General features: G+C 35.4%; 5 protein-coding genes across 15 annotated transcripts; 1 reads left to right on the forward strand and 4 right to left on the reverse strand.

Moving 5' to 3' along the window:
- Positions 1–13443: 13443 nt before the first annotated feature.
- Positions 13444–14879, reverse strand: LOC140885017 (protein RGF1 INDUCIBLE TRANSCRIPTION FACTOR 1-like). Its single transcript, XM_073291931.1, has 4 exons — positions 14810–14879; positions 14498–14692; positions 14183–14398; positions 13444–13837 (listed from the first exon to the last, which is right to left on the reverse strand). Exons 1-4 carry the CDS (start codon positions 14810–14812, stop codon positions 13607–13609), a joined length of 645 nt encoding a protein of 214 aa, XP_073148032.1. The 5' UTR covers positions 14813–14879; the 3' UTR covers positions 13444–13606.
- An 8144-nt stretch (positions 14880–23023) lies between these two features.
- Positions 23024–26009, forward strand: LOC140884524 (probable glycosyltransferase At5g03795). The gene is made up of 4 exons (XM_073291299.1): positions 23024–23284; positions 24528–24730; positions 24836–25181; positions 25296–26009. The coding sequence occupies exons 1-4, from the start codon at positions 23060–23062 to the stop codon at positions 25977–25979; spliced, it is 1458 nt and encodes a 485-aa protein (XP_073147400.1). The 5' UTR covers positions 23024–23059; the 3' UTR covers positions 25980–26009.
- A 370-nt stretch (positions 26010–26379) lies between these two features.
- LOC140884731 (putative homeobox-leucine zipper protein ATHB-51) lies at positions 26380–28253 on the reverse strand. The gene is made up of 3 exons (XM_073291578.1): positions 27967–28253; positions 27451–27785; positions 26380–26741 (listed from the first exon to the last, which is right to left on the reverse strand). Exons 1-3 carry the CDS (start codon positions 28064–28066, stop codon positions 26517–26519), a joined length of 660 nt encoding a protein of 219 aa, XP_073147679.1. The 5' UTR covers positions 28067–28253; the 3' UTR covers positions 26380–26516.
- Positions 28254–38362: 10109 nt separating this feature from the next.
- LOC140880037 (pyruvate kinase 1, cytosolic) lies at positions 38363–44038 on the reverse strand. Of its 2 annotated transcripts, none has more exons than XM_073284087.1 (16): positions 43832–44038; positions 43658–43754; positions 43428–43525; positions 43037–43192; positions 42657–42734; positions 42119–42250; positions 41610–41690; positions 41423–41494; positions 41212–41301; positions 40691–40835; positions 40357–40445; positions 39953–40048; positions 39747–39814; positions 39551–39650; positions 39055–39114; positions 38363–38805 (listed from the first exon to the last, which is right to left on the reverse strand). In XM_073284087.1, the coding sequence occupies exons 1-16, from the start codon at positions 43898–43900 to the stop codon at positions 38653–38655; spliced, it is 1584 nt and encodes a 527-aa protein (XP_073140188.1). In that variant the 5' UTR covers positions 43901–44038; the 3' UTR covers positions 38363–38652. The 2 variants fall into 2 exon arrangements, with proteins under 2 accessions (XP_073140188.1, XP_073140189.1); XM_073284088.1 differs by having other exon boundaries at positions 43658–43752; positions 43828–43973.
- Positions 44039–45618: 1580 nt separating this feature from the next.
- Positions 45619–56152, reverse strand: LOC140880313 (probable 3-deoxy-D-manno-octulosonic acid transferase, mitochondrial). 10 transcript variants are annotated; one of them, XM_073284644.1, is made up of 14 exons: positions 55602–56152; positions 55406–55499; positions 54214–54256; positions 53824–53946; positions 53440–53559; positions 53270–53348; positions 52883–52999; positions 52125–52222; positions 51792–51882; positions 49523–49642; positions 49367–49437; positions 47168–47727; positions 46713–46847; positions 45619–45928 (listed from the first exon to the last, which is right to left on the reverse strand). In XM_073284644.1, the coding sequence occupies exons 1-12, from the start codon at positions 55798–55800 to the stop codon at positions 47548–47550; spliced, it is 1335 nt and encodes a 444-aa protein (XP_073140745.1). In that variant the 5' UTR covers positions 55801–56152; the 3' UTR covers positions 45619–45928; positions 46713–46847; positions 47168–47547. The 10 variants fall into 10 exon arrangements, with proteins under 10 accessions (XP_073140745.1, XP_073140744.1, XP_073140743.1 ...); XM_073284645.1 differs by lacking the exon at positions 45619–45928 and having other exon boundaries at positions 46573–46847; positions 47144–47201; positions 47484–47727; XM_073284646.1 differs by lacking the exon at positions 45619–45928 and having other exon boundaries at positions 46574–46847; positions 47168–47201; positions 47484–47727.
- Positions 56153–72089: the final 15937 nt, after the last annotated feature.

Genomic DNA, 72089 nt, shown 5'->3' on the forward strand with positions numbered 1-72089 from the left:
CGGTAATTACATCTTACATGGTAATCAAAAATACAAAGCAAACAACTCAGGATATTCTGCTCGCATACGACTCTCAGTTTCTCAAGTTGCTTCTTCAACGCCTCGGCGCTGCCACTGTACCATCACAAGTGGTATAGTCTTGTTCCGAAGAACTTCTTCCTTCCTGTCTAGGATACAGATTGGTCGTTCAACAAAAGACAGATCTGGCTCTAGCTGAATATCAGTAGACTGAATCACATGAGATTCATCAGTTATGTACTGTTGAAGCAACGACACATGAAAAACATTGTGTATACTGGAAAGAGATGGCGGTAAAGCCAAACGATAAGAAACATCTCCGATCTTCTCCAGTATCTGTAAAGGCCCAATGTAACGAGGAGACAACTTGCCTTTCACACCGAATCTCATCACCTTCCTGAAAGGTGATACTCGCAGAAAAACATATTCACCAGGCTCAAACTGAAGTGGCCTGCGGCGAATATTCGCATAACTGGCTTGTCTATCTTGAGCAACTTTGATCCTATGCTTGATCAAATCTACCTTGTCTACAATCCGCTGCACCAATTCAGGACCCTCGACTTGCCGTTCCCCGACTTCATTCCAGAATAACGGAGTACGACACCGTCGACCATACAATGCCTCGAAAGGTGCCATATCAATACTACGATGATAACTATTATTGTAGGCAAATTCAATCAAAGGTAACTGATCCTGCAAAGATAAACCAAAGTCCATGACAGAAGAACGTAGCATATCCTCCAGCGTACGAATAGTGCGCTCTGACTGCCCATCAGTCTCCGGATGATACGCAGTGCTCAAACTCAGAGTGGTACCCAACGCTTGCTGAAAACTACCCCAAAAACGTGAAGTAAATCGCGGATCTCTATCACTGACAATACTCACTGGAATCCCATGTAATCGCACAATCTCCTAGATATATAAGCGTGCCATGCGATCATAAGAATACTCCCGGTTATAAGGAATGAAATGTGCTGATTTCGTCAAACGGTCAACAACGACCCAGATAGCATCACACTGACGTGACGTCATAGGTAAGTGGGTAACAAAGTCCATAGTCACGTGCTCCCATTTCCATTCAGGAATCTCAAGATTCTGCAGTAATCCACCTGGTCGTCGATGTTCAGCCTTGACCTGTTGACAAACCAAACATCTCGAAACAAACTGATAAACACTTCGCTTCATTTCCTTCCACCAGAATCTAGTTCGCAAGTCCTTATACATTTTCATACTTCCAGGATGAACTGATAATCGACTCCTGTGAGCTTGAGATAGAATATCATTCCTGAGCTCCGCAACATTAGGTACAACCACTCTATTGGATAGGCACAATAAACCATCTGCCTGAAAATGGAATCCAGATGTATTAACTTCATTGGCTAGACGTGCCAATCGCTGAGTCTTAACATCAGATATCTGAGCATCTCTGATCCGAGAATACAATGCTGGCTCAGATAGAATAGTATACAAACGAATCTCATTCCTCCCTTTCTTGTGCTTGAGCGTAAAACTCAATGAACAGCACTCTTGAATCATATGAGATATTTCATTAGTCTGAAGTGCAGACAGTCTTACCTGCCGACTCAAGGCATCAGCAGTAAGATTAGCAGAACCTGGATGATATTTGATTTCACAATCATAATCCTTCAGGAGATCCATCCAGCGTCTATGTCGCATATTCAACTCTGCCTGAGTGAATAAATACTTCAAACTCTTGTGATCCGTAAATATCTCAAATTTCTCGCCATAAAGATAATGTCTCCAAATCTTGAGCGCAAATACAATGGCGGCTAACTCGAGATCATGCACTGGATAGTTATTCTCATGCGTCTTCAACTGTCGAGAAGCATAGGCAATAACATGTCCATGCTGTGTCAACACACATCCCAACCCCTGACCAGAGGCATCAGTATAAACAACATAACCTCCTGATCCAGAAGGTAGAGCTAGCACAGGTGCAGTAGTAAGACGTCTACGCAGCTCGTGAAACGACTCCTCACAATCCGAGGACCAAATGAAGGTAACATCTTTCCGAGTAAGCTGAGTCAAAGGCCTGGCCAACTGTGAAAAATTCTCAATGAACCGACGGTAATATCCCGCTAGACCCAAGAAACTACGAATCTCAGCAACCGATGTCGGACGAGACCAGTTCAGCACTGCCTCTATCTTACTAGGATCAACAGATATCCCTTCACTCGAAATCACATGACCGAGAAATACTACCCGATCAAGCCAGAATTCACACTTGCTCAATTTCGCATATAGCTGCTGCTTATCTCGTAACGTCTGTAGAACAATCCTCAAATGTTGTGCATGCTCATCCTTGTCATGAGAATAGACAAGAATATCATCTATGAAGACGATGACAAATCTATCCAGATAATCTTGAAATACCTGATTCATCAGATTCATAAAGACTGCTGGTGCATTCGTCAAACCGAATGGCATCACCAGAAACTCATAATGCCCGTATCTGGTCCTGAAAGCAGTCGTAGATATATCTGAGTCTCGTACCCGCATCTGATGGTATCCAGATCTCAGATCTATCTTCGAATAAACAGAAGTACCCTGTTGTTGATCGAACAGATCATCAATCCGCGGCAAAGGATACTTATTCTTGATGGTGACACGATTCAACTGCCTGTAATCAATACATAATCGCATCGATCCATCCTTTTTCTTGACAAACAAAACATGTGCTCCCCACGGAGAAACACTCGGACGAATATATCCCTTATCAAGCAGATCTTGCAACTGCTGTTTCAATTCCCTCATCTCTGACGGTGCCAGACGATAAGGTGCTCGGGATATAGGCATAGTTCCTGGTACTAGATCAATACCAAATTCAACCTCTCGAACCGGAGGAAAACCAGGAATCTCATCAGGGAATACGTCAGGAAACTCGCTGACAACCGGTAGCTGATCAATACCCGTACTCCACATGGACATATCAACTGTATAGATGAGGTAGCCCTCCCCACCTGACTCCAAGACTTGACATGCCTTCAGAGCCGAAACAAGTGGCATCGGAGGTCGCGCACCCTCACCATAAAAGTACCAGCTATCACCCTCAACGGGATGAAACTGTACCAGAGATAACAATCCACAGTAGCGTGATACAAAGTCAGCATATCTATTCCCAAAATACAATCAAAATCCGTCATCGCTAATATCATCAAATTAGTCGATAACACATTACCCTCAAATTCCAGAAGGCAACCCATCACTAGACGCTTAGTTACTACCTCCTGCTCCAACGGAGTAGATACAACTAAATCCATATCTAATGATACGTAAGGTAATCTATGTCTCTTAACAAAGCGACTAGAAATAAAGGAATGCGATGCTCCAGTATCAATTAATACAAGTGCAGGAATACCACATAACAAGAAGTTACCTGCCAACATGCGATCGCTTCCCTCCGTAGCCTGCTCCTGAGACAGAGCAAACACCTGCCCTTGATTCTGGGGACGATAACCAGAAGAACTCTGTGGTGCTGGCTGCTGACGTGGAAAAGTAGAAGCCTGAGATCCAACCTGGGATCCCGATCCACTAGTAGAACCCATGCGCTGAGGACAATCTCTCCGCAGATGTCCCTGCTGACCACAAATATAACACGCCCCAGTAACTCTCCGACATGAAGCTGCGGGATGCTTTCCACCACAGTGGCTACAAAACTCCTCCTTCTTCTTCTTCTTCCCAAAGCGGAATGTACCTCGTGAACCACGAGAACCAGACGAAGTAGTAGGAGTAGAAGAAGACGTAGGTACAGATGACACAACATATTGAGCTCGAGGCTCAATAAATCCACTAGGCTGTGCTGGCATCATCAACTGTCCACGCCTGTTGCTGGTCTCCACAAGATGGCAACGGTTCACCAAAGTCTCATAAGACACCGGGTCATCACAGACGACAACCTGTGCGTAGATATCTTGGTTCAGGCCTTGCAGAAAGATATCATACTTCGACGCATCACTCGCATTGATATGAGGACTGAAAGGTAGCAGATCAAGAAATCGTTGCTGATACTGATCAATAGTCATTGATCCTTGCCTCAAAGTAAGCAACTCCATAGATCTTTCTTGGCGAACAGCCGGAGAAAAATACAATTTTTGAAACTCCCGACAGAAATCCCCCCAAGTCACCTGTCCTCTCTCAGTACGTGCCTGAGCAACCTTGGCATCCCACCAAAAACGTGCTCTATCCTCTAGAACGAATTCTAGAACTTCCAGTTTCTGCTCCTCAGTACACTCGAAAGCTCGGAACGTGCTCTCAAGTTTAGACATCCAGCTTCTAGCTTGTTCAGGATTCTCACCTCCCACTAAGGGTTTCGGTCCTACCTGCATGAACTTATTAATAGTATAGCGACGTCGATCCTCATGAGGACGATGTTGATCATCCTGATGATGATGGCGACGATGATGATGACCACCTCCCTGGCCAACACTACCGTGACTTTCGTCAGCCATATCCTGAAAAGAATTGCACATTAAAATCCCAAATGCGCAAAAATTACTCAAGACTAAACTAAATCCCAAGTACTAATCTCAAAATCTATGCATGCTCTGATACCAAAAATGTAGTGACCCTGCATGGAATCACCTACTAACTGGCAACTAATAGCATGCATTAAACTTAATACAGCAAAATACTTAACAGAGTAAAAACGTGCGGAAACTTAACCATAATTTACATATCAGCTTAGTAATATAATCCAAGCTTAAATCTGTAGTGATACAACCATATCGAAATTCTTAAAAGTAAACATTATACAGCTAATAAATCATGCTGTATAAAAACTTTCAAAGCTCCTGCTCCCTAGTCCTGCCTTGAACTACCAGTTCCGTCCATCCTGCGATCTGCCCCATGGAATAGGGTGTCCAAGATAACAACTAGGACGTGAGCGCTACGCCCAGTACATAGACATGAGTAAACATATGTATATAATGCATGCAACATGATGACTGGTAAAAGATCATCTGAAAAGTCATGCTCAGAACCGGCGCCATATGAGTGCTGCCACCGCACGGATCAACCTCTGGGTGCAACCACACTCGTCTAGTACACCAGAGTAGACAGACATAAATGCCCCCGCCGTCGTGGTACTCTCAGTGACAGACTATCGAGTATAGAGCTGAGCGGCTCTATAATCAGGTATAACAGGGAATAGGCTCAACGTGTATATGCACATGACATATGAGTATAGAAAACGGTAAATCATACATCATGCCATATAATAATGCCAAATAAATGCAACATATAAACATGTATACTCGCTGGCAATCTCAGTCAATGTGTACGTACCTCTAGGCTAGTTCAAGTATAATAGGATCCTAGATTCCAAGCCTATATTCAAAAGTTCACCGTATCACTACATAAATTCTATAAGCCTTAACTAAGCTAATAAGTACTCCCAAAACTTAAATAGATTCTCGAACCATACCTTCGTCCGTAGTTAGCCCTTTGAAGTCGCTAGTCCCGGATGACTATAACCACACCTTGGTTATTCCAGAACCTCTATTATAACCGATAGGGCCCTCAAGTGTATATCTCACACTATATAACTGAAGAAGGAAACTCGGGAATTCGTAATTGAAAATGAACTCTGAACGGCCCTATTTATAGCCAAATTTCTCGGCCAGGATCGGAACTTCCGATTTTGGGATCGGAGCTTCCGATCCAGCTCATTGCGTGCATGTCTGCCACGCTAGGATCGGAACTTCTGATCTGCTCTATGATCGACACTTGTCAAAACTCGTGACTGAGTCATCGATCATTTCTGGCAGCTGGGGATCGGAACTTCCATTCCAGGATCGGAGCTTCCGTTCCGATCGGAGCTTACTATCTAAGATCGGAGCTTACTATCCGGGATCGAAGCTTACTATCCGGGATCGGAACTTACTATCCGGCCCAAAATTAAAAAGCTCAAATTTTACTTCTGAAGTCCAATAACACTCCGAAATTGGTTAAATACCAACCCTTAATCATGTTTAACATATTATTATCTTAAAATGGTATCTGGATTACTACACCCTAAGCTGTTAGCAGCCCACATTATAAATAAGTTATTGCAGTACAGAAATTAGACAACAGAGGTCACAATTTTCGAAAACCCTAGCTATGGTTTTTTAAAGTGGCCGCCCTTCCTTTCTCCTCTCTCTGCTCTGAAAATTCCAGCCTGTGAATTTTGAATTTGCAGTCTGGTTTAACGGATCAAATTCGTTAATTCTCTTCGTAGAAACTTCTGATAGATTTTCTAGTGCAATCTATCAGAGGGATTAAACTTCTGTTCGTGGACCTGATTGAAGAATTGTTCGTCCATCAGTTCCTGGGATATACATGAAGTTCTGCAGAGTAATCTGTTGGTGTCCATAATCTCGTTTCGAGATTCAAGGTAAAAATTTAATTGTTATTTAATTTTTACACGCACAATTTAATCGTAAAGTTTTGATACCCATGATATGGAATTGTTCCATATAAAATTTTTAAAACTTCCGCTGCACCGGGTATCAATTCTGATTGATCTGATCACCGTTCTCCAACAATAATAAGCTTGAATGAAGTTTGATATGAGTATGTTGATTGTTATATTTCAGATTGAAGAATTCAGAACCGAGATATACGAAGGTATAATGACGACATCGCAAATTAGGGACTTTGAAACTCAAGAACGACTATTCTTGAGTTGGCCCGCAAAAATCACATACTTGATATGTTTTGATTTATGTTTGATGTTGTCGATCCATCTCAGGTAGTGGATCTTTGAGTTTGAGTCGATATGATAGTATATTGAATTGATTCTATGCCAAGGTTGCGGTTAACCTTATTTTCTAGCCGGGATGGCTACGATAGATGGATATTCATGTCAAGATCGGTTACGAATCTTGATGGCAATGACGTTTTATGAATCAATTCTTAATCGATATATGCATTATTTACTCTATTGTTGAGTCGAATATGAATAGAGTTGATATGATTTCGTTAACATTTTATATATATGTCGATTATACTGAGAATGATTTCTCACCGGAGTTTATCCGGCTGTTTTCTTGTTTTGTATGTGTGCATGACAACAGATGGGGCAGAAGCTGGTCATCGACGTCATTAACAGCTGGGAGAGAGAGTCTAGCAAGTGAGGACTCGGGTTGTAGATGAAGTCTTGAGATCTAGAAGTATCAAACCTTAGAACTTGTTGGTTTTGGAATGCATGTATGAAACTTTAGATAGTTTATGTCGTTTATCGTTATTTAGTGATTTTTTTGATGTAACAAATGCATGTATAGATGCTTGAGAAGTTGTTTATGTTTATGTGCTTGATTTGGAACTAATAAATCATGTTTTGAGTTGATCTTGCATGAATTATGGGATTGGAATTCAGCTTTGATAGCAAAACAGTCATGCAGATTTTCTGGGCAGAGAGGCCGCTCGATCGGCAAGATTTGACCGATCGAGCGAGGCCTTAAAATGCAAAACAGAGAAATGTAGTTTTTGAGCCCGCTCGATCGGTAGGATTTGACCGATCGAGCGAGACCAATATATGCTCAGACCCGAGAAGAAAGATTTTCTTCTTGCTCGATCGGTAGGATTTAACCGATCGAGCGAAGTGCAAGTTTTAAATTTTTTTTTTATTTGGTTTGAGTATTTATTTTAATACTTGATTAATTGTGTTATTAATCATTAATTGCCTTAAGATGAAATTAGCAACCCGAGGTCCCTACAAGGGAAGTCACGAGTGTATTATTTATTTTTAAAAAAAGGTTGACCTCGAAGAAGACCTCAATATTCCACATGAGTCAGAGGCTCATTGGCTCATGCATAGGTTAAATCGATGGATGTGCACGAGCGGCAGAGACCTGAAGGAGGGAGCAACATGGTCAACCCCCAGAGCATACCCCACAATATTTCAACAAAGAATATGCTCCACACGTGAATCGAACCCGCAACGCTGGGGAATCTCTTTCCACGTTACCTCAGGCCTTAATTCGTACTAAATTTCAATAAGCAGTCTTTATGATAAAATGTAATTAGCATAAGCTTTGGAACGGACTGCACCCGATTAATAAAATGTAAAGAATGTCTTAATTAGGAATGTTCGAGTTGATTGATCTAGAGGATATGACAGTAAAATACAATAATATTTTTGCAAAATTTACCGAGAATACAAACCTAAAAAATTAAAGGTCGAAGTTGATCTTAAACAAAAACAACTTGAAGTAGAGAGATTAAGTCAAAAGCTGTCTTATCCAAATCTGAAGCTAAGAATGGTCGGTTGAAGTTGAAGGAGTACGAAATCTTGAACAAAGACACCTCGCAAATAACATAGGAGCAGCTTATCGTACATAAATCTCTATGCCAAGAGATTAGAGAGAGATAAAATATATAAAATGTGTACTCAATGTTCAATTTCTAGTATTATTTCATTTTTAGTTAATGTAATTCTCCTTTCAATTATTTTTATTTTCAATTAATTCCATTTATTAACGTAATTTTCAAATAATGTAATATAACCATTTGGAAAGTAGCCGTTAAAAAATGGCATTACAAAGTAAGAGTTGGAAACTTAGCCGTTGAGAAGAACAATATATAATAAATATATTTAAAAATAATAATAATATTTATTTTAAATAATAATCATTTAAATAGTGTAAATAAAATTAAAATTGTATTTATGTAACGCAAAATAAGAATAAAGATGAATAAGTGGACATCGAAACCTACAAATAATTAGTGTTAATATTAAAATAAATGTGAGAGAAGGAAGATGTTAATATAATGTGTATGTGGTAAGTAAACCCCTCGCTTTTTGATTAGGTGATCGGTGTTATAACTTATAACACCCCACCAATGCAGATGGCCTAACTAGCTATTATAGACTATTTATTACGTTAGTTGTATGTAGAATATAACATATATATATATGGGTGTGTGTGTGTGTGTAATCTACGTAGAACTGTCGAAGTGGGTTGGGCCGGCTGGGTTGACCCGTCCCGTCCTACTATATAGACGGGTTGAGTTGACAAATATTCAACTTGTCTAAATGGCCGTGGGCCGTCCCGCACCTCCAAATGGTGGGTTGTGGTGGGATGCGGGTCAACCCGTCAAATATAACTAAAACTTTGCCGATCAGCCCGCCTTACACTGCCAAATAGACGGGTTGGGTTGATGATTTCACAAACCGCCTGGTGGATTTTGGTAGGTTGGGGTTAGCCCGCCTTCCCGAACTATTTTGACAGCTCTAAACCTACAGCTCTAAACCTACGGATAAGGAAACAAAATTTTTGAGGAAAGGAAAGACAATTTGTAATTCAAAAGTCAAAACCTACTATTGAGCTATCGATATATATTTATGGTCTTTTTATTCCATGCAAAAGTCAAAAATTAAATGGACACGTGTATGAAGTTAATCAAAAAGTTTTTTTTAATCTCAATTTATTAGTCACACTTGCCCCCTTGATGGATGAAATTATATTCCATAACTTAATTATTATACACTAATCTAATATGTTGTATACATTAAAAAAATAGATATATTATCTTGAAATAATAATAATAATAATGAGAGGGATGGTTGTTTTGCAATTGTTGCAATTATTCGAAATGGACATGGGAAGATAGTTGCGGCAAAAGCGTGTCCGATTCGCAACCCGAGCTCGGTTTTCAGAGGTGAATTATGGGTTATTATGCTTGGAATGGTGAAAGGGCTGGCATACCGGATCAAAATACCGAATTTTTGGCATACCGTACCGAAATATTTTCGATATACAAATATTTTTTCGGTATAACGAATTTTTTTCGATATTTATACGGTATCAATATGGATTTTTTTCCATACCAAAATTTCAAAATTTCTCTATCGGTATCGGTATGAATTTTTTTCATACCAATATTTTTAGTACGGTATACCGAAAACCCACCCAATGGATCTCAGCAAGTTGTGTGATTTGTCAAATGTTTGGGTTTACTCTGATTCATTGGAGGCAATTCATGCAGATTGCAGTGTTAGATGGTGATGGATGCTTAGGCCCATATGATAATCTTATCAAAGTAATACAAATGCTACTTTTGGATGGTTTCTTTCAAAAAATCCAGCATGTCAAGAGGATCGCAAATGCTGCTGCTCTCTAGATTGCAGATTTTGCTTTGTCATGTTCTCGTTCTTACACGTGGACTTTTTCATGCTTTTCGGAATGGATTTGTAATGTTGTTTTGAAAGATATATGAATTTGATATTTTAGTTCAAAAATAAATAAATAATAATACACTCGGTATTTAGATAATGTTTGATAGAGTTTTTAGGAAGCACTTTTCAGTTTTTCCTCCACAAAATTTCATAAAATTTCAAATTTTTAAAAAAGAAAATCAAAAAATACTTATTAAAAGTTTTTCCAAATAGTACCTTGATATTTTAGTTGCTTGAGCTGGTTTGAGACTCTTTCCATTTCACAATACTTTGTGGCCCAGGAGCTTACTTTTTGGCCCAATCTAATTTAGGCAAGCGTTGATTAACTTTCCCAAAATCCTTGAGCCAATGGAAATAGGACCTACACTCGAGCAATGGATAACTTTGAACAAAAAAATAAAAAGAAAAAGAGAGACCAAATTTAGAGTAGAAAGATTATAGCTTTAGCTAGGGAGAGCCCTATCCTATATCATGTTTTGCAAGTGCATGTATTTTGATTTATGTTCTAAGACACTATTTTGTTCCTCGTTGGTGTTGTGTGATATAGCACCGGATCCATTTCAATTTTCACATTTTGTTTGGTTGATAGACCGATGAATGATTTATTCAATGGAAACTCTTATCATATTTGATCATTTTATAGAACCAAAAATAAAATATAATAATTAGTCAGTGAATTCAACATAGGATAAACACATATAAATATGTCATTACTTAACAACCGGTACTAGAGATTCAAAAAAAATTAAAAGGCGCGCACCAAATAAATGTTTTTAGGCAAAAACTCCTATGAGACGGTCTTAAGGGTCATTTTTATGAGACGGGTCTCTTGTATGGGTTATCCATTAAAAAGTATTATAATTTATGCCAAAAGTATTACTTATTATTATAAATATGGGTATGGTTGACCCGTCTCACGGATGAGACCGTCTCACAGGAGTGTTACTAATGTTTTTAATATATTTAATGTATAAATCCAAAAAACTATCTTTAATATATAAACTGTAGTACTGCACGCAACATTCGTTTTTCTTAACAAAAAGAAAAAGAAGAAAAAAAAGGTAAAATTTAAAATATGTAGGTTTCGTTTGGACGCATATTGATAAAAGTTATTATAAAAAAGTTTTTTAAATTTTTTTTATAAAATGTTTTAAAATTTGTTTTAAGAATAAATATATGTGTTTGGACAACTATTCTATAAAAATATTTTAACATCTCAAAAGTAATGTTATTCATCTTTGTCTTTCATAGTCCAATTCTAAAAACATCTAAAAACACCTCTTAAGTGTTAATTTTTTAAAAAGTATACTTGGAGAACATTTATTTAAAAAACTAATTCAAAACCATTTTTCAAAAATTTTATTCAAACACATACTTTTAGTTTTTTAACTTATAAAACAATAAAAATATTTTTAAAGTACATGTCCAAACGAAACCGTAGAATATTGATAAACAAATAGTCACCTAAGCACAATAAGTACAACAGTTTTATAAAGGTGAGTTACATTTTTCTTAAATAAAAAACATAAAATAACACAAAATAATAAATAAAAAAAACATCAAAGAGCAAAAATAAAAAGAAAATAAAATAAAATAAAAATATAGGTCATATAAAATTACTAATTTATCTAATAATTAGGTTTTCAGGAATTAAGTTATGATATGACCGCTTCATATCAAGGCTAGTTAATTAAAAATAGTTATTAATTAATGAGATCTACTGTAATAAAATAGTAAGATTGTAAGATGATTGTATGATTTTATTTATTTATTTATATATATACTGTTGATTCTTGTATTTGTGCCATTCATCCATATAAATGAAGTTTTGGATTTGGGTAATATAAAACACCAAATGGAATTAGATATTAGGCTTGGGACTTGGGAACACCGCACCTCAACAACAACAAAAAAAAAACAAAATTTTTTTAAAATATTATTGTGAGATGATTTCACGAGTTAATTGAGGGAGACGAATATCATATTTGAGTTACCAATGAAAAAATATTAATTTTTATACCAAAAATATTATTTTTTATTGTAAATACGGATAGAATTGACTCGTCCGACAAAATATCACTCTTATTATTATTATTATTATTATTATTATTATTATTATTATTGCAAATCATACTTTTAACAACTCTTTCTAAGATGTCTTAATCCACAACTCTTTGTAGGCCGGTGTCTCAATCCATAAATGGTAGTATTCCATTAACAAGTAACTCTATTTTTGATTTTTTTTAATTATTATTACCATTGAATTAAAATCAGCCCATACAAGTCATTAGAAACGAGAAAAGAAATATCCCATTTCATGGAGCGAGCTATGTAAACTAGGCTAGGCATCAAAAGTTGATTTACCCCCATTGCATTTTGTATGTATATATATATATATATATATAAATATTAAACAAATAAAAGTTGTTGTTCTTTGTGTAAACGGCCCATGTGAGCGGATGGACCCATGAAAACTATAAAACGGAGTCCACGAAGACACGCTTTAATTTCTTAATCAAATTTACACCTAATTGTATCTTTCAATAACAATCATGCATTATTGCTTGCTCCGATCCTCTCTTTCCACAACATGAAGAGCCTAGCTTTTTGTTACGTACATTATTGGTCTCATCCCTTCACAATCCCATAAACACACAATTAAATATTTCTCTCCTTTTGGCTCCCTTCTAGATTCTCGATTCCAAATTCTGATTTCTTTTTATTATTATATTTTATTACTTTTGGGCATTTCATGTGTGTGTGTGTGTATTGATGGGTGTTGGGTGTATATGTATTTGCTTTTATATCTTATCAAAAATTCAAAATTGTGATAACTATTAATTTGATTTGACTTTGATCATGACTATTGGACTATTGGTAATCTTCCGTAGGATATTTAATTTTGTCCCACCAATATAAATCATCTATCTAGAATTGCATTAGAGGGCAGTAAAGATTATTAAATAATCAAATCAGTTCTTTCATTTCTTGGCTCTCATATATTTAGAAAACGTTTCCATCCCCACAAAAAAGTCATCATAGAGTTTACCAACTTCCCAACAACGGATAAATTAAATGGCATGAATAACACCAAATGTACATCCAATATCGTGTACGTACATCCAATAGAACACCAACTAATTTACGATATATATATATATATATATATATATATATAAAGGTAACCGATCGACGAAAGGGAATTTCATAACGCGATATCCAACCCATTGGTTCGTAAATGATTCTATAATATGTACTCAAAAAAAAAAAAAAAAAAACCCCACAACTTTAACAGAAGGAAGCCTAAAATGTGTTGTTTTCGGGGGGGGGGGGGGGACAATGACCCCGGATTATGAGTTGTATATTATACAAAGAAAGAATTGATGAATAGTGGATGGATGGTAATTATTAAGAACTAAAAGGTGCCCTTTGCGGGATTCCTTTTCTTCTTCTTGATCTTGAAGGAGGTGGGGGAGGTGTGGGCGGCGGGTATATGTCTTGTTGCGAGGCGGCATCACGCGATTCTTCCTCTTCCTCCTCCTCTTTTGATGATGAAACCAATCTTCTTTCTGTTACTACTTCCACATTCTTCCCTTCTAGGGTAAAGCTCCCTTCCTCAATATTCCTCATTCCTACAAACTGAATCAAATTTTTTCTTCAAACATATAATAAATACAAATAAAATAAAACTCGAGACAAATATCGAATGGTATAGAGAAATGTAACTCACACGAATCAATCAATTTCTTAGAGAGTGACAACCATATGGAAATTTTCAAATGGTGGGATTACAAATTGGTCACGAGTATTAATTATACCGACTGTGATGGAGTTTATGAACGTGGGTCATAATGTGTGAAAGAGAACATGTACATACATACATTATATGATTGATTAATTGTTCATCACAAACCAGTACTACTCATTCATTCATTCCAATAGTCGAAAAAGACGAGATATATAGGTGTGCTGATATTTATTTACCTTGCATCCCAATGAGCAGAAACGAAAAGGATCCAAAAGACTCCTCCCACATGTTTCACAGACGTGGGAACTCGTCTTCCCAACTTTGGGCTGAGGCCTCTGGTTCAGAAACAAAACCCTCGCGCTGTTTATTACATAAGTCTGCACTCCATTTATGTCCAAAACCTTCTGAATCTCCGAAACTCTCACCACATCGTGGTACGATGATCTCCTTATCTGCACCATTGATTTATGAATACCGTACGTAACGCCAACGAAAATAATATAATATTAGCGTTTTCTTGCTACCAAGAAAATGGGATGCGCCTGAATTACCTGAATGACTCGATGGTCTGTGTGTTTGGATGAGCGGCAATAGGGACAGAAAGAATCGTCGACGCTGCAGTCTAAGCAGAACATATTGCATTCACTTCTGGCGGCGGCGCCGTGGCCGTGGCAGGCGGTGAAGAATGCGGTGGCCAGGAGTTTCTCTAGCCACGGAGGAACGTCCGGCGGCGGCATTGTTGCGTCCTGTACGTCGACACAGACCAAGAAAACACCATCACTGGATCAATCAAAAACAATGCGAGGGAATAAATAAATATCAAAGAAATCAATAATGCCGATGATTCTGCGTACGAATATTACCATTGTCGAATTCGGGTTGAAAATTGAAAGAAAAATTGACGAAAGTTTTAGAGAGAGAGAGAGGCCTAACCTAAACAGCCAGCAACTTAACATTCAACAAGAAACAAAAGAAGACGTAACTTAAGCTTGGGGGAGGGGGTGAAAAGGTATTATTTTATTATTTATTTAATAAATATTTGGCTAAGCAACGGTGGGGATCGAAAGGGTTCGCTCGAGATTTTCACCGGCCGTTGGATGAGTTGGCGCTTAACCTACATGCTTATTTGGGTCGGGCCGCCGGCCCATATTGGATTATTATTAAGCGAAAATAGAGATATGAATCTAATCTATCTAAATCTAAAAATTTAAAGTACACTAATTTGAATTTCTCTGGACACTTTAGTTAGGTTTGATGGACCCACATTTTGGGTGCTTCCTGACGTGGAATGACATCAATGGCTACGGATGATGGGATGGGTTTTTTTAAATTAGCTTTTCATGACGTATGTGGCAAATGGGGAGTAACTTTTTGTGGTCCAAAATAGCCTCGTATTTATTGATTTATTGATTTTTATAATTTTTATTTTTTGGAAAGAATCTCCAATATTTATATTAATTTTAAGTTTGGTGGGGGCATTGGCGGTTCTCTGATTGTCATGTCGGAAGGAAGATCCTATACAACTATTTGTTCATTAAAATAAGTTGTCTCTTGCCACTTTATTCTTCCTTTCTATATTATAGTCTTTAATTTAATTGCACAAAATGTCTCATTAAGGATAATGTATAGTTGCTAAGGAGATGTCTAAGTTGGTGTAGTAGATGAACTCTTGGCTAGAAGTCAGGAGTTCGATTCCCCCTACCAACATCTTCTTGGGGTTTATCCAATGCACACCAAAGATAGCGGCGGCGGGTTTCCACTTCACAAAAAAAAAAGGATAATGTATAATTGCCCAACCATTATTTTTGTAATCTCGATCCCTTGTGTTTCTGAACAACGTTTACAAAATATATCTCCTACTCTATGCAATGCGAGTGACATGTGTGGTGGTATTTTCAAGCGTGTGCAATTGTTTTTTTCTTCCGTGCTCTCTCGATAGGAAAAAAAACATAACACAAATCTATCATGTTGAGTCTCTTGATTGTGTTTGAATTGAAAGATTTTGAATATAATTCATATATTTCAATTAACAAGGTTACATATTTGCTTTGAAACTGAGCAAAATATATATATGGCAAAAAGATTTCAAACCTTCGTTTTATTTGCTTAATGCTTAATAGATAAATGGATTTTATATCTAGAATTAATCAACTCAAATCATTCAATCCAAATGTGATCTTAAAATTTATTCGTTTATGTAACAAACTAATCTCACATGTAATGTATTCCGAGTTACCTATTTCTTCTGTCAATTTCATATTGTCCATAAGGTATTTTAGATTAATTATATTCCCTTATTATCTCATTCATTCATTTATTTTAAAATTAAAATAAATATATATTATTTAAAAATGTTTTTAAAATATAGTAATCGTACATAATACATGCATCTGTCGGTTAATTATCTTATACATATATAATTCATGCATTAAGAAAGCAAAACGAAATAGAAATGAATTAATATATAAATTTCCGTGATCGAAATAGATCGATTGATGCATAAGGAAATTAAGATTAAATGACGTGTCAAAGTTAAAACAAATGATCTGCAGTTGAATTACTAAATTTTTTTTTTTTGGGGGGGAAATAGTTGAATTACTAAGTAAAGAGGAAGAAACGGGGGAATATAATTCAATAAATCAAGAAATATTTGTAAGGGGGCAAAGAATACTTCAATGTAATTACCACCGTCGCTAAGTTTGGTACAAAGTAGCGTAATATACATGTCTACAAATGTATAATACATACGATGACTCATAACTCATAAGGCATGTGAATTAAATATCAAATGTATGACGAAATCTCGGGTTTAAAAGTTAATTGAAACAAAATTTACAGCTAAAAAATAATAACGATAATAATAAAAAGAAGAATAATAAATAAAATGCCGACATAACAAAACCGGAAAAATTAGCATTTTGGTCCTGTATGTTGGCTTCTTTTTGGTTTTGGTCCTGTATGTTGGCTTGTTTTGAAAAAGATCATGTAACTCGATTTTTTTTTTGGATTTAGTCCTATATGTTGGCTTATTTTGGTTTTGGTCCTGTAAGTTGGTTTGTTTGTTGGTTTTTGTCCTGTATGTTATCATGTTTTGGAATTTAGAAGTTGACCTCTAATTATTTTTATAATAAATATTTTTTATTCTTTCATGTTTTATCTGCTTATTGGTTTAAGATAATTACAACTAACTAATAAAAAAATATTTTTTTACGCTTAAACTTTTTTTAATCTAAATAATTTAATAAAATCTAAAATATGTTAATTTTGAAACGATTCTAACTCTATAATTAATAAATAAATATGCGGAAATTTTTTTTTTTTTTATATATATACTTACTAAATAAAATATGCACATATATGCCCATACATATATGCACAGAATAAAAAGATAAATAAATAAATAACTTAAATAAAAAATTGCATTCTTTAAATAAAATAAATATCTGAGTCAAACATTTAATTAAAAATACTGCATAAATAAAATGATTAAAGTTTGCATGCACTGACAATATTCAATAAAATATTCAAAACTCACAACCACTGAAAAATAATATAAAATGTGTAACGTGCTGACATAATCAAAACATGCAACGTGACTCAGACATCTATCACGGTCACGGGGTCACTGCATGTCCACTCATAGGTCCTCGCCGCCGGTAGGAACTACATCCTCCTCTACGAACTCACCTGCACCATACCAGTGTAGTGAGCCTAGAGGCCCAACATGCTAACATAACAAGAGTTTGAAAATAATTTAAAACAATTAAATACTAATACATAACATATACATGAATGAGCATGCTTAAAAATATCATAACATATCATAACTTAAATTAAATTAAATATCATAGACATACATAATACATAACATTGTTGAGCAAAGTAATTTTCTAACATCGCATGATTGTATCCGTAGTGTAACCTTAAATCATACATTAAATACTGATCAGCGTGGAAACCAACGTACGTGGCGGTGACGAATCACCTCTTAAATTGGCAGTAAACTGCCCTTCAATAGCACATATGGGGACGAATCCCCCTCAAATCTCAAATTGTCACACTACTTCAACTTCCAACATAAAATATTTTATTTTGCTCAACTTTAAACATTAAATCGTACATAAAATTATTTCATGAATGCATGCAATTAAATAAAATGTGTGTCCTTCATATATATTTAATTTAATTTCATACTAACATATAAATATTAAAATAACTTAAATGCATAAAAATAATTAAATATATATTCAGGACACATGCAAATTTTTCATGGATTGTACTGGACTGCTGGCCCTAACACTGAAGCCCAATTACTTAAATTTGGCTCATAACACTGAGACTGACACATTAACATACTTAAGCCCAATAAAATTATTCTAAGCCCAATTAAATAATCAAAGCACATTAACAACCTATTCTGGCCCAATGGGCCCAAAAGCCCAAAGACTGGCCTAATAACTTTCATGGGCCCTAAAGCCCATAAAAATTAGTGGGCTTTCTTAATTAAAATAATTAAGCCCAAATAATTAAATTCAACCCAAAATAATTAAATGGAGCCCAATTAAATTTTGAGATTTAATAAGGCCCATTAAACCTTTAATTAAACTAAAAACTTAAAAATAAAAATACCCGAGCCCAACTAACTTAACCCGGACCCGGACCCAACTAACTTAACCCACTAACTTCCAGACCCGACCCAGACCAACCCTGAAACCCTAAACCTGATCAGCCCTTCCCTCAACTCCTCTCGGCCGCGAGCAGCAGCCCTTCTAGGGCTGCTGCCGCCTTGCTCCGGCCGCCCCTGGCCGGAGCCCCGCCGCCCAGACATAGCCCACGTCTGGGTGGTTCGAACCTGGCCCCTGAACCTAACCCATGCAGCCCAGCCCCTAGCCGAACCAAGCCCCTCCCGAGAACCCTAATCTGCGCACCATGGAGGGCAGTCCGACCTTTGTGGCTTTCCTGGGCTCGTTTGGCTCGAACCACTCGAGCCATTCGAGTCCAGGCCACACCCACACACTCTCTGGACGCTCGACCAGCAGCCAAATGCAACCACGGAAGACAAACGTGAGTATGATAATTCAAAACACAAGGGCCATGCATCTTCAACAATAAAATTCGAACTCTTTCTGAAAAAAAACAACAAAATTCGATGCATACACAATCCACACAACATAATATATGATAGGTACGAAAAAATGGAAGAAGATCATGCCTTGCACCGAAGAAATCGATTGAGCAACGTACGTAGAACGTTTCCGGGACGACGGGACGACGAACACTCGAAGTTTCGAAGAAACTCGGCTATGAAACCTCCTTGGAGATGTCTGGCCGAAGAAGATGATGAAGATGGTGGGGTGAGGTGGCTGAGTGAAGGGAATCGGTTGTGGGGTTTGGGTAGATTAGGTTTGGTTTTTGTTTTAAATTAAAATATAGGTTAATTAAATATAGAAAAAAAAAGTTTTAAATATAAAAATATACAACTTAATCTTTCAAATAAAAGTTAAAATCTGATAACTCAATTTAAAAATATAAAAATCCCGAAATTACAAATTAAGGGAATTTTAAAAATAATTAAAAGTCATTAAAATGGCTAAATTTGGATAAAAATGGACTTCTAAAATTATATAAAATTAAATACTAAAAATTTTGAGGTAATAAATCTCAAAATAATATTTTTTGGGCTCTAAAAAAGCTCATGAAATAAATTGGCTAGAAAGTTGTCATCTCGTCCGTCCACGGTCCCGTCTACGCGATCAAAACAATTAAAATACTAAAAATCTTAAAATCACTAATTATGGGTTAAATGCTTAAAAAATAAATTAAATCATGCACAAATAATTCACATAATTATTTAACTCATAAATCACAAATTTAAATAATTAAATATCCTAATTATGCATGCGGATTTACGTATTTAAATACCGGGTGTTACAAATTTAATGTATTAAATGTAACATAATTTTGTTCTTTTAAAAAGTAACAAACAAACATTCATTTATATCGTTCTCAACTGTAACTTTGATTTTTTTATTTATTTGGCACTAAGTGTCGCCCACTTAGCACCTATTAATGATCATATGGCATAAATAAGGTTCAACCTAAATTAACAAAATTAGCTAAAAAACTAAATTCTAAATTTAAAAGCATAAACGGTGAAGTTGGAAATTCAACATCTAAATTCTAAATTTAATTTATTATTTTAAAATAAAAAATATAGACGCTTATTCTAACTTAATCGAGCTTAATTTGGTCAAAACCGTATCTTTTCCATGACCAAAATAAAAAAAACAAGTCAACTAATAGGATTAAATCCAAAAATAATCCAAATTACTGTACTTTTTTCCAAAACATGACTTTGTATAGGACCAAAACCAAAAAGTAAGCCAACTTATAGGACGAAAACCAAAACAATCAACATGTAGGACTAAATAAAAAAAAAACAGAGTTCTAGGATCTTTTCCAAAACAAGCCAATATACAGGACTAAAACCAAAAATAAGCCAACATACAGGACCAAAATGCTAATTTTCCCTAACAAAACCACACGGTCCAATGAAATCAGAAGTTTTACGTTGCGTTTGAATTGGGGGCCTGATTTAGTATTTAATTATTAAACATTCAGGATTAATTAATGTAAACAGCAAAAACAAGTTAAAAATTTACGTTTTTAGCCTATAAAAAATTCGGCATTACTTATTCGTAAATAGGACAAACCAAAAACATATACAACATAACTACATAATATACTCGAAAATAGAGTCACATCACCAATTTACAAACCTATAGCCGCACTGGCCAGCACTAAATGCATGCTGAGCCGGAAAGGCTCGGTCACACAAACAACAATCCAAAACAACGTAAAAATTATTCAAACAGATACACAGGCATGTCCCCGGAAAATATAAAACTCGCTAATGTGATATATACATATATCTGGGAACTCGACTACACACTCGACTCATTGGGTACCACTAGATGACGCTCCACCAGATGCATCAAATCCTCCTGGATAACCTGCTATGGAATCACAAACAACCACAACATAAAAGAAAACAGGGGTCGGACCCCAATACGATAAACTAGTAAAATTACGACAAATATAACTGACATGAATAAAATAAAGTACAATGCAATGAAATGCAGTGCAATGCGTGACATGTATCAATGAAATAAGGAATACCAAATGGAGTCTAAATAATCGTATCACAATAATTTCAGTGGCCACCCGTGCCAGGAACGCAGCAGACCTCGAATCATCACTGTTAATCCACACACGTAGTTTTAGGTTGCGTTTGAATTGAAAGATTTCAAATCGATGGATTTCGATTGTAGTTCATGGTTAAAAATGAAACAATATATCAAATCATAAATCCGCACGCTACTTATTTATACATTAGTTAATTATAAAGTAAAATTCATTTCAAATGATACATAGGTGAATTTGAAATTCATCATAATTAACATGAAATAATAAATAAATATGAAATCAGAAGTTTTAGGTTTGTATTTACAATTTCTTTGATTTTATATCTACGTTTTATGAATTATTTGAATTAAACATATTTCTTTTCCAAACATTTCTTTGCGATCTTTCTCATTGGATGATTTTATTAGTCATTATTAATTATCAGATAATAAAATTGAGAAAGGATTCGAGATATTGAATTAATCTCCACGACCATTAATCTATAGATATTTCGTCGATGGCAAAAAATTCTATGAGACGGTCTCAAGGGTCATATTTATGAGACGGATCTTTTATATGGGTTATCCATTAAAAAATATTACAATTTATGTCAAAAGTATTACTTATTATTATAAATATGGATAGAATTAACCCGTCTTACGAATGAGACCGTCACACAAGAGTGTTACTCACACCTTAATTAATGTCCATTCATATTCTATATTTTGAGGATTGCGAGGCCAATTTTATATGAAAACTTTTTCGATATTAAAGACAAAAAAATAAAAAACAAAAAAAGTTGAAGCGGTGAATATCCCAACAAATCGACTGTATGTCGGTCATACATATATACATTAACTTTACCTCCAATTATATTTTAATTGTAACAAAAGAACATTATTACCTATCGACGAAGAATAACACTCTTGTGAGACGGTCTCATCTGTGAGACGGGTCAATCCTACATATTTATAATAATAAGTAATATTTTTGGCATAAATTGTAATACTTTTTAATGGATTACCCATACAAGAGACTCGTCTCATAAAAAGGACCCTTGAGACCGTCACATAGGAGTTTTTGCCTATGTTTATATGAACATGAGTAACTCTTACATAAAGTATATACCAATAGTATATTTATTTAATTTAGATGGAATATGTATTTTGTGAGATGATTTCTCAAAATTTTATTTATGAGACGGATCAACTCGATCGATCTATACATTGTAAAATAATATTTTGAAATAAATAATAATATTTTTCACAAGTCAAGTCGAATCAGATATTTATCTCATAAAATCGATCCGCGAGACTGTACGCTACGATAAATATCATAGTACAACTTTAGTTTGGTGTTTGGATTCGGGTATAGGATACCCGAACTGACCCGATCGTTGACTACTCACCGAGTTTCTTTTATTAAACATGAAAAATAATTTCTATCAATTTCCAAATTAAAAAAATATTCTTGATATATATAACAATTGAATTCAATTTAAATATAAATAAATTATGTGCATATGTATTTTCTAATTAAATAATTAAGCAATAGCCCACTCATAAGGTAAAGAATCCAATCTAATAAAAAAATGGAGAAATGTCGAGTATGCTACCATATTTTAAAAGTTTCCATATTTTGCATGAAAACCTCAACATTACTCAAATCCAATCAACTCCTCCCCATCATTCTTTCCTCTTCACATACTCTATTCCAAACTTCAAATTCTTACTTTCATTTCGCATAAGCAGAGAAAATCAAACGTTCAAAAGCCCACGAAAAGTAGATGAAAAATTAATCCCCAATACATCTTATGATCTTATCCAAAAAGTATAGTTATAAGGAATTAATCGACGAAGCAAAGAATTCAAGAAGACACTCATGAACGGAATTCCAAAAGATTTCTTCTAGGGTTGGAGTCATAGGAGATGCTTTCTTTAGCTTCACCGTCTTCTTTAAAGCTTTTATGGGCTCTGATACCGCTTCTTACGGCGGCCGCGGTGGTGGTCGTATTCGTCGGTCCTAAAGCGTCGGATTTCACTTTAAATTCTCATTTCTTGGGTAATTATTCGAGTTCAAGATTTGAAAATCGTGATGTTGTCGTCGAAAGTTTGGAAGAATCACGCCCCGATCATAGTTTCAACCGAACTCAAGTAAGATTTCTAGCCACTTGATTGGTTTTCTGTAATTGTTGTATTAATATTCAATTATGTTTCGAAAGATTATGCATGGTTGAGAGGGGATTAATCAAAGTGATATTATTTCAAACCATGCTCTCGATCGATATATGCCCCAAGAATCGGGTTATACAAATCATATCTGTCAATTATACAGCCTCGTGATCTTCTGAATTTGAGTATAATCTCCTAACAAGAATATATACAGCTCAGGTCCATATGTTTCCACAAATTTTTGGTCTTAAAATATAGGGAATATTTAACCAATTAGACTTATGGAGTAAGCAAGACAAGTCATATTAATTCTCCTTGTGGAAAATATTTCAAAGCAGCTAGAATTGGAAAATTAATCTCTTGAGTTGGACTATAGTTTAAGATCATTTCATTTTTATATTCAATTAGAAATTTTAAATCGAATTCATTAGGATTAATTTTTTATTTTTGTACGTTTTTTTTAATTCTAAATTGCCCGGTTTTTCTCATGGGAATATTCAATAAAACGACTTTTGTTTGACCATGAATTTTTAATTTAACCTCTCAGTTTGTATCATTGTTTGGTATTTGTTTTTTGGAAAATCATTAGCTTGTTTATTTTTTTTAGTTTTGGTCCATTAACTTTTCAAATTTTGATTTTGACACATTGACTTTTAGTTTTCTGCAATTTTGGTTAAATTGGTGACGTGAACCGAGAAAAATGCTGACGTGACATTGAAAAATGATGATGTTGTATCGAAAAATGCTGACATGTAAAACCGTCACGTCAGCGATTGAACCAATATAACCAAAAATTAAAAGCTAGGCTACAAAAACAAAACTTTAAAAAGTTAATCCATGGACCAAAACAAAATAAAAAGACAAATTAATGGGAAAAAAAATCATTTTCCCTTGGTTTTCAAACATATTTGAAGTTCATTTTGCCAAAAAATAAAATAAATGGGAGGTAACTTTTTTCTTTAATTATCCTCTGAACGTGACCTCATGATATGCCATTTTGATGTGTATTCTATATCCGAGGGTATATATGGTTTAATCAAATATAGAAGTTGTATAAATTCTTAGTCTAATTGTTCTCCAACCAAAACTTTCTGCCCATTCAAGATTAATAAGTTTTAATATTAATATTGCAAAGGATAATATGCTAATTAGTTAATTGAAAATGAAGGAAGTTAAAAAACACATAAACTTGGCAATGGTGTCTCATCTTTTGATAGTTTGACAGGTGAAAAATGGAGAAGGGCATCAAATTAATGTTACAAAGGCTCCAATCTCTCAAAGGAAGTATAGTGATTTGAAGCTATTAGAAGCCGATTTAATTCAAGCTCGAGCTGCGATCAAGAAAGCCAAGGACCGGAACCAAACCGAAGACGATCCGGATTATGTTCCCAATGGACCCATGTATTGGAATCCCCAAGTGTTTCATAGGTATATATATATATATATATTTGTACATGGACTAATTAAAATTTATGAAATTTTTATTCATATTGTTTAGATTTAGAAAATGGAATTATAAAAACTTGCATGCAGGAGTTACATGGAAATGGAGAAGAGATTCAAGATTTTTGTATACGAAGAAGGGGAGCCCCCGGTGTTTCACTTTGGCCCCTGCAAGCATACATACGCGATCGAGGGGATTTTCATACAGAACATGGAAGTGAGCCATTTTCGGACATTCGACCCAAGCAAAGCTCACATGTTCTTCCTTCCATTCAGCGTGACCATGATAACTCAGCTGATTTACGTGCCCGAATCCCATGAATGGACTCTGATGAAGAACACCGCGTCCGATTACGTAAATGTTATAGCTCAGAAGCATCCTTATTGGAATCGAAGCCTTGGTGCTGATCATTTCATGCTTGCTTGCCATGATTGGGTACGTGAGAAAATTAAACTAGCAAAAAACATTTTTTTTTTTTGGGTGAAATGAAATGCTTGAGTTGCATGTTTATCTTGTAAAACGAATATATATATGATGATATTGATTTAGGGACCAGAGATTTCTTCTGCAATCCCAAACCTGTACAAGAACGCCATCCGAGCGTTGTGCAATGCCAACACTTCAGAAGATTTCAACCCATCTCGAGACGTATCTATCCCGGAAATCCTCCTCCCCGGAGGGACCACGCGCGGCCTCATCGGCGGCCCTCCGCCCTCGCAACGACCGATACTAGTCTTCTACGCTGGCGGCGTCCACGGTCCGATCCGCCCTATCCTCCTCCAACACTGGGAAAACAGGACGGACCCGGATGTTCAAATCTACAAATACCTGCCCAAAAACGTCTCCTACTATGGCATGATGAGAAAAAGCCGATACTGCATCTGCCCCAGCGGCTACGAAGTCGCGAGCCCGAGAATGGTGGAGGGGCTCTATCTGGGGTGTGTTCCTGTGCTGATAAAAGACAGTTATGTCATCCCTTTCAGCGATGTTTTGAATTGGGAGACGTTCGCGGTGATTGTTCCGGTGAAGGATATTCCGAATTTGAAGGAGATTTTGATGAGTATTTCGTCGAGGAAGTATGTGGAGATGCAAAGAAGGGGGATACAGATGAGGAGGCATTTTGAGGTTAATTCACCTCCCAAACGTTACGATGTTTTTCATATGATATTGCATTCGATTTGGCTTCGTAGACTCAATGTTAGGTTTCATGATGATATTGAACAAGGTACGTAGTTGATGTGTAGTTCTAGTCCTTTAGAGGGTTTTGGTTTGTTTTAGTTTACCAATTGAATGCTTAGATTTGTACTTGAATATTGAAGATATATGTATGTTCTATAGAATCATATATATTATGCGACAAAATTAACACAAATTATTGTAACAAATGCAATTATTTGATTATAGTAAACCTCTAAATGCCACGATCCATATACTAGCTAATTAGTGAATCATACCAACCAAAACTATGATCGCTTGTTTTTTTCATTTTCATGCATGAAAATATAAGTTATAACATGCAGTATGTATATATATATACTTTAAAAATACTCCCAAAAAAATTTAGAGATCATGAAACTTGAACTTGAACTTGAACGAGAAGATTTGAATCCGCAAACAATTCATCCCTCTTGAAAGTACGTACCTTGTATAGTTAGGGCCTAGCTAGGATTAGGATTATCATCACTACATCTTTAGTTTAAGGGAAAAATATAAACAAACGTAACAAACAAAAGGAAATAGCAAGCCATGGATCGATTAGGTTATTTGGTTTTAAGGCATACTAGCCCAATACGGAGGCATCATCACAGCTTGATTGTAGTCCTCCATGTTCAACAACGAGTTGCAATCCGCAATTTGATTAACTCCACCGGGGTTAACGGAGCCCGGGATCGACGTGCTCTCGACTGTTTCTTCACCTGAAACCTCTGTATAGCCTGTTGAGACTTGCTTCTTGGCCACTTGCTGCTTCAGTACTATAGCCCTTAATGCCAAAACCTAGAGTTGATTTGTGAATAGAAAAAAAGGAAGGAATAAAAAAAAAAATTATTTGTGAGCCCAAAGCTTTGTGTTTTGTATCAAAAATTATAAACCATGCAAGCTCTAATTCAGGTCTTTGTTTGTCGAAACTGAGATTTATAACCAAGATTACTTTTTTAATTACGTTTTCATTTATTTTAAAAGAATTGGCATAGCACAGCATAAAATGTCGAAGTTTTTTCAAATAGAACATATACAAGTAGGGGTCCAATAACACGTGTAAAGCTCTGAAATCTGAAAATATTATATTTTTTTTAAAAAAAAAAAAACAAGTCATAAATACATGAGAGACATATATAAATTCATGGTTGATGGCAGAGGACACACTTCTAACAACTTTTTTTTTTTTTTTTTTTTTGTATGTGTTACGAGCTGGACTTGAATTAAAAACAAGCATAAATGATGCATGTCCTAGCTCTCATAAAAGTATGGAGAAGCATATGAACCCAGTAGGTACTCCATTAAATAACTTATATTATGTGACATTACGATTTAGTAAATTATATGTGGAGAGAGGAATCCGGGGGTTAAGCAATCTATTTAACAAATTAAGTTATATATGATCGATATTCTTAAGTAGAGAGAAATGGAAATGGAAATGGAAATTAGTATATACACAAATTATTTGGAAAAATTAATGATGTATTTGAGTAAGTATAGTATATACCTCTTGTTGAAGTTTGAGTTTTTCCCTGGAAACATTATCAAACTCCTGCTTAAGGGCATCGTACAAGCGCTCGAGCTGCTTGGCCTTCCATCGAGCCCGGCGATTCTGGAACCACACAGCAATCTGTCGGGGCTGCATCCCCAGTTCTCTAGCCAGCTTCATTTTCCTGTCGGGGTCCAGCTTTATCTCGTCCTGGAAACTGTTCTCCAGTGATTCCAGTTGCTCGTTGCTCAATCGTTTCTTCTTCGGATCCTGCTGCACCCCCCCGTAACTCATGCTCATGTTTTTCTCCTGCAGCAAACTCGCCGCTACCTGCTGCTTCATTTCCAAACCTCCTGGAATATATATATATATAATAATTATGTACAAAATTCATATATAGCAACAAAAAATTCCAAGAAAACAGTTTTCAAATTTTTAATACTTTTAAGATCTGAGGCTGCTGCTTAATTGAACAGTACTCCATGCAATTACAACACAAGAAAAATAACTTGGAAATTATATATATATATATACCTGAAAATTGGTCATAATTGTAGTTGTGGAGAAAACCGAAAGAATTCTCAGGTTGAATATGAGAAACAAAGGGAACCCTCATATTACCATTCCAATCCATACTTGATATTATTATTCAAAACACAATCACACCTCGTATACCCCTTTCGAACAGACAAATATATATTATATATTGTATAGTATATATAAGAGAGAGATAGAGAGATATATTTGTGTATCTGTGAGTTGTTAGAACCAAGAGTTACAAGAATATTGCCCGCAAGAGAAAGAGAAAAAAAGGGGGTTGGCTTTTTTGTAAGCCGAGATCTATGCATGCCTCTTACTTTTCAAGCAACTAATAAATACTATACCACCACCACCACAACAGTACTACCTACTGCTTCATAATCATTCTTTTTTCTTATATATATATATATATTTTTTTTATTATTATTATTTATGCACACTTCCTATTAAATATTTTTCACATACATGACATATATACATGTTACGATACTGTCACATATATGATTTCTGGGATGTTTATGTTAGCAAAATAATAAAACATATTTAATGTATATATTCTAATTAACAATAACATCATAAATATCTTCTTCTTTTTTTCAAAAAAAAAAAACATGATATAATAATGTATGGGACAACTTGGACATGATCAAGATCAGTGACAGAGAAAGAGGAGGATACAGATTGGTCATTGGATGGTCCACACTCTTTTTTTATAATTCTTTTTTTTAGTCTGTAGATATACTTTTATACATATTATAGTATTATACATGTAAATTAACAATCTCACACGTTATGATTTTGTTTCAAAAAAAATTCAATTTTTATCATCTGTATATTATAACTTTTACCCCTAGCTTATATATGATATTAAGGGTTGCAAATATATATATATATATATATATATATATATAATTAAAAGATGTGAAATACAGTGTGTGTGAGAGAAAAAAAAAAAAGAAAAAAGGGGGAATTAAGTTCAAAATAAGAAAAGAAAAATTGAGGAAATGTTGTCGGTTGGATGTAAGTAGTAATCAAAGGTCGTAATCTGGTCCCCCTTAAAACCCTGTCCTTTGCAGCTGACAATATGCCTACTCTTTCTCACGCCTCCTCCTCCTCCTCACTAGCTACTTTCTTACAAATTCTTCTCTTTTTTTTTCCCTAAAAAAAAAAAAAAAGAAAGAAAAAATCCCTTTTACTTTACGTTTTATGCATAGCATATATAATTGAAAAAACAAAATTAAATCAATTTTAGTTCCAATTGATCGATGTTCCACTGATACGTACAAAATTTAACTACTTGTGTTTTTCAGTACTCTTTAATTAATTATGTTCTTCATCAAATACAAAAATTACAACCTACAAACGTGGAATTCATTAAAATATATTAATTAAAAACATGGAGATCTAATATTATATATATAAATGAAAAATTTGCAGAGCAGTACAATTTTAACGGCATGCATGCATCCAAAGATTTGGTTTGTGGATAGCTGCAAAGCACCCTTTGGTCCATGCATATATATATCAAGAATCTGTGAATCATTAAATTTCTCGAGGATGAAGCTTTGGGTTTCTTAAGATGGAAACAGTACACACAGACTGCCACGTTTTCTCTGTAAATCACAGGTTTAATTTAAAGAGATCATCATCACATCACATATAACTTACATACATACGTACACATATATATTCAACCTTTCTTAATTTTTCCTCTGCCGAATTCTGAATTCTTTTATTTTTTCTGCTGTTGCATTCAATTATTATTATTTTTAATTGCATGGTATATATGGGATCAAGCCGGGCCGGGCTGGGACAAAACCAACACTAGCTAGCGATAGTAGTGTTTGATTCATGTCCATCAAATTATAAAGGTTTTGAAAGAAAAATGTTTTATATATCTAGCTGAAATAAGAAAATGATTATATCAATTTTTTAAAGTTTTCGTTTAATATTTGTAACATGGTGATCTTACATATTCGTAGATTGATGTTTTATTTGCTCTTATTCATATATACCCTTTTTTTGGGATTGAAAAGCTAAATATATTAAGAAATGAAACTGTCCATTGATACAAGATATATATGTGAACCAAGAAGGAAATCCCGTACACAGCCACTCAATATTAGAACTAGATTAATGAATCACATTCCTAGCAAGTTGATGCGCCACTCGTAAATAAAATAAGGAAAAAAAATGCAATTTCGGTCCTTTATGTTTGTCACTTTGTGGTTTTGGTCCTCTATGTTTTCATATTTCAGTTTTAGTCTTATATGTTTAAATTTTTGGCAATTTCAGTCTTTTTTATTCAAAAATGCTTACGTGAAACTATACACGTCAGCTCCACATCAGCACTGCATTGATGTCACATCAGCGGCACATTAGAAAAAGGACTGAAAGTGCTAAAAAAATAAAGATAGCGGGCTAAAACTAAAATTTAAAAATATAAAATGCCAAAATCGCAAAGTGACAAACATACATGACTAAAAAAATAATGTTTCCATAAAATAATGACTCAAGTTCAATTATTATTAGCGACAATCACGGTTTTGATCTTGTGTGTTCGCTTTTTTGCGGTTTTGTTTCCTACGTTATCAAATTTCAGTACGTGTCAAAGACTGTTTGTAATAACTAAAAACAAGATAGTCCGGGGGTTTAGGTGACTAGCGTGGTTTGCAGGTTATTGCGGTAATTTAGGGCTTACTCAGTACGCACTAAAAGTTAGCGGATGCGGGTTCCTACATCATAAAAAAAGACATTCTTGGTTCTTTGCTTAAAAAAATTGTTTTGTGTGTTTCTTAATTAACACAAATTTTGTATTAGCTTCTGCTTAATTTAATTCAAATCCAAAAGTTGGTCCTATTGCGATTTTGATTCTCTAGAAGTTATTATAGTAAAAAAAAATTAATAATAGAATAACGTATTTATCAAACACTATCAATATCTGATTTCAACTTTTTATTTTTGTTTTTAAACACTATGTATCCAATTCTGATATTTTTCTGCTCGTTCATAATTTATAATTTAATCACTTTTACAAAAATATAATTGTTTATCTTTTGATTTATGACATTTATTTTTTCTTTTCTATTTGGAGTATTGACGCAACACTACCTTAATAATACCAAGAAGAAATGAAATAAAATAGGTAGCCGAAGGCATGAAGGCGCCGATCCCTAAGCCTTTTGTCCGTTCAAATTGGGGGCACGCCGTTTCCGTAGGGGGGGGGGGGGGGGGCTCGTCTTATTGTACAACTACTAAAACGGATGGTGCAATTGCCTACCTAGTTGTACCCTAACACCAATTAATTAAATTGATTAAGTAAATTAAAACCGAACACGTGTTTTTTTATTTAATTAATCTCCATAAATAAATTAAATTCAATCTCAATTATATGATTTTTTAATATACCGAGCAGATAACATGAAATGGTCCATGAAATTGGCGCCTATATATGCTCTTAAATTGCTATTAACTCAATTATTTTAAAATATTTGTTACATATTGTGATTCATGTAAATAAAGAGGACGAGTTATTGGATCTTCAATTGCAATTTAATTCATAAAAAATTTATAGTTTTATTGAAAACCCATCGACCTCATTTAAATCTAATAAATTCAAGAATTTTAATATACCATATTTAATAATTTATCTTTTTTTATTATTCATTTCTTATATTTTAAAATATATATATCCTTGTTGAGTATCCTTTTAAATTTTAGGAGATGCTCAACGATATATAATATTTTTAAATTTGTGCTCTTACTAAAGCTCCGCAGAATGAACGAAAATATCTAGAGTGACTCGTCGTGGACGTTAACGATCGACTATGTTGCATGAATATTAGCTTATTAACGCGTGAGTTTATACCACTCATATGGAAAACTTTTTTTGGAGTGATACAATTTTTGACCGGGTTTAATTTATACACTAACATTATTACATTAATTAAATTGGTTTGTATAACATCCTCAACCTTTCTACTTTAGTCATTTTTTTTTTCAATTCCCGTAAATTGTTTTTCAATGATGACGTTCGTAATTATGCTAACTATCATTAATCTTCATGAATGAAAGATATTGCTTTGGAGATAGATTTCCTATTGTCCTAAAAATAGATAATACCAATAAAATAACTTGCGCATTGATAGATAATAAAGAGAAATAAATACACTTTAAAAGTGGATATATATATCTTTTCTTTTAAACCTAGATCTTACAAGTTACAAGTCCACACTTAAAACATATTAAAAAAATGTTTTTACACAAAAATTAATTATGGACCTAAAATAACCTTTTGAGCTTATACACATATTGTTGGTCAGTTTTTATTCGCCTCATAAAAGCTCAAAATAGAAATGATATAGCAAAATTAAATGTGGAACGCGCATATACGTCATCATATATGAACACAACGGGATGCAAAATTTGAAAAAATTTACTGGTTTGGTGATGAAATAAAGTTTATAATTAAGAACAATTCATTAATACTACCCTCAACCCCCAACGAACAAGTTTAATACATACATGCATCCCTCCTAACATTCATGAGTTGTATTTAGTTGACTCCACTAGTAGACAAAGATTATTAATCCTTTGTTCTAATTAACATACTATTTATCTTAATTAATATCAAGTACTATTTAAACGCTTCTAGGGCTACTAATCTTCAAAATGAATCTCAAATTTGAAAACGATTGTGGACATGCATGTACTATGTTTAATGGATACAAAATGGATCCTATTTATTTATACCTTGTTAAATACTTTTACATAAGTATATTAATCCATGGTGACACTTTTATATGTTCAACGTATATATAGACACATGAATGGCCATTGGCATAACATCATTTTCAACTATATACATAATTGGCCAAAATTTGTAGTTGATTCATCATACGCGCGTCGTTTCGGTATATTTCTTGCATGACTCCCATCCGAAACATGCATGTGGCTCGAGAAACCGGTGCCTCCATAAGTATAGGCCGATGATGAAGACTTGCAAACACTAGGCAGCACCGACTAGGACGGATCGATTACGGACATGCATGTGGCTAGCTAGCTGCTACGAGTGATTATTTTATGCAACGTATATATATGCATACACACCAACTGTTAAATTCATAAATGACGCAGACATTACTTAATGTTAATTGAAAGTACATACATAGAGTGAGTACTTCAATCACCCAACCACCAGAAAGATATACACTTGTCCATGTCTCATATAAAAATCACCAATTCTCATTATATATCACTCACAGACCTAGCTAATTCTAGCTAGCAGCTTTCAAACATATATATACTGTATGAGTAGCTAGGGTGTGATGGTGGGTTCAGTTCCAAACCCGACTGGAGTTTGGTTCGGATTGAGCCGGGTCAGATTCATGAGCTACTCGATGAGTACCGAGTACGTACTATGCTATCGAGTATGCATGCATGTATGTACGTAGGTATGTATGTATGTCTAGTCGATAAATAAATGTACGGATTCAGATACGAGAACATGGATGTGATAGTGATACAATATGAATATAGAACAATATTTGATATTAATGCTCACATATTAGTTTTTCTCGTTTCTAACATTTTTCATTATTTATTTCTTTTATAAAAAAATTTGCACCTGTGATAATTAAATGCTAGCTCACATATTTTGAAAGCTAATATTTTCTACTTATTTAAAAATAATAACAATAAAATTAGTCATGAGACAAGCAAGTCTAGTTATAAGGCAAGAACTAGGTCTTACATATCCAGTTGTTCACTGAATTAGGTACAAAAGAATCAAGTTAAATGGTCACTTTTTTCCTTAGTTATATAACAAGATTCTAACCATTTAGACGGTGCATTCATAAATTCTCACACATAGATTTTAGACTACAAGAAGATATATGGAAAAAGAAAAAAATAGAATCCCCTTAAAAAGAAAGATGTAATTGTAATCGTACGACTCCGCAAAAAGTCAAAATTTGAAACGAGGAGACAACCTCGTGGATAACTAGTAGGTCGAAAAAAATCTCCCATGGGCTTAGACATTGGGCCTTTCAACTCTTAAATGGACTTCATGATGACTGTGTTTTCGTGAGATCGTATTGAGTCGACTTATGACATGATATCCGTATCATAAAATTAAACGGAGTCTCGGGCAGGGAAAAAAGGAAAAGAGAAAGAAAAGCGCAATAAAGGAAGCTTGGATTTGTGTTTGTTTGTGAGGCTAAATTTGCAGTGGACGGTGAAAGAAAGACAATATAATATAATAATAATAACAATGAAAGGACACGAAACAAAAGCTTGGAATTTCCGACATATGTGGTCGGGACATTGGACATGGATGCGTGTCGCGAGCAAAGTGTCGTAATGTATAATTAAATAGACAGACATATATATTAATTCCTCAGGTGAAAATTCGGATCTTTATACATTCTCTCCTACATTGTAAAACAAAAAGGCAAACTGATATTGGATTCCTTTTGGATGGGATTGCAGTTTTGTTTCGTGGGCTGAAAAAGACTGTGGTTGGGGTCAAAAGATATTTGGGCTGACACAAGCCCAGTTGTACTCGAACCCACAACGCCCTGACACAAACTCATCCTTTTAGATGTTTGTGTATGTGTATAATTATCAAGGTTCTAAAAAGCGTGAAGCGTGTCGAAGTGTGAGAGCCAAGTTTCAAGATTTTTAAGTTTAAGTGCGATTACTGCGAGCTTAAGCGTATTCTTAAGCGTAAAAAAACTTTTTTAATTTAAACTATAATTTTAGTCATCTCAAACAAATCAAGTGTAATGCATTAATTCATTGTCAGATTCTAATTCAATTTATTTCATCATTCATTTCATATTCAGTATCATCGAACATAAACTAAATTAATTGGTCAAATTTAAAACATTAGCTGTAAAATTCCTCAATATGTTATGCATTCACATCATCGCTACACTTAGTCATACAATATTATACATTTTTAACATTGCTAACAATCACTCACTAGTAAAAACGCTAATTTATGATCTATTTTCGTCTTATTAATCAATTTTGTTTTTATAAAAATCACATTTATGCATATTTAATGACACTTGACATAGTCAATCTATGTCTGACCCTTTTTTACCGCTTTTGGCCGAAGAAAAGTGTTTTAGAGAAATTTCAAGGTTAAGCGAGGGTTAATCAAGCTTTTTAGAACATTGTGTATAATTCTTAATTATTTCTGACTCTTTCTTTAAGATTTATCTGTAATTAATTAGCTTTAAAATGAAAAATCGTGGATTTTAAAAATATTAATGATTTTAAAAATTATTAATTAGCATAATTTTGAAATGTGAAAGTTTGCAGTCTCGTACTTTCTGTTTTCCGTAATATATTATTGGATTTCAGAACTACTTATTTTCACATTTAATTTAGACTAATTTTATAATGATTAATTTATATTAGAAAAAAAAATTTGTTAAAAAAAATTAAACATTTTTCTTACGATACATTCAAAAAAAAAATTAAAAATTATAAACAATATGTTTTTGTATATACTCTAATATAATACTTCAAATGCTAAAAAGAAATTGTTCTTTATGATAAGAAGGATTATTTTGTTGTTAATAATTTACTTGGATTTTATTCCTGAATAATATAACATGGTTCTATTCATCATTCATGCCATAACATTGTCTTGTGTGAGAAAATAAAATATCGGGAAATTATTAACGTGAATACTTAGTTATTTTGAAATTATATGACATGAAACCTCTTGAAATTAAGGATGATAATTTTTCTCACGATTCAAGGACCCGCAAGAAAAACCCGAAACGAAGTGGGTATGTGGGAGCTTTTTCAGATATGGATTTGAGTTCGAAGATTTTTAAAAATCTCCGAAGCATATTGAGGCGAGTATCACTACAAAAAAAAAACGGAGTTTTTGCTACGATTTTTAAAAACCGTAGCAAATTATGCGACGATTATATCAAAACCGTCGCAAAATGGGACGGTTTTCGAAAAACCGTCGCCAATGCAATCGTGTGCAAAACTGTTGCAAATTCACAGCCTCCCTTCTTCTCTGCCGCATATTCAAAAAATTAAACGCAGAGGTACGTAATTTCCATCAAAAAAATACAGTGTATATTTTTTAGGGTGTTGGACCATATTCTCGAGGGTCGGGCACTAGCAAGAGACCTCAGGGATTGTAGTGAAGCTATTCTCAAGTTGTGGTCTCTTGACATCAGCGGATCGACGACAGACACAAATATAAGTCTAGTCTTTTAGTATCTATTGAAAGTAACTATTAGTCTAGTTAAAACTTTTATATCATTACTAGTGACTAGTGATATGATTTTCACTTGGCTTGTAGTGTTGGACTATAGAAACTTATAACGCAGAGTAGTTTTTTTTTTTTTTTTTACGCAGACTAGTAGTTGAGGTATGTAAGTACTTACTCATATTGTCAGCTAGTATGCATGCTTATGTGTTGCATTTATGTGTCATGATAAATGTTTTACTGCTTTATTATATTATGTTGCATGTGCATAGATTATGTTGAGCATGTATCTCCTTCGAGATAAGTCGTTCTAGTAAGGTCGCTCAGTCCTATACTTTCGTTATATACGAACACCGGGGGATACCATGATGATGGAGACCGAGGTTACGGTGATCTAAATGAGTGTGTGACTACCCCGCGATCGGATTCACAGATGGTATTACACACTCATTGACACCTAGTCTGAGCATGATTGTTCTTGTTACCTTGTACATCAAGTCATTTCATTTGTATGCATCATGTTAGTTTGAATACTCGTATTTACGTACTAAGCAAGTGTCGCTCACGTCAGTGTTTTACCATGGACACACAGTTCAACGGGGCAATTGAAGGTTGTTCTGGAGTTGGACCATAGTTTAGCCGGTGACTAAGGCCTGGGTGCAGAGGTTGTCGGTGGCTTAGTTAGGTTGAATTTGTGGTTTTTGAATTATTCGATTGGGTCGTATTATTCAATTAATCTTGTGTTTTTCATTTGATTCCAGTTGTATTTTACGGATTGTTATTTTATTAATCAGTTCCACAATTAACTCTGATTATGTTTTCTGTTTAAAATAATTAAATGCCTAAGTTTTTGTTTAGTAGGTGATCCGAGTCGAGTAACTATAAATTTGTAGAGTAAATTGATTACCACTCAAATTGTATTTCCATCTAACTCAACATTATCATAAACATCGATAAATTCTATAAATCTTAAAAATTTTATTCTCTCAATATTCGATAACAAACAAAAATTAATATAGATGATTCTTGGAGATTTTAAAGAAAAAAAAGTAAGAACACGAATTGGGCTTTCCTGGAAACCCAAAATTATGCTTTTAAAATTTTAGCCCATTCCCATTAGACGACGTGGATAGCTGAAGGTTTTTTTTTTTTTTTTTCAGCTCTACGATTATTTACACTCACGCAAAATACTGTATTTCACAGGTTCTTTTATTTAATTTTCACCGTTTGTATTCTCCAATCCAGTATCTTTGAATTGAAGCATGTACTAGGGTTCTTAACTTGTTTAATGTAATGGTTGTGTAGGATTTTGAGCAAAATCGAGGGCTCTTTTTGTTTCCAAGGGGAGAAAAGAAAGATGTATATCATATATGAGTTAGAAAGAAAAATAAATTAACCATCTATGATTATTGTAGACAATCCTACCATTTTAACGAACATGTATGAGAGATGCATACAAACTCGTCATTTTACTTGATAAATTATGATGTTTTATGCCGTAGTCGTGTAATTATTTTTTACTAAGCAATATGTAGGATGACAATAAGATTTTAGTCATATATTCGAATTGATTTTGTAACTATGGGTGTTTGATATGTTGCTTGTTCTGAATCTTTTATAAAATTGTGAGTCGATGCTACTAGCAGGGTAGTGCCCTGCGGGTGACGTGGCGGTTCATGATTGGTTAAAATCAGTGGGCCTTACGTGAGACCCACTAATTTTTACCAATCATGGAATTACACGTCACCCGCAGGGTAGCGGACGGCATGTACTAAACCCAATGCTTCAATCAGAGATCTTAAAAAAATTATAGTATAGTGAAGTTTGACTTTTTGTTGATTTCGTTGTGTTAGCAGTTGATCGTTCATTAACATTTCTAATGAGTTTTAAGTTTTAACAGGTGGATACCTGATTTTGTTTTTGGATTCAATGGAAAGAAACATATCGAAATAAGGAGTGACATTTTTGCAATAAAACAAGGATAAATTGTATAAGGTTGTAGCCCTTGATTAAAGATTTGATTTAAAAGGATGAATTTGAATTACAACTACATATTTATTAACAAATGTGCGGATTCGAAATCCAGAGAACATAATTCTTCCAAACAATGATTTTGATTTGAAATCCAAGTACACCCTATATAAAAAGCAAGCAAACCATTCAATTGATGCACTGAAGTTTCATAGACCAAGTTCACAAATTACACAAATATCAAACACCTGAGAGGCTCCAAATTGATTCTCCAAAACTACAGTTTCCCATCTTATGATTAAATCGCCGAATAAGGTACATAATTAATTGTCAAAACTACGGGATATTCATCAAAATCCCTGTTTATTATGTATGGGTACTGCAGATTATGATCATTCATGGCACTAAAAAAAGAAAAGAAGAGGGAGATTCTCACGTCGCTCAAAAATATATTACAGAACAATAATTTAATCTTCAAGCTCTATAATCTTGACTACAGATGCATCCCCAACTTTCTGGCAGACCACGACTCGATCATGTGACTTGATCACCCCCGAGGCTTTTCCATGATCAAGTGCAACTTTCAGAACTGATTCATTAGTTGCGTTCGTTGACTCAGCCTGCAAATATAGGCCAAATTTAGTTAAGCATCATCAAGCTGATTAATCAAAATTCTATATGCCAAATCGGGTGTTTGTATCATGAAGAAACCAGGAGTGCACACCAAAGGATAAACTGAACTACCCAATGATGCCATAGAAAATAACACGGTGTCAACAGCGACATAAGTCTCTGGTACATGATATAATTGTCTGCGCTGATATTTCAAACTAAAAATACGGCACCACCTAAAGGTGTAAGAAACTCACAGGATGTCGAGGATCAGCAAGCAGAGGGAAAAGACCACGAACTAGGAGTGACTGTCTTGCCTGAAAATTCAAAATTACATCCATCAGCATCAGCTGAAACGTACCCATATGACTAAAAATATCTGGTGATAAATAGTGAAGAAAAATAATGGTGCAAATGGAGAGAATACGTGGAACACCACACTGATCACCTCGCAGATGGGGGATGAGAACAAACTATGTTGTTTATGGTGCAAGACATTAGTATTTCAGACACATTAAATGAACCGGAAACAAATATATTTCTTGGAGTACCAATGTTCTTGTATCAGATCTATAAAATATAATGCCCGAAAGACTGTGTAGAGTTTTTAAATCCTTTCGCACTGACGCGGTGACCATAACAAAAATCTAAATCCGACGGTCAAACCAGAAAATAAAAGCACGTTTCTCCTGTTGGGAATAGAGCCATCAACATGAAGTCGACACAGTTGAGTTGTAGAGTTAAAGGACATACCTCAAATGCACCACTAAAACTCCACTTCAGTTGATTTGTCTTGAGCCGAGGAATGACAACTGATAAAACAGGCATGGTCGGTCGATACTTTGCTATCAACCTGCATAAACAAGACAGAGTGAAGTCAAATTTAGAACAGTAGTTTCACAACATTTCAGGATATTAATTGTGGATTCATTCACAAAATATACTGAACCTTGCTGCCCTTCCAGAAGAGGTAAAGCATATGATAACAGATGCCTTCACTTTCAGCGCCGCTCGAACCTAAAGATGAAATGCAGAAATTTATTCATTAAATCCTAGGCATATGCTTAAAGTAGCAATTCAACAACAAAATTTATCTAATCAGTTTTCCTTTTCTATATTTTTTTCTTCTCATCCTTCTATAACATTTACTCTTACCGCGGAGGAAGCAATGGATTCCAAGTGAGTCATGGGTTCACCAACATATTTTACAGTTCTCTTGAAGTATTGGTCTTGATTGAATACCTTCTCTGCCTGGGAATAATGTGGAAAACGGATAATATATTTAGCTAATGCTTAACGGTTTGGTACGACACTAAAAGTTACCAAAAGAACCATTTTTTTTTGTTGTTGAGAATACAGAACAACATTATTGTTAACAAGTAGTGTGCACGAAAAAGTATTTTGTAAACTCTTGGAATTGAGAACTTGAAGCACAAACATTCCCAACCCAGAAATTAATAAATAAGAGGGAGAGGGGACTTAATTAAATATCAACTTATATAAAACCACAAACTGGACGTAACTTAAATGACAGTGGCAACACGCATATAAGGTTTTACCTCAGCACAAATTTTGCCAACAGTAGAAATTGTTTCGACAGGGTATAGTCCACGTAAGGTTTCGGCGCCAAGAAGAATTGCATCACATCCTGAAATATGATCATTTCGTGTTGACCTTGTTCAGTTGACAAATAGACAGGCTCAAACATCGACAAATAAAGTATAATGGTTAGAACAAACATGCATAATAATGAGCTACAAAATACGAACCCGGTCAACATATCCCTTGAATCCAACATCAAAACCTCAAACACATAAATGCTAATGAAAGAAAGTGGTATTAATTGAGGCAAGAACACAAACTTCTCATCAAGCATTTTAGCCAGAGACTAACCATCCAAAACAGCATTAGCAACATCAGTTGCCTCAGCACGAGTAGGCCTGAGATTGTCAGTCATACTATCAACGACCCGAGTAACAACTGCAGGCTTTCCAGCCATGTTACATTTATAAACAGCAGACTTCTGAAATAAGAACACCTGCAAAGAAAGAAAATGAGCTGCTGCTAAATATTTTAAGAAGGTGAGTCAGTTTCAAATACTGAAAACAGCGGAAACAAAACCAAATAACTATAAACAGAAGTAACCACGTATTCACATGGCATTAACTGATTTGTGGTGCAAAAAGGACTTTCATCAAATACATTATCTCAAAAGAGATTCTCCTTGCAGGGTAGTGTAGTAAATGAAGGACCAAGATTCGAACAATATAAGAAAAGTTTGAGAGCATAATTGAATATTATCAAACAATGAATCGTCCTCTGAATAACTGGCACAGATGACAGAACTATTAAGAAAAACAAAATACAGCATTGGCGACCCACAAAGCTGTTTTCGTAAAATCATAACCTCTTACTTTCTCAGGTGGGAGATCTATACCAAGGTTCCCACGAGAAAGAATGATGCCATCTGCCTCCTGTAGAATCTCATCGAAATGGGTTAAACCCTGCAAATGGGGATGCCAAAAAAGCACGCTGTTGAGTTTTCCAGAGTGTCTCATTTACAAAAGGAAACGCAAAACCTCCACTATTTCAGATAGAGAATTAAACATAGCCTTCAATATTCACCTCTACATTTTCAATCTTAGCAAAGATTTGAGTCTGGCTAAGATCACCAAGCTTGGATAGATAGTTGCGAGCCTGCATTTTTTAGACAAGTATTAGCAACCAGGAAACCAATGACTGGAAGAACACAAAAGAGACACACTCACAAAATAAACAAATCAAAAAGCTCTCTTGACCTTTTAAATTTTACCTCGCGAACATCCTCTGCATGACGTGTATATGACAAAGATAGAAAATCTATTTTATTCTGAACACCCCACGAGCTGATAACCTGATTTAAAAAAAAAAGATTACTAGAAATATAAAATTAAATAACAAATGGAATGGGTAAAATCAAGCATGACGAGAAATACAAGACAATGAAGTTCTGCCGTGTAAGCTTTCATGCAACTGTTTTAATTGTTTTGGTTGATATCAAATGTTAATCACAGTGATGAATCTAAATGCCACAGTAATTTATTTTGGTTTAAATAGTTTGATTCATATGTAGAATCAAAGGCAAAAAGTTAGTGTTAGTCGTTACACACTCTTCGTCATTCTTACAATTTCTTTTGGAGTAAGTGTGACACACAAAAACTAGACCAAAAGAATGGTAACAATATACTGTGAAGTCCAATGACTAACCACTCAAAATTCTCCCTCGTGGATACAATAGACAAATCCCTATATTTATATAGCACAAATTAGGGGGAAGGTCACCTGCTTGTCCTCGTCAGATAGAGTAGGAAGGTCTATACGAATTTGAGAAGCATGCAATGTAAACAATGATCCCCCCAAGGTTGCAGAATTCTTGATCACACAAACCACGTCATCTCCATGTACTTCATCTACCTGCGCAGCCAAATCCTCCAATTTCAATTTCAAGCAATGAAAAGAAAATATCCGAAAATTTATCCATAACATAAGGCAATCTCAGAATTTACATTTATGTCAACTGTTGTATTAGTGATTAAGGAGATGTTCGAGCATGACAAACGAAGACAAGAGGAATCAAAGAAAGCACATGCTTGAAGTAATTAAACACAAATAAACAACCGGTATTTTTTTATTTTTTCTCGATCCAGGTTAGATATTTTGCATGCATATGAGGTTTTTTCATGTTTGGCAAAATGTTTCAAGGAGAAAATACAATGTAAAAATAAAGAAAAAGAAATCAAAAAAATGAGGAGCATTAAAAGGTTAAGAGTTGCGAAAAATTATCCAACACTGTCAACAAACCAAGTTTAAGGCTTCATACCTCCAGCCAAACAGAAGTCGTTTCACTTCCTGTAAATAGGTATTGCCCCATAAAAATGGTGTCTCCCTTCTTCACGGCCTACCAATCAATAAATTTATCATAAGAGATCAAACTAATCTAAAAAACCCAACCAGAAAAACTCGATCTCTGAAACTGTTAGGTCAGGTTCAACGCAATGACTCTGATACAGCCACACGAATTTAAATTTCTTTATGATGAGCCAATACGTAACAAAAATAAGGTAAGAGGTAATGTGAGAGTCAATTGCTCAATAAGATTTGCAATCATCGATAAAGCCATATGCAAACAACATGATTTAGGAAAATTAAGAAATAATCGGTAGTAATGACATAGCAGTAATCAGTATATTAATAATTAACCTTAGCCAGTCCAGTAAAGTTGATAGGCAACAATTCAGATGATGCTTCTTGACCTTGATCGGGAGTCAGAGTAACCTTCTCATCAACCTTAAGTGTTATAGCTTTCTCACTTTTATTAGAAACTTGTAACTCAGGGCCCACAGTATCCAGCATGACCTAAAATGTTAAAAACTAATGTATTATGTTTTGCATTTTCAATGAACAATTTAAACCAAAACATTTCTGCGAAATCACAAACATGGCTAAAAAATTTGCATACGGATACTTTGTAGCATCAGAAAGAATTTAAGAAGCTTTAGCTGGGCTTTTATTAACCAACCCACTGTGCTCCTATATTTGGTTCGATCCATGATTTATATTATGGACACACAAAAAAAAAATATGTACATACAGCGCAGAGTTTTTTAGTGCTCTTAATAGCAATCTTCAAGTTCTCCAGCGTCTCCTTGTGATACTCAGCATCCCCCCATGAAAAGTCAAATCTAGCCACTGTTCATCAAATCGTAATAATAACGATGAGAAGCATTCGAAGAAGGTCAGTATACAAAAACAGAAAACAAAAACAAAAACAAAAACAAAAACAAAAACAAAAACAAAAAAAAGGTATGTTAATTCAATTACCTGACATTCCAGCTTTTAGACAATCAGAAATTACTTCGACGGATCGAGAGCGTGGTCCCAGCGTCCCCACGATCTTCGCCATGGCCGGAAAAAAACTCTGTACGCGCGCGCAGAAAATTTTTAGCGAAACACAAACACGTACACAAACACAGATCTGGAAGAAGAAAAACTCACATATTTTGATGGCTCGAGAATGGTTGCCATCCGAATTGGCTCCTCGAGTAGCAAGTGGCTCGAATGCATGTTTTCCTGCTGAATTCTCTTAGCAAAATCTGGAATATGTTGGTTTTGTTCTAGCTTCTGTCCAGAAATGAACAGAGAAAGGAGAGCTAATAGAGAGAACCTAAAGATCAGAAACTCTTTAATAAAGTATTATTATTGATGGAAGACAAGGGCTGATTACATATATTTTTTGTTTACCCTAAAAGAATATCTCAATTTGGTCTAAAAAGAATATCTCAATTTGCTACCACCTCCTTGAACTAATTAATTATTAATTATAAATAAATAAATACACACAATTCACATCACAGTATTCTTATATTAATTATATCATTTTATATATATACCCTAAATTGCAATATCTATTCGATCTTTGTCCAAATCAATATATTCTAATAATAATATTGCCGATGACAGATAGCTCATCTGCATAATTTATGAAAAGATCTCAATTATAGCGTGAGGTCTCAAATTCAAGCTCAATTATAATATTTTTTTTCACTCAACTCTAAAAATAATAATTTCATAAAAATAAGTAATCAGTTTCAATTAAAATATCTGTTTTATTATTCGCTTAAATTCGTTTGAATGTCTACTGGAAAATTATTGTACATCATGATACTTAAAAACTGAATGAGCAAAATATATATTATGAGTATAATTTAGGTATAATGTCAATTTTAATTTCGTATGTATTGGGTGACATTTTTAGTTATCTATTTTTTGTTGAATCAATTATGATCGTATAACTATGTTATGGCTATTAATTTTATTATTTTTTTATATCAAAATTATGTTAAATGACTAATTTCATTGTGAAATTTTATATGATTACATTAGAAAAGTTATTGAATGAATTATAATTGAAATGGGTTTGAAAGACTTATTTAAATTGTGTTGAAACAAATTTAATTGAAATGGGCTTGAAAGGCTTATTTGAATTGTGTTGAAACAAATTTGAAATTTGGTGAATAAATTGAAGAGAAAACTTATTTTGTTTTGTCCCACATTGGAACATGTTCAATGTATTGTTCACCTTATATAATCCAACTTTGGATTATGGGATTGGGCCCTTAGGGCACCGGATGTTTTGTAAAGGGGCAAAACGCTAATCGATGCAACAAACGCACGCGGCCGGCTAGGCGAGGCAAGGCCTTATGATCAATTATTATTTTTGAATAAAATTTGGTTTAAAATAAATAAATAAAATTTATTTTTTTTAGTGCGCTCGATCGGTAAGAAACTACCGACCGAGCGCCTACAATCCGAAAAGTTGAATCTGTTTTTTGGCTTTTTCTGTCATGGATTGCATCCTTAGGCCATAAGACGTATTGGTTGAAGTCTTAGGCTATATATATGATCAGTTATAACGTATAACTACATAGAAAAACATCTGAAACGTAGAAAAACCATCTGAGAAAGTAAAACATCAGAGTTTTTGCTTTCGCTGCGATTTCCTCCCTCTCTCTCAAAAGAAAGTTGTTTGCATATTTTAGTTCGCTGAAGTTCGAGATATTTTCTGTGTTAATATATCTCGTTCGCAAAGTCGTTATATCTTAGAGACGATTGCCGCCAATGTTGAGCACTTTTAACGGGCAATTTCGTTTTGCGGATAGAGAGACTCTCTCGCCTCGACTTATTCTTCTTCCTTTTTTAATGAAAATGACTTCATTAAAAGAGGGCAAAAATACAAGATACACTGGGCATCCCCAAGAGATACACAATCTCAAATAGACACCATCCTCATGGATGCCTAAACACAATCAATCACAGTCTATTTGAGGAACATAAGGAATACATCTAAAAACTAAAATCTAGACTCTAGCGAACATTTCTTCCACAACTGGGCTAATGTCCTCGAACGCAGCTCTGTTACGTGTCGTCCACACCTGGTACACAGAAGCTGCTAATGCTACCAGTCTCATCTTTGCTATTTTCGAAGATCCCCTATACTGCCTCCTATAAGCTTGCAAGATAGAATGTTGTGAACTCATGATCTTCTTCATGCCAAGCCACTCTCGAACTCGGTTTCATAATCCACTAGACACCCTACAACGAAAGAATAAATGTGCATTTGATTCATCCAAACTCTTGCATAATGGACAAATACATGTGCTTCCGTGCATGTAACGCAATTATGCAAATTTTAACAATGATATCAATCATTAAATTAATTTAATTTATACCATATGATTTTGATGAAAAAAAAGTAAAATTAATCGTCGAGACATAATTACGACTCACGAGATTATAGTTGAGTCAATAAAAAGTACATGACTACCGATATCCGAAGTGAAATTGGCATTTTGCCTGTGATTTAATAATATAGTTCATTCGTGAATAGTTTGTGGGTGACGCATGTTCCACAAGTATTTTTTAAATAATAATTTCGTATTCTAAACAATTAAATTAAAATATGACAATTCTTGTCTTTTTTTTTATAACTGGTGGTATTTGTCCATGTCTGCCCAATTGCATTAATTGGTGAAAATGTTGTTGTCTTGGCCGTGAAAGGTACAAGTAGCACAAGGACACTCTCGTTTTGAAGAAAACACCCACGTGGAAGAAATAAATAAATAAAATAGAAAATCAATAATGCTAGCACTTGCACTTATTTTTTTAAATTGGTTTGAGTGAGTTTTGAGGGACATTATGGTTTATCTATGCCGGGAGGATCTCAGTTTATGATCATTCTTTTTTTTTTAAAAAAAAATCAACTAAAGTCTAAGGCCCGAAATTTATCATGCATATGCAATGGTTATGCCAAAAACTGTAAAGTGTAAACGAATTAAACAAGACTCAAATGATCGCCAGGGCTTGCCAAGCAATATACCGTTCAATTTACTTGAATCTCCTCTTTCACAAAAGGTTACGAAACTTGGGGCTGGGGAATTTGGGGTTTTTTGTTCGTCTTGTACGCGTACATACATAGCTTTAATACACAGAAAGTCAGCTTCACCGCAGCACCCTGCGAAAATTCGAACGCCGTCAAGTTCTCTCTGTTTAGAGATTCACATAAAAAAGGAGGAACACTTTCAAGTCACTGTTTTCCGGGCATAGTTAATATACATTACTTTTCACAATAACTCATTGCCAATATAAACGTATAAATTATAATCAAACTGTTTTCCAGATGCACAATTAGAATTCGTAGAATCATTTCTCTAGAAGAAATAGGCCAAAGGATTGTGCTATCATTAAACACATCCATGACAGACAAGCAAACTGAAATTCACGTCCAGCAAATAAATAAAAAAACTTAACTCCAAATAAAACATATAAAAGCACCTGCAATATCCTCATCCGCTGTTCTGACGTGTCTCTGAAATTACATATGAAAAAATTTCATTCCATTACAGAAAATGTTGAGTTGGTTTGGGAAGAAAATCTCAGTCAGCAGTGGTCAAAAGTGTGCAAAGTTCCAATTTTATTTGAATATATATTTCAGGGCGCCAAAGATGCATGAATGGCGGAAACAATGGAAGAAAGCAAGTATACACGCACTTGCAGCAAGGTTTATTTCTATTTTGGAATACAACCTCCTTTGTGAACAAGGGAAAGTGGGTGAAAATTCTCTGTGCACCAGAAAATTTGATTTTCTTACTCTACAAGTGGAGAGAACTTTAGTTCAGCGCCTTTTCATTCGCATTTAGCTTCTCTACACCGCATTATTCATCTCTTCTCCACAGTTGCTCATATATGTTCATTTGCAGCATCCTCCACACGTTTTCAACAATTCCACGGGACAAATCATGATATGCTCGCATTGAAGCTTCACGGCGTGCTTCCAGAAGTTTTGCATCACCAAAGAGGTTGCTAATAGCTTCTACGAGCTTTTCACCAGAAACCTGCAAATAATAAAGCATACATATCACATCACATCAATGCGCCAATATATAAGGGCAAGTAAAGCAAATTTTCACCTGGGTCACAATAAATTAATTAGTCCAAACGAGGATGATGAAATAATTAAACAATTACAGAAAACACCATTATTTTCACTTGGCACTCTGAAGTTTTCAACAAAGGTATGCAATCACATAAACAAGCATATGATACAGATTCACAGATTGCATCAATCAGAAGTTCCACCAAGTAGGGAATACAGATGAATGGTCCTGTTCGATTCAGTACTACCTCTGCTTCTTTTACTATTATAACTATATAGCTGGTCAATATATCCAAGGATATATATATATATATCAACTCTTTGGCGTTGCTATGATAAAGTGTGACCTCACTACTACCCACATCAAAACCCATACAGAGGGTTCATAAAAATCAAACCAGCTCCTGATAATTAGTGATTAAACTAGAGTTTCCCTAGCCATAAAGAGTGACGATTTGTGCAATCTAGTCCTTCATGTGCCACGACCATCTGTGATAACAGCTCAACTCTTTGGCATTGCTTCATCAACATTTAACAAGATATATTATAAATATAAAATTTTGTCTCACAAAGGTCATTTGGTCTACCTGGATAGAGTACACAAAAGTCAATTGATACACACTTTCCAATCATAAGGTTCAAATAATAAGCATGTGCCACCCTTCAAAAAAATAAATAAATAAGCATATGCCTCTTAGCTACTTATATTAAATGAAATGATGAGCAATAGTTCATCACTTTATTTTTTATATAAATCACTGAAAGCGTTTGGAACTAGAAATTTACTTGAGCAGATAATAAAATAAAACATTGATGATGAAAGCTGATTTAGATTTAGGGGTGGAATCGGATCGGGACCCGTCCCGTAACCCCCTTACCCGATTCCCGTCTCGATAGGAATTGAGATTTTTTTTTCTCCCGATCCCGCACCCGAAAAGTGTCTGAACCCGAATGTTCAGGATCCCGAACATTCGGGATCCCGTCGGGTCGGGAGAGGGTAATCCCGAATTATTTTTTTTTAAAAAAATTATATGAAAATATTTTTTTAAAAAAATTATGAAAAAAATCAAACAATTTTTTAATACATTACAAATAAATTAAATTTTTTTATATAAAACCATTAAAAAACTAAAACATTTTTTTAGTACATTATAAATAAACTAAAACAACTACTTAATTAATAACATATAATTATTCATAATAATAAAAAAACAAAATAAAAATTTATAACTCGATGTTAATATTAAAAAATATAAATATAATAAAAAATTATATGGTATATAATTATAAAAATATTAATATTAAAACATAAAATTTTAAAAAAATTATTTTTTTAATTAAAAATTATTATTAAAAAATATTATTTTTATATTCGGGTCGGGTCGGGAATCCCGTCGGGAAGAGTAGCCTATCCCGATCCCGAAATTAATCGGGTCGGGAAAATTTCGGGTCGGGCTCGGGTTGGGAATCGGGACGGGTCGGGATTTATATAAAATTTGATACCCCTATTTAGATTCCAAAGGCAAAACATGATACAAGAAGTAGATGCAAAAGAATATAGTCATACACATTAGAAGTTTACTACCAATTCTCTACACCTGTATTACTGAGAGAGGATTTGATCGCTGCATTTCCAAAACCATGTGTCTGAAATGACCAATGTGATAACCTGACTAACAGAAGAACCCAAACAATAAAATGTCGAAAAATTATTTATTTGAACTAGTCTATGAAGCATATAAAAAAGAATTCACCTGTCAAAACAGCACAGCCAGCTGCCGCAGCTTCGGCTATATTGTGGCCTGTTAACCCTGGTGAAAACGAACCTCCTATTACAGCTATTGGTGTTAACCTGTAAAATTCTCGCAACTCGCCTAGGAAAAAAGTAGAAAACTCTGTTATAAAGCTCCGTGATGGCAAGTGATGAATATTATTTTAAAAGTGAAAATACTGCTAAATTCCAGAATCTATGCTTGGTCCATCATTGAAATGGCAAGTGTCTCCTTTGTTGAGCGAATTGTTTTCAGGAGACACTACTTATATATATATATATATATATGAAAAGTTTTCAGCTGCCCAACCATTTCTGCCCAACTCGTCCCCAACCACTAAAACCCAGTACCGGGTTTTAGTTTTTTATTTTATTTTTCGCATCACTAAAACACGGTACCGAGTTTTAGTGGTCGGGGACGAGTTGAGCATCATTGGTTGGGCAGCTGAAAATTTCTATATATATATATGCATGTATATGTTTATATATATGAATTTAAAGAATGAACAAGGCATCTAGAAAAAATATTTCCCCTGGGTCTCTTTCTATGTTTTCTCAGAGTTTCAAAGCCTTCCAGGTTTCTAGAAAAAAGAGCATGAAATCCAAGTCGCCAAGGTGCCAACATCATTGAAACACCATGGTGGCAGCCTAATTTAGCTACCGATGCTGAATTTACACTTTTATTCTACTAGTAACTGAAAGTATAGTCCAAATGTGTTTATTCTCTTTAATTTATCAATTCTGAAAAAAAATAACGAGTCAGACTTGTAGATGGAGCATTGGTCAGACTTGAAAAAGCCTATCGCTAAAATTGTTGGATGTTGAACTTTTTCGGGAAAAATGGGATAACTAAAGATTTATCCCTCGTTTTTACCCTCACAATAGATTTGATCCTCATGCTAACAATTGTGAAATTTGGTTACTCAACTTATCCAATCTGAACATATATGATCCCAATGGTCAAATTCTTTCAAAATTTAAACAGCCTTCCCATAAATATGGCAACATAATTTCCATTTTAAATCCTAATATTTACCCTCAAAACAGATTCAATTGTCAATATGCTCAGTTTAACAGAATTGGTCTTTCGAATTTGAACAGTTATAGCTCTATGTATCAAATTTTTGTCACAATCCTTATAGCAAACCCATATATTATATGGTACATATAAATTTTCTTTTTATGAATTTGGTTCTGTTTATCATCTAACTTTCGGAAGAAGAAGGTTTGGAGGAGGGCTTGTTTATCATTTTTTTTTCTAAAATTGAGTCTCGTATCTAGGCTGTGCCTAGGCGGGAGGCGGCCATCTACCGCACCGACTTTGCCCTAGGCGGTTATGTAGGCAGCCAAAGATGAGATGCGGCGGGCGAGGCGAGCTGGTTTAGAGTTTTTAGACGGTCAAAAAGTCAACAAATTTTTTTTAAAAAAACCCTAGTTATTAATACACCCTCTCTCCAAAATATAATAGTCAACCCAATCACTCACAAGTGCCACAAGCCCTACCTCCATCCGCCTCAAACCCGCCGCCTCAGCCAGCCCACTAGGTTACAACTTTTAATTTCTAATAAATTCTTGTTCTAATTTCAGAACTTTTATAGTTTTATTTAGTTCTTTTTTGTGCCTTTATTTTATACATATATTTCATGATAACATATAATTAGGTATAAAGAATTCAACCACCGAGGCAGTAGGCGGTCGGGCCACCGCCTACCGCCATTTACAACACTGGCTATAAATTAAAATAATGTCTTTTGTCTTACCATGAAGAAATAAGAAAATATTATCTTACCCTAATATTCTCTAAAAGCAAAACCCCAAGTTTCTTTCTATATATTACCCTCATACATACACCATGAGAAGAAAATAGATAAATCATGAGTGCTTTGGAGACAAATTCATGTCATATCTAACATTGATAGATAATCCTATATGCGTGCGTATTTGTCCAGCAGAACTTCAAAGATCAGTATCACAAGACAAACTAAACAAATAGAGAGGTCACAAAAAGCCAAAAACTAGTAAAGCTCATTTTATGGTCGTTTGGCTTTTCAGTCAAGAAGGAAAAGAAAGAAATGCATCATGTTATGCTTCACGTCAATTAGATAAGTAATGATAATCAAATGAGATAATGATTATTAAAAAATAAAAAGAAAAAGAAATGAAGTTTGATAACCTGATCACAGATTAAAATAAAAAAATAAAAAAAGGCAAAAAATAATAAAAGGGGATGCCATTAGCACTAAGAAGTACACCTAATGAGTCGATCACATATAAATTTGTTCCAGCAGTGAGTTTATCATTACGTGACCTCAGACCCACACAAACTTTTTCCTTCTGAAATTTCTGCATTATTAGAGCAAAAGCACGTAAGTTGAAATTAACTAAAATTTGGTACAAGAAGAGCATAGGAATTTCGAGCGTATGAGATGCCAAGGCACCTCAGGACCAAGCAGAATGCTCAAAATGTGTAGTCACGTCTAAAAAGGCACATAATATTACTGTAAGTTCAAGATGAATGGTTATGAAAAAAAAAAAAAAGAGAAAAAAAAAAAATCAGATGAATGGTTATGGCCATAAAACCGTACCAGAGCAATAGCTTGTCCATGCCGTGGTTGCCGTGGCACAATAATAGTGACCAAGTCTGGATGCTTTTTCTTTAGGCTGTTATGAGCTCCAATAAAGACTGTAGATAGTTTCACAGGCATTAAATTTACAAGACATGCAATTTTTTTGATGGCAAGCAAATCATGTCTCAATACAAGTAACTAAAAGCAATCTTGTCCGGTTAAGAATGCTTGCGTGTGAGAAGTACACAGATTGGTGACCCATGACCCCGCTGCCATATGATCAGATTGGTTGGGTGAGCCGTAAAAGGTAGACATCAGATCATAACCGGTAAAACCGATCTCTGATGAAGACAGCGCCAACAGCAAGGATAAGACTGATCTTTGTGAGGATTTTTGAAATTTTGTGTTAGCTTGATTAATATATACATGGGTATTAAACCCAAATTTGAATTCCACATTGATGATTATTATTAATTGAAAAATTATGACATTTTTATAATTGTCATTACTTCATTATTTTCTATCATAAACCTTTTGTATTCTTGTAATGGCTTAAGAATTTGAGAGGTCTCCCATTCCTCTTTAGAGAAGTTATGTCCTGAAACTTGAGTCGTCTTAATTGTCTGAAAGTAAGCATAAAGCTTGCTTCAAGAAAATATATTTTTTTTGTTGAAATAGTAATACAAATAAAGTTCAAAAGGCAAAAATAATTAAGACAAACGTCAAGATTTGGTGAATTTGAGAAGGCGTCAAAATCTTTTCCTTCAAATGTTTACCTTCTTCTTCATCCTTGTGAATTGAAGAAGCCATCCACACCTTTTTATTGATAAGTTGTGCTTGAAACTCGTCCAGATCTCTCTTATTTCTTTTCGAAATGTCAAAATCCTGAAATGCTGAAAACAAAGAAACGAGAAATGGATTCGAGATTAAACTGAATTATTTTAATACAGAATCAATTGCGACATGACATCCTAATTATGCGATTCAAGAATATACAGCCACCAAAATGCATCACACATCTTATCAATGTAGACTCTACATCATACAAGAGCTGGGACGATATGTCAACATTAATAGAAGGGTCTATTCAAAATAGTTTTTGTCGTCAATAATTTAAAATTTTAAAAGAAATTAAATTAAATTAAATAAAAACACCATCATACCGAATTTGAGATCTCCACAAAAGTTAATGATAAATGGCGTAGCTTGCAACAGCTGAAAGTGAATTCCTTGGGTTGTACTCTTTGACACAACATGAGAATAAGAAATCAGTTAGAATATAACAAAAAAATATAAAACTCATCGAGATAAATATGATTTATTGACTACATACCAATGGTAGAATCAATGAAAATTTTGACAGCATCAATGTGATCAATGGAAGAACCAAGGGTCGAGACCAATTCCGAAAAGATTTTTGAGACATCCGTCCGTTTATCAAAGATAGAGCGATCTAAACAGAAATTAATGGGCAACAATATTAGTAAAAACAATCACAAAGATTACATCATGACACTGGAGCAAATTTAAAAGATAACGTATTCCTCTTGCTATCCAAAGAAGTGACAGAACTTGAGAAAAGGTGCACAATAGAAGATTTTTAAATGATCTATGATCATCTAGAATTAATCTGGATTACATTGTACAGAAAAAATACCTGTTGTGTCTTAATTGAACAACAACAATGAATATATTGATATGGGATGGAATAGCTTACATTATTTCTTGCAGCACCCATAATGAGATTTGGCCATAACTCACTTTCTATAAGCATGATTGCATTTGGTTTCCAGTAGTGAAGAAAAGTGTCCACAGCAGTAGGGAGATCCAGTGGAGCATACTACTTCATATACACAAGGATAAGGTCAGAGGGTATTGTTGTTCCTATAATATACACTGTCGAGTATTCACCCTCTCTTAACTTCACTAAATGTAAATGTTTAAAAAACCATAACGAAAGAGTAAATTTGATTATTAGACAAAGAATAGTTGTCCAGAATAAAGTTTTAGTCAAATATAAAGAATAAGAATCAGATCGAGATTCTTGAAAAGCCTCCAGAAAATGCTTTAAACTGGGAAAATATAGAAAAATATAAAATTTCAGTACCTGATAAATGACATTGCTAGGAAGTATGTTCTTTATAACTTCACTGCAATTGATGAGGCAAGAAGTGCATTAAATAAACAATGAGCATGGACATTCAGATGCTGAATTTCAACAAAATCATCGAAGAAGAGGATAATAGAGAAACATAAGTGAATAATGTCATTTGATACAGGAAATCAGTCATTCACATTTCATCAAAAGATCAGCTTTGGCCAATTTTTCTGAAGTCAAGACTATATACAAGGTACTGATTAAAATAGTATTTTTTAAAACCATTAACCTTCGGAAATGAGCCAGTTCTCTGATGGAGCCCGCAAGCCAAATTCTAGCTTACATTCGTTAAGCTGTACTGATACATGTCGAAATTCTATTAACTTAATACTGACCAAAGTGCAGCCTAAAAGACAGAAGGGAATGCAGATTACAAAGGTTGTATTGCATGAAGGTACATGTGTTAAGTAAAACTAAACTAACCGACATGTGCATGTATACAAACGAGAAAAAGAATAGATTTGTTGGTAATTCTTGGCTGAATAATATTATTAGGAAGAACAAAATGAAATTGGATTGGCAGTGATTAAATGTGTGAATTTGTGATCATCATCAATAAAATAGGTGTCACCTACCCACAGCTTCTAAGTCAAGATAAGACAAACGCCCAGTTGATGTTTCCATTAAAATTCAAGTCTTTGTGTCCAATTGTCCGTGTAGTCTCTAGAATTCAACAATTACATGCATCATTTCTCAACTCTCAAGTAGCAAAATAATGTCAGAGTAACAGTCACATCAGTTCTTCCAAACACAAAAGAACCACAGCTTCATAGTAAGAAAAATTGTATCATACTTAATAGAAAAACACTGAAAAAAAAAATTTCATCACCAAATCGAAATCAAATTCTACCACCAGATAACTCTTGCAAAATTTTAATACACAAAACCAATTACCAATCGAAGAAATTTTACCAATAGGATACAACAATTACATCCCAATAATTTGATACGGTTTCCAAGAAAGAAACATATTCTATATTAGGCACCGACTAACCGTAAATCTTCAAGACTTAGATTCAAATAGCAATAATATTTCAAGAAAAAGGCCGTAAAAGTTTTTTTGGTAATAACAACAAAAAATTTCCGATATTCAAATAAAAATCAAGAAAATTTAAAATATTCAACCGCAGCAAATCCTTACAAAGCTGAGGCTGTCGTAGTCGTCATCAAGACAGTAACATCCGGCCTCCTTTCCAAACAGCACTTGATCACAGGAATCGCGGCTAATCCTTCACCTGTTCACCAATCATTATAAGATGGGAACATAAAATTTAAAAAAAAAAAACAAGAACACTTGAGAATCAGATTATAGAGAAAAACAACAGCGACATGATTACCTAATGAAACGGCATGGAACCAAACAAGACGACCGTTGGGGCGGCAAACAGAGGGCATGCCGAGGCGTTCGCGCCATCGGGAGGGATGTTCTCGGCCTCGGAATTTGCGCCACCAAAGATGGAGGTGAACCAAGGGCGATATGCCGTAGCTTAGAGCTCTGTAGATTTTGTAAACTATTACGCCCCTGTTACTCGACATTTATTGAATGTTTGCCAGGTTCTTCCTCGTAAACTTTTTTCTCCACTAAATCTTTCCAGTTATTTTGGAATTGAAAATAGAAATGTTCCACTTCGATTCCTTACTTCGTACTCGTATTGTATCTTAACACTCGAGATTTTGATATACTTCATCATGTATATGCATCCACATATACACAAATCATCAAATTGCCCGTCTAAACAACAATCGGCATTCGCCACGAAATTAAATTCTTAGATTCATCGCCGGACAATTGCTTAGCGATGATGCCATCACACGAACCCTAATTTCGCGACAAAGATTAGAATTAAGCTTAGCTAAATTTTTGTCCATGCCTGCCTTGATTGTTGAAATTGAATATTGATTCAGAAGGAGAGACTTCAAATGATGGTGTACAGGGGTAGAAAAGAATGGTATTTTATGGGCCTCCTTAATCCAGACATAACACAATCGTTTTATCCTTGGCCCGTAAATCATATGAAGGCCCACGTAATTTATCTAGCACAGCCCTTTTTATCTGGCCCAACTTGGGGTTTCCCATTCCCTGTCCAAAAAACATTACTGGATTATCTCTGGTTTGCCCGTTAAATAAATTCTGGGTAAGGCTATCGTTAGTCTCAACAAAGAAATGGGCTTTGGCCCATTATCCCTAAAATGTTGCGTAGGCATGTAAATTTTGATGAAGTTGCTGGCCACCATAGCACGTACGGGAACGTGAATAATGAGGAATTAACTTCTTGACGAATTTAACAATCAATTATATTTATTCCATCCAACGTCTAAACTATCGAGGTTGGAACCGACGACTAACTTATGTTCATGTTATTGACATATTTGACGATGAATCTTTATTTTGGCATCGAACAACCCCTGCCGGTTGTCATGTCCGCAAAAATCCGTGTCAAACGTTGTATATGGTGCCGCCTATCAGGAGACTCTCTCCATCTTACACCGTATATACAACAACCAGAGAGGTCGTCTAATGATTTGAGATCATGATCGAGCCAAGTTTGGTTCAAATTTGTCAAGTTCAATCATAACAATGGGACCACCTCCCATGTATATTTTCATTAATCATTAACCACTTCAACGTAATAGTGGTTTTCCCATAGATAAATAAAGATGGTAGCTTTTTGAAGTGAGTAATGTTAAGAAATTAGTACTACTGATGTTTTAATTACAAGAAGTTGTTATCTAATCCGTACATTGCTAAAAGCTACCCTGTCTAATGGGAATTTCACGTGTCATCGATGTGGAGGAATAGGAAATAATGCACGATCTAAACCGATGTGTAATCAGTAATGTATCGAGTGTTAGACTTTAGATTTTATAACAGGATCTTTAGCATTCACATCAAATTATCAGAATTGTTGTAAAATATACCCGAATCCATATTGACGAATTCGTTTGGATGAAGCCTTCCACAACCAAATCTTCTTTAATTCTTTACTGATCAATCTCACGTTAATCTAGTATAGAATATCCTGAACTCTCTCTTGAATGGGAAGAAAGAATAACGATCAAAACATATTTATAGATTTGGTTTGGGGACTACAACCTTTCAATGTGTCCCTTTATTGTACTCTTTCAAAAGAGCTCATTGGTGACACCCTTTCATTAGAATCCCATCAATCCTAATATACGTTTTCTACACATTAAATTTCATACATATAAATAAATATTGGATCAGCTTTATAAATCACTTATTGGCCCAATTAAATTAGATAGTATATAATATAATTGATATCAAAATATGCAAGCCCAACATTATATAGAATAAAAATTCTAACAATCTCCCACTTGGGCTTCATATGTTTCTTGACCAATTATATTATACAGACTTTAATGCGCAAAAATAACTATCTAATTTCCTTAGCAACAATCTGGTCCATTTCCTATATCAGTATGGAATCAAAGCGATCTTTGTTACATTTAATTCGTAACTAGATCCATCAATAGTCACCTTACTAATATATTCAATGACATAGATCATATATGGATGTGTAGCATGAAAATTATATGCAATGTGATCAACATGTCTATTTTCAACTAGTCCAACTTTATTCTTTAAAGAGATAAAATAAATCATAAGTAATATTCAGAGTTTAAGAATCGAATCATATAATTTATTCTGCAAAATACATACAAACATAAAAAAAATTATGTGTACCAAGAACATCAAAATACAAACTCCCACTAAACATGTACATCATCAAATAGTACAACACCCATATGAGCAGTATGCTCATGAAAGACCTTAGGTGGTAATCCTTTAGTAAGCGGATCCGCAATCATAAAGTTTGTCCCAATATGTTCTATAGTAACTTGTTGACTCTGAACTCTTTCTTTAACAACAAGAAACTTGATGTCTATGTGCTTCGACTTCGAAGAGCTTCTGTTGTTATTGGAATAAAGTACAGCCGAATTATTGTCACAATATATCTTCAATGGTCTTTCAATATTTTCACAACACGCAGCCCAGTGACAAAATTTCGCAACCATATTCCATGATTAGATGCCTCGTAACAAGCTACAAATTCTGTAAGAGTGGGTGCCCAGTGAGCCAACTGTGTGGCTATGGGCTTTGTTGACTCTTTGTATAAACAATCTTTTGTTTAATATTATTTACACTTTTATGGCAATGACTTTATATTACTTCATATTGTTATATTGTGATATACTATTGTTGTTTTGATAAAGACCTTGAATATACTATAGTGTATGTAAGATGTGGTAGAACATGGAGATGTCTATCATGAAATACATCTTATAGTCACTGTATGTTCTAAAACCGTTCCTAGTCGATTGAGCCGTCCGATAATAAGGATAAGGATCGCTCGAGTTTGAGACTAGCATTTGCGATGCGGAGTACCACGTTTCATTGGTAGGGAACATGGAGATGTTCGAAGCATGCAAATGGATATTCATAGGATGAATAGTCGAACTACCCTATCCGGACTTTCCAAGTGGTTATCACTTATCGAGTGGATAAAGTCCGCGGTTTTGGTTGTACACCATTAGTCCTTACGACTTGAAACATCATGGAGACTCTATATGCTAGTACTGTGCTTTGACTCGTTTACCGACTCTGAGGGGGTCATCAGGTGTCGAGATTGGGTACAGTTACGACACATATAGGAGTCAATGCATTGTTGTCAAGGATTCACCACATACTTGCGAGTGTGGATATCCCATGCGATGTCACTAATTTGATCTTCAAGATGCATTGCATAGTTATCGAATCTTGAGCGACTCTCGATATACCAATGGTTGTTGATTCGATCGGGATATATGGATGAAGGGACCGTACTGTACGCTAACCAAAATCTACTGGTTCTTGTAGGCACTATCAGTGATACCTAGGGAATCATGGGGCGATGTTGCTAGGCGCTTTACCATGATTCGTTGGGCAAGTCGGAAAGTGTTGTTCCGAGTCACAAGGAGTTGTGAGCCCACGGCTAGCTGTATCCCTGAACCATTGAGGGTCACACAGTGTAATGGAGTTTTAATCCCCGTTGAGATAGTTAAATTTAAAGAGTTAAATTTAATGAACTAAGGAGTTGGACTTCTTAAATAAGAGTAAGGGAGTAGGATTTCCTAAAATGACATAGGGATGGACATTTTTGGAAACCACTGAATTCGGATTCAGGAAAATTTATTTTGACTTTAAAACGTGCAGAAATGGTTTCTGTGCACATTGGTGAAATCGTTTCATCAATCGGAGTCACGATGAATTTTATATTAATTTCTGAACGAGCGGGCTTTGCTTGTCGGGCCCCAGCTTATGACTAATGGGCCCTAAGGTGTTAGTGGCCTGCATTATAAATAAGTTATTTCAGTACAGAAATTACACACAACAGGTCATAATTTTTGAGACAGGATTTTCAAAACCCTACCCCTCTCAAAACGTTTTCGGCCGACCCCTCCCCTCTGCCCGAGAAAATTCCGGTCTGTGATTTTGAATCGCAGTAAGGAATAACGAATCAAATTCGTGTATTCTCTTCGCAGAAAACTTCTGATAGATTTTCTAGTGCAATCTATCAGAGGGATTAAACCTCTGTTCGTGGACCTGATTGAAGGCGTTCATCGGTTCCAGGGAGAGACAACAAGAGCAGAATTGTTCTGTTGGTGTCCATTAATCTCGTTGCGAGATTTGAGGTAAAATTTATTTAATTGTTATTTAAATTTTACACACACAAATAATTCAATCGTTGTATGGTTGATACCCACACCATGGAATCGTTCCATGAGAAAATTTTAAACTTCCGCTGCACCGGGTATCAATCGTAATTGGTCTGGGAACTCGCCAGTTTTCCAACAGTGGTATCAAAGCCAGGTTGCTCAGATCAATCGATTGAATTAATCAATTGTACAAAATTTTTGAGTCTCGGTTTTTGAAACAAAATAAATATTTTTAAATAAAAAAAAAAATTTTTCGGGGCAAAACCCGGGCAGCGATTGGATCGCTGCCCGGTGGGGCAGCAATTGTTGCTGCCCCGGGCGGCGCACGGCGCCGCCCAAAGGGGGCGCACGGCGCCGCCCAGGGCGGCGCACGGCGCCGCCCAGGGCAGCGCTGGGCGCTGCGCAGGGCGGCGCTCGGCGGCGCCCAGGGGCGGCGCCAGGCGCTGCCCTAAGGGGGCAGCCGGGCTGCCCCCGGCCCGCGCCCCGGGTGCGGGCCGGCCCGGGAGTGTCCCGGGCGGCCCGCGGGAAAAATTATATTTTTATTAATTTTAATATTTAAAATTTTATTTTTGGTCCGGTCAAAAATTGTTTTTGATTGGTTCACGAGATTTCGGATCGAATTGTTCGAGTCCGTAAATTTTAAAATTGATTTTGGATAAATTTGAATTTTTGGAAAATTTTAATATTTTATCCGTAAATTGAATTTTGAAATCAATTATTTTGGTACAATTGATGATAAGATATGATCTTATGATATATTGAGTAAAATATGATTTTATTTGTAAAATTGGATTTTATAGATAAAATATGATTTTATTTGATATGGAGATAAAATATGATTTTATATGTGAAATGTGATTTTATATATAAAATATGATTTTATCTTGTTTAAATTTGAATTGCCACAGCATGTTATCCAATAAATTAATTTTGAATTAAATGTTATTGGATAAGGATGATCGATTGCCATGACCAATTTTGTAGGTGTATGTTAGGAATTTACATTTTGTCTTTATTGTTGTTGGTTTTATTAATGGGCCTGGTTTATGGCCCGATATGAATGTCATATGTAATAAAAGTGGGCTTGGTTTATAGCCCGTTCCCACCCCCTAAAAATGTATCCCCTACTTGTCATTGTTATTTATTGTAAATACATTAGATTTAGTGGGAGATCAAGATTTGAAGATGGTGGGCCCAGCAGACAATGAAGACTGAAGAAATGTAAATTGGAAGCATATGTAATAGGATTGCATTTGCATACTGCATATTACCTAGGATTGGACTAAGACTCGTGATTGGCAACCACGGGTCAATTAGAAATGGAATCGATCATCCTATATAATATGTGATATTATGATTGTATGCATGTTTAGACATAAATTGCGTGAATCCGGCAAGCATGCAATAAAATGAATATGATGAGACAAATATTTTTATAAATAAAATCCCTCATTTTAAATATGATTTAAAATTTATATCAAGATAAATAAAGGAAATTTAAATATTGTTTAAATGTTCCTACCTTCCATCAACGGTCAATGTATGTGATGCTACCCGCGGATACGGTCCGGCTCATATTATTGGGGGGGCCCGTCCGTCGGAAAGCTGTACATTGGATCGACAAATGTTGTAAGTTGGGTGGAACTCCCATGGGATCGGCTCATATTATTGGGGGATCCACATGGCGACCGTCCATCACAACTTAATATTGATGGGTCATCTTGACATGTCACTTTAAACGGCGTCATATTATTGGGCCCTTATTGGACATGAGGTAAACACATGGGGGTTGCTTTGGAAGCAATTGGGCTCTACCTTTTGAGAATTATGGTTGGCTGATATTATTCGGGACCATAAGTTTGTCAATTGGACTCCATGTTCTCACTAAGGAAAAGTTTCCCGTTTTCACTAGAGGGTGGTGAAATCGTTAAAATAGTGGGAGTGAGATTCATAAAATAAAATTCGCCAATTTTATGTCTTAGTAAATTATTTAAACAATCATCGATAATTGTCTGTTTTATCTCAGTAATCCACATGTTTCTGTTCTCCAACAAAACAAACTTATTGACGCAAACAATACAGAATGATTCCATAAGTTAAGATTGTCCTAAGTTCGGAAAAAGATTTTCTAAGTGTTAGAAAAGGCTTCTCCGAAAACAGCCCCGGCTGATGTAACTGCCGAAAGGTTGGCCGAATTAGAGAAATGGTTGGACCATGATCTCAAGGCCAAATGTTACATGCAAAATTGGACAAGTCTAAACAAGTTTGCCATCACTGCAAGAAACCCGGTAATTGGAAGCGCAACTGCAAGGAGTATCTTGAGCAGTTGGGAACTGCAAAGGGTATGTTCTATATCGAAATAAACATGTCACTTAATACAACTTCTTGGGTATTGGATACCGGATGTGGATCTCACATTTGCAATGATTTGCAGGTGATGACAAGAAGTCGCAGGCTTAGAATGGGTGAGACCCAGCTGAGGCTCGGGAATGGTTCCAGAGTTGAAGCTACGGCCATTGGAGATGTTTGTTTGATTTTGCAGAATGGTTTTAAATTATTGTTGAGAGATGTTTTATTTGTGCCAGATTTAATTAAAAACATTATTTCTATTTCTATGCTTGATAGAGATGGTTATTCTTGTAATTTTGTGAATGGGATTTGCAATATTTACAAGAATGAATGTTTAATTGGAAATGGACAACTAGAAAACGATCTATACAATTTAAAACTAAAAGACGTTCCAGTAAATTGTATTGACAAACCGGCGACAACAAACAAAAGGAAAATCGATAGTCAAAACCCGGCAAACCTTTGGCACGCTAGACTAGGTCATATTTCCTCAAGGAGGATGAACAAGCTAGTGGGAGAGGGCATGTTTGATATGTCTGATATTAACTCTCTACCTACTTGTGAATCCTGCCTAAAAGGGAAAATGACTAAATCTCCTTTTAAGGGGAAGCCTGAACGTAGTCAGAATCTGTTGGATTTGATCCATACAGATGTTTGTGGTCCATTTAGAGTAGGGACTCAACATGGCCACACCTACTTCATTACCTTTACTGATGATTATTCAAGGTATGGGTATTTATATTTAATGAAATATAAGTCTGAAGCATTTGAAAAGTTCAAAGAATTCAAGGCTGAAGTAGAAAACAAGCTAGGTAAAAGTATTAAAGCACTTCGATCGGATCGAGGTGGAGAATACTTGAGTACCGAGTTTTTGGACTATCTAAAAGAGAATGGGATTCTCTCTCAGTGGACTCCTCCTATGACACCACAGCTTAATGGTGTATCGGAGCGTCGTAATCGAACTTTGTTGGACATGGTTCGATCCATGATGAGCTTCACTGAGCTTCCACCTTCGTTTTGGGGCTATGCGCTTGAAACGGCGGTATTGTTGTTGAATAACGTCCACACTAAAGCAGTGGACAAAACACCATACGAGTTATGGAATGGCAAAGCTCCTAAGTATTCATACTTGAGGATTTGGGGATGTCCTGCTTACGTGAAGCGGACAGTGGGAGAAAAGTTGGATAGTCGATCCAGCTTGTGTTATTTTGTGGGGTATCCGAAGAATTCAATCGGATATTATTTCTATTATCCTGCTGAAACAAAGGTGTTTGTTTCACGGAATGCCACCTTCTTGGAGAAGGAGTTCTTATTGGATAAGAAAGGCGAGATGATGGAACTCGAAGAAGTTCGAGAAGAACCCGAAATACAAAATAACGATCCCACACCTCAGGAACCATTGCTGGACACGCCTGCACCTAGAAGATCCGAGAGGACTTCTAGACCTCCAGTTCGATATGGTCTTCTTCTTGAAGAGGGTCAAGATGAACCCGACATTGGATGTGATCCAAAAAGCTTCAAGGAAGCAATTTCTGATGCGGATTCGAATTTATGGCTTGAAGCTATGCAATCAGAATTGGATTCGATGCATACTAACCAAGTCTGGTCTTTAGTGGATCCTCCCGATGGAATTGTTCCAATAGGGTGTAAATGGATCTACAAAAGAAAGCTTGGGCCTGATGGTAAGATATTGACTTACAAGGCGCGATTGGTGACGAAAGGTTATACTCAAAGGCAAGGAGTTGACTATGATGAAACCTTTTCACCAGTCGCAATGTTCAAGTCCATAAGAATCCTAATTGCCATAGCTGCATGGTATGACTATGAGATATGGCAGATGGATGTGAAGACTGCTTTTCTTAATGGAGACATTAAGGAAGAAATCTATATGAAGCAGCCTGAGGGGTTCACATCCATGGGAAGCGAGCATAAGGTATGCAAGCTTCAGAGATCAATTTATGGTCTAAAACAAGCATCAAGAAGTTGGAACCAGAAATTTGATGAAACAATAAAAGATTTTGGTTTCATCAAGAACCCGGAGGAACCTTGCGTGTACAAGAAAGTAGTTAAGGATGCGGTGACATTCTTAGTACTTTATGTTGATGACATCCTACTCATTGGGAATGATGTAGGGATGTTGCAGTCAACAAAGATATGGTTATCAGGTAGATTTTCGATGAAGGATTTGGGTGAGGCATCCTACATTCTTGGGATACAGATCTATAGGGATAGATCTAAGAGAATGATAGGACTCACTCAATCAACCTACATCGATACCATATTGAAACGGTTTTCAATGGATGGGTCCAAGATAGGACATCTACCCATGTGTCATGGAGTTTCTCTATCCAAGTCTATGTGTCCCAAGACTGATGCAGAGATAGAGAATATGACACATGTACCATATGCGTCAGCTATAGGTAGTATCATGTATGGGATGATATCTACCAGACCGGATGTAGCATTTGCTCTGAGTGTCACGAGCAGATATCAGTCTAATCCTGATCAGATGCATTGGAAAGCCGTGAAGGACATTCTTAAGTACTTGCGAAGGACTAAGAATATGTTCATGGTTTATGGAGGACGAGAACTCAAACTGGAAGGCTATACCGACTCTAGCTTCCAAAGTGATGTGGATGACTCGAAGTCAACCTCTGGATTTGTGTTCATGCTCAATGGTGGTGCTGTCTCTTGGAAGAGTTCCAAGCAGGACACCACAGCGGATTTCACCACTGAGGCTGAATACATTGCAGCATCAGCTGCTGCTAAAGAGGCCGTTTGGATGAGGAATTTCGTCCAAGAGTTGGGCGTCATTCCTGAATTTGTTGGTCCAGTCCCGGTGTACTGCGACAACACGGGTGCCGTTGCTCAAGCAAAGGAACCAAGGTCTCATCAAAGATCCAAACACGTACTGAGGAAATACCACATAATCCGGGAGATTGTGGAAAGAGGAGACATCAGTGTCGAACGAGTGGCCTCTGCAGACAATATCGCTGATCCACTTACTAAGCCTTTGCCAGGACCATTGTTTGACAAACATCGCGAAGCAATGGGTCTACGTAGTATGACTAGTTGGCTATAGGGCAAGTGGGAGATTGTAAGAGTGGGTGCCCAGTGAGCCAACTGTGTGGCTATGGGCTTTGTTGACTCTTTGTATAAACAATCTTTTGTTTAATATTATTTACACTTTTATGGCAATGACTTTATATTACTTCATATTGTTATATTGTGATATACTATTGTTGTTTTGATAAAGACCTTGAATATACTATAGTGTATGTAAGATGTGGTAGAACATGGAGATGTCTATCATGAAATACATCTTATAGTCACTGTATGTTCTAAAACCGTTCCTAGTCGATTGAGCCGTCCGATAATAAGGATAAGGATCGCTCGAGTTTGAGACTAGCATTTGCGATGCGGAGTACCACGTTTCATTGGTAGGGAACATGGAGATGTTCGAAGCATGCAAATGGATATTCATAGGATGAATGGTCGAACTACCCTATCCGGACTTTCCAAGTGGTTATCACTTATCGAGTGGATAAAGTCCGCGGTTTTGGTTGTACACCATTAGTCCTTACGACTTGAAACATCATGGAGACTCTATATGCTAGTACTGTGCTTTGACTCGTTTACCGACTCTGAGGGGGTCATCAGGTGTCGAGATTGGGTACAGTTACGACACATATAGGAGTCAATGCATTGTTGTCAAGGATTCACCACATACTTGCGAGTGTGGATATCCCATGCGATGTCACTAATTTGATCTTCAAGATGCATTGCATAGTTATCGAATCTTGAGCGACTCTCGATATACCAATGGTTGTTGATTCGATCGGGATATATGGATGAAGGGACCGTACTGTACGCTAACCAAAATCTACTGGTTCTTGTAGGCACTATCAGTGATACCTAGGGAATCATGGGGCGATGTTGCTAGGCGCTTTACCATGATTCGTTGGGCAAGTCGGAAAGTGTTGTTCCGAGTCACAAGGAGTTGTGAGCCCACGGCTAGCTGTATCCCTGAACCATTGAGGGTCACACAGTGTAATGGAGTTTTAATCCCCGTTGAGATAGTTAAATTTAAAGAGTTAAATTTAATGAACTAAGGAGTTGGACTTCTTAAATAAGAGTAAGGGAGTAGGATTTCCTAAAATGACATAGGGATGGACATTTTTGGAAACCACTGAATTCGGATTCAGGAAAATTTATTTTGACTTTAAAACGTGCAGAAATGGTTTCTGTGCACATTGGTGAAATCGTTTCATCAATCGGAGTCACGATGAATTTTATATTAATTTCTGAACGAGCGGGCTTTGCTTGTCGGGCCCCAGCTTATGACTAATGGGCCCTAAGGTGTTAGTGGCCTGCATTATAAATAAGTTATTTCAGTACAGAAATTACACACAACAGGTCATAATTTTTGAGACAGGATTTTCAAAACCCTACCCCTCTCAAAACGTTTTCGGCCGACCCCTCCCCTCTGCCCGAGAAAATTCCGGTCTGTGATTTTGAATCGCAGTAAGGAATAACGAATCAAATTCGTGTATTCTCTTCGCAGAAAACTTCTGATAGATTTTCTAGTGCAATCTATCAGAGGGATTAAACCTCTGTTCGTGGACCTGATTGAAGGCGTTCATCGGTTCCAGGGAGAGACAACAAGAGCAGAATTGTTCTGTTGGTGTCCATTAATCTCGTTGCGAGATTTGAGGTAAAATTTATTTAATTGTTATTTAAATTTTACACACACAAATAATTCAATCGTTGTATGGTTGATACCCACACCATGGAATCGTTCCATGAGAAAATTTTAAACTTCCGCTGCACCGGGTATCAATCGTAATTGGTCTGGGAACTCGCCAGTTTTCCAACAAATTCTGCTGTCATAGTGGATGAAGCTATTAGTGTCTGCTTAGCACTCTTCCATGAAATAGTCCCTCCGGCTAACAAGTAAATATAGCCTGATGTGGATCTTTTACTATCTTGGCATCCAGCAAAATCAGAATCAGAATACCCAATGATCTCCAAATGTTCTGATTTCCGATAAGTGAGCATGTGATCTTTTGTTCTTTGTAAATAACACATAACTCGTTTGGCTGTTTTCCAGTGATCCAACCCTGGATTACATAAGTATCTGCCTAGCATTCCCACAATAAACGCAATATCCGGACGCGTACATACTTGGGCATACATTAGACTTCCTACTGCTAATGCATAAGGAATTTTCTGTATTTCATTTTGTTCCAACTCATTTTTGGGGCACTGACTCAAACTGAATTTATCACCCTTAGCAACAGGGGTGTCTCCTGGAGAACATCCTTTCATGCCGAATCTATCAAGAATTCTTTCGATATAGCTTTTTTGTGATAATCCAAGAACACCTCGATGGCGATCTCGGTGTATTTGTATGCCTAATACAAAATAGGCATCCCCAAGATCTTTCATCTCAAAATTCTTGGTCAGAAATCTATTGGTTTCGTGCAATAAGCCTATATCACTACTAGCAAGTATGATATCATCGACATATAATACCAGAAAAATATATTTGCTCCCACTGAACTTATGATATACACAATCATCAACTTTATTTACCTCAAAACCAAACGAGATAATCACTTGATGAAATTTGTGATACCATTGACGAGAAGCCTGTTTGAGACCGTAGATGGATTTCTTTAGTTTGCAAACCATTTTCTTTGGATCACCAGATACAAAGTTTTCTGGTTGCATCATATATATTGTATCATCAATGTTACCATTAAGAAACGCAGTCTTAACATCCATCTGGTGTAACTCTAAGTCAAAGTGAGCTACAAGTGTCATTATGATTCTGAAAGAATCTTTCGTTGAAACAGGAGAGAAAGTTTCTTTGTAATCAATGCCTTCTTTCTGAGTGAAACCTTTTGCAACTAGACGCGCTTTATATTCTCGATATTGCCTTTTGAATTCCTTTTGGTTTTAAATATCCATTTGCAACCAATAGGTTTAACACCTTCAGGCAATTCAACGAGATCCCAAACGTCATTTTTCATCATGGATTTCATCTCATCATTCATTGCATCAATCCACTTTTGAGAATTGGGACTTTGTTTGGCTTGATGAAAGTTGACTGGATCTTCCACCATGCCTACATCATTTTCATTTTCTTGGAGGAAAACAAAATAGTCATCCGAAATTGCATTTCTCCTTTCTCTAGTAGATCTTCGTAATGGCACATTTTCTTGAGATTGTTGAGTTTGCACCACAGGCATAGTTTCTATATTTTGTGGTTCTTCTATATTGCCTTCATTATCCGAATTTGCATTTTGAATAACGTTTTGGTCATTCATGATGGTGTCATGACCATTATTAATTGCAATAATGTCTTGACTATTTTGAATGACATCTTGAGTGTTATCAATTGCAACAAGAGGAAAATCAACAAACTCCTCTTCAAAGGCAATATTTTTATCCTTATCCCCTTCCACAAACTCAACTTCCTCAAGAAATCTTGCATTTCCCGTCTCGAAAAAATTCTTAGTTGTAGGAACATAAAACTTGAAACCCCTTGAGCGCTCAGAATAACCAAAAAAGTAGCAACTTATGGTTCGAGAGTCCAATTTATTTTCATGAGGCTTGTAAGGTCTTGCCTCCGCTGAACAACCCCAAATATGAAGACGCTTAATGCTCGGCTTTTTGCCTGTCCATAATTCATAAGGGGTTTTTGCTACTGCTTTGCTAGGAACCCGATTGAGGATATAAACTGCAGTTTTCAAAGCTTCTCTCCATAGAGAATCTGGTAAAGAAGAATGACTAATCATACTTCTTACCATATCTTTAAGCGTTCTATTTCGTCTTTCAGCAACACCATTCATGCTGGGTTTGCCCGGCATTGTGTATTGCGGGACGATGCCGCATTCCTCTAGGTATTTTGCGAAAGGTCATCGATGTTGTTCATCGGATCCATCATATCTACCATTGTAGTGACCCTTACCCGGATCACCTTGTAAGGCCCGGGATTATTTAATTTTAATCCGAGAATATTTAATTTGGGAATATTTAGAGTTTAGAATTAAATTCTAATAATTCTTAAATTGGAAGGATTGAAATTGAATTAAATCGCTTTTCCGGGGACTGAATTGCAAATAGTCAAAAGTTTAGGGACTAAATTGCAAATATGCTATATATATATCTCATTCTCCACTTGAATTATTCTGAACACACGTGATATATCATATTTTGGAGAAGGAAAAACAGAGAACTCGGCTGAACCCTTTTCCAAGCCATTTTTGTCCGTTCAAGCTTCGATAACTCGCGCTCCGGTTGTCAGAAATTCCAGATAAATATATATCTGCGATCACAGCTCCGAGACCTTCGATTTGGTACATGTTTTATTCACATATCTCAGATTTTATTTTTATGTGAAAGATGGAAAATTATGATTTTATCATATATGCGTATATCAGCTGTACCGATCGTGTATTCGCAGACGGTTCGACAAAAGACTGTCGTTCGGATTTTATATGAATTTGGGAAGAATAATTCGAACACTATCATGTTTGATTGATACTGATTTTTATAGTAATGAGATGATATGTTAGAGATTATAAGTTATCTGGATTGTTGGATTGATTTGGATATTGTTTGGATTGCCGGTTTTAGCCGTTATGCCGCCGATTTGCAAATTGTCAAGATTTTGCTCTTATTGATTGAACAAAGCATGATTAGAGTTGGAATTTGATATTGTTAGATTGTATCTACTATTTTTCAGATTTGATCAAAGTGTTCCGAACTCGAGATTGTCGATTCGAATCGAGAACGATTTAGAAGGTTTGAAGTTCTTTAGTTGAAATTTTGTTATGCTTTGGAACAGATTTTGATAGATGGTTTTACTATGATGTTTTCAGACTTGAAGTACTTTCAGACACGACATCGAAAGGTATAAATGACAGCAAATCCAGATGGGATAGAACGCTTGAAATAGCTTTCATTTCAAGTATTCCCATGTCAATCACATACTTGTTTCTTTATATTTCTTATGTGATTATTTGTTTGTATTGCTTTGTTTGCTTATATGCTTAGTTGTTCAAGATGTGTTTTATAGCTTTTAATGCATACAACTTATGTTGCATTCATCTTGAACTCCAGCCTTAATAGCACAGAGGGCAGCCATCGCCTAGAGTGCAGATGACGTTTGGAGAGCTGTAGTGAGTGGCATGGAATGTAGATTTATTTCTAGAGTCAGCTTGACTCATGGCATAGAATATGGATTTATGTTCAGAGCCAGAAGACTCACTATAGTTGTACCAAAGTCAGAGGACTAAAATACTTGATGCCGCCTCGAATGGGAGTGTCGGTGGTTATTTTATTCCTCGGGATCCCAAAGAACTAAGTTTTATTGATATCAGCTTGATAGCCTTCCTTTGCCATTTGCATTGCATTCACGTTTATTATCTCGCGTTTAAAGTTGTTTATACTGGGATTTTATTCTCACCGGAGTTATCCGGCTATTGCTTTGTTTTGTATGTGTGCATGGCAATAGGTGGGGCAGGAGCTAGTCAGAAAAGACAAGGATAGCTCGAGATAGAGGCATAGCAAGTGAGGACACGGGCTTAAGTAGCACGACTTGTACTTTATGTTGTTGAACCATGCTAGAAGTGATACAAGAACTTTGTATATTATGGCTTGAATACATGCTAGTTTATGTTTATTATGTTTAGAAGCTTGTAAGACGTTATAAGATAGCATGTATTTGATTTTGTAGCATGTATAAAAGATTATGACTTGTTTATCCATTCTTTGGCAGCAGAGTTTTGTTAGCATATTCCCCGATCGAGCGAGACTCTGCCTTTTAAAAAAAAAAAAAAAATTTTAACTCTTGTTTCTTTAATTCTTTTAAGTACTTGTTTAATTGTTAATTACAATAAATTGCTCTAAGATAAGATTAGCAACCCGGGTCCCCACAATAGGTGGTATCAGAGCATAAGTTTCTGGATTTAGATAGAAGTTGATGAGCGGGGTAGTTTGAGTCTGTCTGATTGTTTCATATTGCATGAGAGTACATGTTATATCTGATTATGTGCATTATCTGCTAGCATGCTTTATATATAGCAATAATTATGTGATTGCATGATTATGTGCTTTTATTGCTACTGCATGCTATATATATGCAATTGTATTTCAGAATATCCTTAGTCAGAACCTGAATTCTCATGAGAATGCATGAGAATGCTTATCAGAGAAGGATGGAATAAATTTCTGCATATTATATTGTTTATGCACTAATCTGTTTGACAATCAGATATGTCTCCCCGTAAAGCACCGGTCATTAGACAGCCATTAGTGGTTCCTCCAGCTGAACCAGTACAAGTACCACCGCCAATTGTTGAAACTCAGAATGCACAGGGTAGTACATCTACTGACCCGTTGGATCCTACTGCTACTCCAATGGAGACTTTGTTAAAGCGATTTCAGTCATTCAAACCGCCAAAACTGAAAGGAACAGAAAACTCAGTTGATTGTGAAAATTGGCTTGAAGATATAGAACAACTATTTGAATCACTTGACTATACAGATGATCGTCGTATCCGACTGGTAATACATCAACTTCATGAAGTTGCCAAAAGTTGGTGGATTACTACCAAACGGGCATTGGAACAACGAGGTACGATTATCACCTAGACTGTATTTAAAACTGAGTTCTATCAACGTTTCTTTCCAGTCTCCTACAGGAATGATAAGGTTGCTGAATTTGCCAATCTAAGGCAAGGTAATTT

This window comes from Henckelia pumila, chromosome 2, assembly GCF_033568475.1.
Source record: "Henckelia pumila isolate YLH828 chromosome 2, ASM3356847v2, whole genome shotgun sequence".
Classification (NCBI taxonomy): domain Eukaryota; kingdom Viridiplantae; phylum Streptophyta; class Magnoliopsida; order Lamiales; family Gesneriaceae; genus Henckelia; species Henckelia pumila.

Coding starts and splice junctions, on each gene's coding strand:
- LOC140885017 (XM_073291931.1), bottom strand. Junction 14,399..14,497: donor CAGACCATCGAGTCATTCAG/GTAATTCAGGCG, acceptor TCAATGGTGCAG/ATAAGGAGATCATCGTACCA. Junction 13,838..14,182: donor TCTGCTCATTGGGATGCAAG/GTAAATAAATAT, acceptor AATTTGATTCAG/TTTGTAGGAATGAGGAATAT.
- LOC140884731 (XM_073291578.1), bottom strand. CDS start 28,066: ATGGATTGGAATGGTAATATGAGGGTTCCCTTTGTTTCTCATATTCAA. Junction 27,786..27,966: donor CAATTATGACCAATTTTCAG/GTATATATATAT, acceptor TATATATTCCAG/GAGGTTTGGAAATGAAGCAG. Junction 26,742..27,450: donor AACTCAAACTTCAACAAGAG/GTATATACTATA, acceptor AATCAACTCTAG/GTTTTGGCATTAAGGGCTAT.
- LOC140884524 (XM_073291299.1), top strand. CDS start 23,060: ATGCTTTCTTTAGCTTCACCGTCTTCTTTAAAGCTTTTATGGGCTCTG. Junction 23,285..24,527: donor ATAGTTTCAACCGAACTCAA/GTAAGATTTCTA, acceptor ATAGTTTGACAG/GTGAAAAATGGAGAAGGGCA. Junction 25,182..25,295: donor TGCTTGCTTGCCATGATTGG/GTACGTGAGAAA, acceptor ATATTGATTTAG/GGACCAGAGATTTCTTCTGC.
- LOC140880037 (XM_073284087.1), bottom strand. CDS start 43,900: ATGCATTCGAGCCACTTGCTACTCGAGGAGCCAATTCGGATGGCAACC. Junction 41,691..42,118: donor TATCTGACGAGGACAAGCAG/GTGACCTTCCCC, acceptor TTTTTAAATCAG/GTTATCAGCTCGTGGGGTGT. Junction 41,495..41,609: donor ATGCAGAGGATGTTCGCGAG/GTAAAATTTAAA, acceptor TAAAAAATGCAG/GCTCGCAACTATCTATCCAA.
- LOC140880313 (XM_073284644.1), bottom strand. CDS start 55,800: ATGTCGAGTAACAGGGGCGTAATAGTTTACAAAATCTACAGAGCTCTA. Junction 55,500..55,601: donor GTTCCATGCCGTTTCATTAG/GTAATCATGTCG, acceptor ATTGGTGAACAG/GTGAAGGATTAGCCGCGATT. Junction 53,349..53,439: donor TTTCATTGATTCTACCATTG/GTATGTAGTCAA, acceptor GTTGTGTCAAAG/AGTACAACCCAAGGAATTCA.